This window comes from Miscanthus floridulus, chromosome 4 (genome assembly GCF_019320115.1).
Source record: "Miscanthus floridulus cultivar M001 chromosome 4, ASM1932011v1, whole genome shotgun sequence".
NCBI classification, from domain to species: Eukaryota; Viridiplantae; Streptophyta; class Magnoliopsida; order Poales; family Poaceae; genus Miscanthus; species Miscanthus floridulus.
Window position 1 is genome coordinate 111,233,970 of NC_089583.1, and position 71,162 is coordinate 111,305,131.

General features: G+C 48.6%; 3 protein-coding genes, 1 long non-coding RNA gene and 1 pseudogene across 6 annotated transcripts; 3 read left to right on the top strand and 2 right to left on the bottom strand.

Annotated features, from left to right (window-relative positions):
- Positions 1-1,897: 1,897 nt before the first annotated feature.
- Positions 1,898-5,313, top strand: LOC136550333 (U-box domain-containing protein 4-like). Its single transcript, XM_066541877.1, has 2 exons — positions 1,898-3,439; positions 4,623-5,313. The coding sequence occupies exons 1-2, from the start codon at positions 1,901-1,903 to the stop codon at positions 4,710-4,712; spliced, it is 1,629 nt and encodes a 542-aa protein (XP_066397974.1). The 5' UTR covers positions 1,898-1,900; the 3' UTR covers positions 4,713-5,313.
- Positions 5,314-32,225: 26,912 nt separating this feature from the next.
- Positions 32,226-34,562, top strand: LOC136552614 (hyphally regulated cell wall protein 3-like). Of its 2 annotated transcripts, none has more exons than XM_066544174.1 (2): positions 32,226-32,446; positions 32,929-34,562. In XM_066544174.1, exon 2 carries the CDS (start codon positions 32,966-32,968, stop codon positions 34,310-34,312), a length of 1,347 nt encoding a protein of 448 aa, XP_066400271.1. In that variant the 5' UTR covers positions 32,226-32,446; positions 32,929-32,965; the 3' UTR covers positions 34,313-34,562. The 2 variants fall into 2 exon arrangements, with proteins under 2 accessions (XP_066400271.1, XP_066400273.1); XM_066544176.1 differs by lacking the exon at positions 32,226-32,446 and adding an exon at positions 32,459-32,732.
- Positions 34,563-37,915: 3,353 nt separating this feature from the next.
- LOC136552615 (uncharacterized) lies at positions 37,916-40,793 on the bottom strand. 2 transcript variants are annotated; one of them, XR_010782851.1, is made up of 8 exons: positions 40,462-40,793; positions 39,588-39,916; positions 39,373-39,501; positions 39,210-39,291; positions 38,718-39,012; positions 38,540-38,632; positions 38,112-38,452; positions 37,916-38,019 (listed from the first exon to the last, which is right to left on the bottom strand). It is a non-coding gene; the product is annotated as an uncharacterized lncRNA (long non-coding RNA). The 2 variants fall into 2 exon arrangements; XR_010782850.1 differs by having other exon boundaries at positions 38,718-39,291.
- A 120-nt stretch (positions 40,794-40,913) lies between these two features.
- Positions 40,914-41,742, bottom strand: LOC136552616 (histone H3.3-like). Its single transcript, XM_066544177.1, has 4 exons — positions 41,656-41,742; positions 41,473-41,549; positions 41,239-41,329; positions 40,914-41,127 (listed from the first exon to the last, which is right to left on the bottom strand). The coding sequence occupies exons 1-4, from the start codon at positions 41,731-41,733 to the stop codon at positions 40,957-40,959; spliced, it is 417 nt and encodes a 138-aa protein (XP_066400274.1). The 5' UTR covers positions 41,734-41,742; the 3' UTR covers positions 40,914-40,956.
- Positions 41,743-48,117: 6,375 nt separating this feature from the next.
- On the top strand, positions 48,118-57,457 carry LOC136552617 (putative MO25-like protein At5g47540; annotated as a pseudogene).
- Positions 57,458-71,162: the final 13,705 nt, after the last annotated feature.

The following is a 71,162-nucleotide window of genomic DNA, read 5'->3' on the forward strand; positions in this document are numbered from 1 at the left end:
TAAAAGGGTAAGGATGGCTGTTTCCGGAAAAAGAAACGGAACGTACTGTTTCCGGGGGGAAAAAAACTCTTGATTAAGCAAGCATTTATATTCCAAAAGTTTCCTTGTATAGCCCTTGCAATATAATAGTAGTTAATGCCCTTTCGATGAAATTTGGCTTATATTGATGCTTGTGCTGATTTATTATGAGAGGAAAACAAAGCACCGCTCCCACGCCATTTCTGCTCCCGCATCTTCGTAAATGCTAGTAAAATCGACATCATCGTGTGTTCGCTCAAAGGCTTTGCAACGATGGCGTACTTGCGTTATGCATTCCTCGTCCGACGCTTGGAAAACCCAGTCATTTGATTTTTTTTTGTGTGCCATAGCTTTTGTGGTACGAGTACACATATTGATCGTCTTCTTGTGGCAAACGGTGTAACGTAAACACATGAACAAAATCCTAGCGGTCAAACATGATTAACTTGGGTACATCTGAAAAAATGGAAGATTGAGTACGTGGGCTTGGAGTATTGGAGGACTGGGTTGGGTTGGGCTTAGTTGGTTCACTGGAGGCAAAGCAATCTGGGCGCTAACTTTAGGTCCGACTAGTCCAACGGGGATCCATTATGGGCCTATATATACAAGCTGAGCAATGAACACTTGAATAGCCTTGCCATGTAGATTGTCCGGTAAGTACCTCCTCTACGAAAATCTCTGCATAATAACGATCAAGAGAATAGACTTCGCTTAAAGAGAAGGTTGATTTTGGATCGTCCACGCAACAAATGACGGGACATGTGAGGGACCGAAACAAAATGTGGCCCTTTTGCTCACTAGTCACTGCTACTCCATCCATGTCGAGCTGATTTGCAGTACCAGACAATACAATGAAAGCCGATTTTAACACGGCAATCCAACAGTGGGTGGGTGACAGGCGTTACCGATGGAGGCCGCACAAGCCGGCACGCCGGTTTTCATAAGCCAGTAACGGAGCCATCAATGTCGTATAGCCAGTGGATTAATGCCAATCGCGTAGCTTAAAATCCCGCACTCTGACTGCCATCATCATCTTTCGATTCCTTTGCAATGTAAAAACATGTGTGGTTTGTGTGGTCACCGTATACCTGTCAGAAAGACCCACCAGCCGTGGCCATCGCCCCCCTCCTTTCTGTTGAGAACTCGAGACAGCCAATCATCTCATCTTCTGTTCCTCCCTTTACTTTGCGCCATTTCTCCCGGGCTTTCATCATTCCCCCCACGCGCGCACCGGCACACGCGCACGGCGCACCTGAGTCCTGACCGGCCTTTGTTGCCGCCCCGGCCTTTGTTTGGATGGACGCGCGACGGACGCCAACGCCAACGCCGACGCCGCGTGAATCCCTGTTGAGAGCACGCGCGGACACGAGGCGTGCAAAGCGTCCACCGCTCCACACCCGGCGCGCCACCCACGCCGTGCCTGCAAAAATCTGCCAAATGCCCCGGCACGCCGCCCCCTGTGGAGCGCGGCTGCCGTGGGCCGTGCGCACGGACATCCAATCCAACCGTCGGTTTCGTCTCTTTTCTCCACCAAACTCCGGGCTCCGGAGCCACGACTCACGACAGACGAACGCTACCGCCCCGTGGCAGGCTGGCAGCATCGTCGGATTGTTGTTAGCCTGGCGCGGGGCGGAAACGGAACAAGGAACAAAACGGAAAGAGCGATTCCTTGCTTGCTCCGTTCCGTTGCTCGCTTCCCGTCCTCACTCCTCACCTCAGCACGCACACAAAGCCAGGGGCCACACCAGCCAAGGCGTTCACTGCGGCACTGGCAGTCCAATCCAAGCCCAACCCACTGACAGCTCCGCACACAGTTTACCGGTCCCACGTGTCATCGGGATAGGCTCATAACTAGGGGTCGGCCAGCAGCCGGCATGGCACTATGCCACTATGGTATACCCTCTCAAAAGCGGCTACAAAGATCCACACCGCACTCGCGCCCGCCGGGGTTGCTCCGCTGCTGCTCCTGCGTTGCGGACTGTGCTGTGCACGGCAGACGCATCGGCGGCGAGCGTATACGTATACGCACACCAGTACAGCGTCCAACCAACTCCCCACCTTCCCCTCCCTCCCCTACCCGCCACCCTCCCGCCCGCCCGCCATGGTCTCGCTCGCTGGCTCCCAGATCCCCTCGCCTTCGCCGGGGCAGAGCCCCTGCGCGGCCGCGCGGCCGCAGCGCCGCCAGGGCCACTCCATGCGCACCATTCGCTCCGCGCTGCTGCAGCCGGACTCCTCCCCGGGGTCCCCGGCCCCGTGCGACGGCGAGGCCGACGCGGGCGACTCGGACATTGAGAACCTCACCGACTCCGTCATCGACTTCCACCTCCGCGAGCTCGCCGCCACCGCGGGGCCCGCGCACCCGGCGGCCGTCGCCAAGTCGTCCTCCGCCATCAACGCCGCCGCCACGGAGCTGCTAGAGCTGTCGCGGGACTTCTCCGACTACTCCAGCTTCAACTCCGACATCTCCGGGGAGCTCGAGCGCCTCGCTGCGGCTGCGGGCGCGGCGGCGCCCAGATCCGACGCGCCGGACGCGGCGGCGGGCGCCGCCGTGGATCTGAACGATCTCGAGTCCATGGATCTGTCGGCGGATGCGGCGCCGCTTGACCGCGTGGAGCCGTTCGTGCTGGCGTGCGTGCAGGCGCTGGGGCCTGACGCCGGGCCGGACGCCCGGCGCGCCGCCGCGGCCAGGATACGCCTGCTGGCGAAGCACCGGTCCGACATCCGCGAGCTGATCGGCGTGTCGGGCGCCATCCCGGCGCTCGTGCCGCTGCTGCGGAGCACCGACCCCGTGGCGCAGGAGAGCGCGGTCACCGCGCTGCTCAACCTCTCGCTCGAGGAGCGGAACCGCTCCGCCATCACGGCGGCGGGCGCCATCAAGCCGCTCGTCTACGCGCTGCGCACCGGCACGGCGCCGGCCAAGCAGAACGCCGCGTGCGCGCTGCTCAGCCTCTCGGGCATCGAGGAGAACCGCGCCACCATCGGGGCCTGCGGCGCCATCCCGCCGCTCGTCGCGCTGCTCTCCGCGGGCTCCACGCGCGGCAAGAAGGACGCGCTCACCACGCTCTACCGCCTCTGCTCCGCGCGTAGGAACAAGGAGCGCGCCGTCAGCGCCGGCGCCGTCGTGCCGCTCGTGCACCTCATCGGCGAGCGCGGCAGCGGGACATGCGAGAAGGCAATGGTGGTTCTGGGGAGCCTCGCGGGCATCGCCGAGGGACGCGAAGCCGTGGTGGAGGCTGGCGGGATCCCTGCGCTGGTTGAGGCCATCGAGGACGGCCCTGCCAAGGAAAAGGAGTTCGCCGTGGTGGCGCTGCTGCAGATGTGCTCCGATTCCCCGCATAACCGTGCGCTTCTTGTACGCGAGGGCGCCATCCCGCCACTTGTCGCGCTATCGCAGTCCGGTTCTGCCCGTGCCAAGCACAAGGTACGCAGCACAAACCCCACCTTTCTCTTCGACAAATTTCAGTGCTACTAGTTCTTCACGTCTAGCTATGCCCTACTGTTTAGTTGGGGAGTTAAAATTTTTTGGTGTCACATCGGATGTGTCAGAAGTATATCGGAAGGGTTTTTTATACTAATAAAAAAATAAATTACAGAATCTATCAGGAAACTGCGAGACGAATCTAATAATAATTAGGCTTAAAAGATTCATCTCGTGATTTTGCCGAGAACTGTGCAATTAGTTTTTTTTTTTCCTACACTTAAGGACTCCGTACATGTGTCCAAACATGCTCTTTTACTACCGGAGTAAAAAAAATTTGGAAACTAAACAGCCCCTAATCGGACATGATTCGCCTTGCTAAATTTTGTTGAGTAGAACAATGTTGAAGTCGTTTTGAGCGTTTGCTGATGCGACTGAAGTCACTTTTGCCAGTCAGTTTAGAACTGATTGTACTAAACAGTATGCCGCGAAGTTAGTATCAGTTTGAGTTTGATTGAAGTCTGATTGACACCGAGTACTGAAAAGTACACTTAAACCTAGAGAAAGGAAAGGGCTCGCTGTACATGTACTCGTGGTTTAGGTAGATTTTTACCTGTTCCTAAGAAGTGCTCGGTGTTATCCATGTTTGGTATAAGGCCTTCGTGCGTGCTATAGGTTGCATGCATATCAAGTCAGGTGTTGACCTTTGGATTCCATTCAAATTGTGGAGACACGCACTTGTTTATTTTTTACATTTGTCGAGTACACTCGAGGATCTGTTAGCCTGTTCGCTGGCTCGTAAACGGTCGTAAATTTCTAACCGAGAACAGTATTTTTCTCTCACACCAAACCAGCCAGCAGTAAATAATCCACGATCGTTTACGGCCTCCCGAACAGGCTGTTCCAAGGACTACAGGAGGATTCGCTTGCTGTTTTCTGCACTGCAAGCCAACACTGCAGTGCTTTTGCTACTAGCTTGGTCCTTCGAGGAAACAACATACCCTGTTAAATTAAGAAAACTCCTAATTTCTTTAAAGAGAGAAGAGGAATAGCTTGGAACAATGTCCCCTCATTTGTCTGGCTTACAAGTTACAACGCATGTGCTAATCGGTTTTAGCGAATCTGAAAAGTGCTTCCAAATTCTAGAAGTTGTGGAGTCACTAAGGTTTTCTTGCATAATTTGCAGGCTGAGACTTTGCTTGGATACCTGCGGGAGCAGCGACAAGGGGTTGGCTGCAGAGCTGGAGCAGTTGCAGCTACTAGCTTGGCTAGGTAAAGCAAGAATTATGTGGTCGAAATCTGCTCCATTCTCTGGGGGAGTCTTGAGAGCAGATCAGCTACTCCAGGGGGTGCAATGTTCAGATCATCTGTAAATAACAGCTGGTTCTGGTTGGTTTGGCTATGTGAATACACATGTGGTTTGCGACTGAGGATGCTTGGTTGGTTACTAACGTAACGTCAGTTAAGAGTATGGCTTAAGAAGGGAGGATTCAAGGTCTCAGGGTATGCTAGTAGCAGATTTTAGCGGTGATGACGATGATGCTGGATTGTAGCTGTGTACAGGATGCTAGGGTATGCTTGCTTTGTCTTGTCAGGTTATAGGGAATGTTGGATCGTCAACCATGTGTTTTTTGCTTGAGGTTCGAGTCCAAATTCCTCTGCTCCTTTTTATCTACTCAGTTTGTCACATGTTTTGCGAACATTTCGTGATTCTATTTTTGCTCTCAGTTGTTTCGTTACTACTGAATCCGTGTATTGGTTAGCCATACCGTAAGAACTCTAATGTACTATCAAAAGTTCGAGCTAGCACTTTGTAAACATACATTACACAGATTGACATTGACGGGATATGAATGCCACCGATGGAAGTTTCTGAACTCCACGACATCAGCCAACCATTTGGCTTGGCTAGCTGTCACGAACAGCGACTCCTTTTAATGGCTGCTCTAGATCTATCAATCATCTATCTTGTCAGTTCTTATCACTATCAGAAACGCAACACACGAACCCAAAATGTGCAAGCGCTCGCTCAAAATCCCAACGACAGTGCAATCCTGGATCTTCTGCTGGACATAATTGATCGGCACCACCCCATTGCGCTCCACAGGCTGCATAACCTCAGGTCAGGTCACTGTCCTGGCTAGCTGGCTGAGACAGGCGCCATTGGCCCGTGTCCCGGTGGCCGGTGCCCTGTTCCTTGGCAGATGATTGACGCAATGGCGCTGTTTAGGAGAGAAAATTTCGCTCCATCATCTTGTTTATAGCAGCATCAGAATATGACCTGTCTGACGGAGCAGGATAACGAATTAATTCGAGACTGACTCGCGGACGCGATCCAGTTGGGCTTTCCTGTTGTTCAGTGCCGATTCCTGGCGCATGCATGCATGCCAGGGATGAAGGATGTGACGACGACGTTGATTCGATCGGGTCGATCGCTCGCTTTCGTCGCCATTTTTGCCGAGATCTCGACCAACCGGACTGAAATTTGAGGAACGTTAGGGGTGTTTGATTCAGGACTAAGTTTAAGACGTTTTATGGGACATCACATGAGATGTCGTATCGGGTGTTTGGATCCTAATAAAAAATAAATTACAGAATCTGTTAGCAATTCACGATACGAATTTATTAATCCTAATTAATTCGGCATTAACACATGTTTACTATAGCACCGCCTTGTCAAATTATGGCCTAATTAGGCTTTAAAAATTTGTCTCATAAATTAATCTCAATATGTATATTTAGTTTCGTAATTAGTCTATATTTAATACTCCATGCATATGTCTAAATATCTGATGGGACATCAACTAAAATTTAGAGGTAAGACCAAACGCTCCCTAGCTGAGCCGATAGGCCAGACGCCAAATTTTGCCTCTGATTTGGTGAACAGCTTGCAACAACTGGATTGCAGATATTCAGTGTACGTGGTACTCCCTCCGTAAAAAAAAATACAATTCTTACATCATGCGAAGTCAAACAATTTAAATTTAGACTAAAATTATATAAAAAAGTATTAGCACTCATTAAATAAAATAAGTATCATTAGATTAGTTATAGAATATATTTTTAGAATTAATTTATTTGAAGATATAAATGATAATATTATTTTCTATAAACTTGGTCAAACTTGAGTTAGTTTAACTGGCACGCTTCTCATAATTACATTTTTTTCTGGACTGAGGGAGTATGTTGAGGAGTTTAGAAAAGAATGCAACTACGTACTGCACATTAGCAAAAGTAGTTCACATTTAATCAAATTTCTAGTAAATATTATTCACATTTACGACTACAAAATAATTTATTATAAAAATACATTTCATAATTAATCTAAATATATTTATTTGATATCATAAATATTAATACTTTTTATCTATAATTGATTAAACTTAGGATACAAAACCATAAACACCGTTAGAATTTCATTCTTTCCCGAACGAAGGGAGCAGTAGAATAGAAACAAGAGTCATCAACAAGCTCCGTCAGAATCAAGCAACCATTTCAAAGCTAGCTACTCCGACGCCCCGGATGGTCATGATCTAGAAAACTGGCGGCCTGTTCGTTTTGTCGTAAACGATCATGGATTATTTACTGCTGACTGATTTAATGTAAGAGAAAAAATATTATTTCAGCTTATAATCTACGATCCTATACGAACAAACGAACAGGATGTGGATGGACCGGTCAGCGTGTAGCATATCTTTCATCATATTGCACGCTGGAGAGCTGTTCTATGGCCAACTACCAGTGCCAACAGAGGTCATACGCCACGCAAGGAGCCATATTTGAGAGAGCAGGGCCATATCCTCAGCCTACGAGCCAAATTTGCATCTGATTTGGCCCCGTCTCTGTATCTGAAGCGTTAACAGCTTGCAACAGCAAGTCTTCACAGACAAATCTTAACAAACGTCATATCGTGTACCACTCGTGCAAGAATAAAAAAAGAAGAGGCACGGGCAAGCTCCGTCTGAACGCTAAAACCGCTGCAAAGCTTGTCGCGTCGGTATCCGTCGTATGGACCATATCAGCTGGTCAGCGTATAGAAAAGCTCAAAGAAAAACGTCGCCAGGTGACCGATATACCCTACCGCCGCCAACGGCCATACCGCACAGACACAGCGAGACCCCCTGCCATAGACAAGTAGCTGACGCTGTCTGCTGGCAACTTGCAAAGCTATTCGCTTCATGATCTGTAAAATGAGCGGCGTGCACTGTTCCTTTCCCGCCACTCCTTCGTCCGCTAGCTCCTGTCCTCGTCCCGTTACAGACTGTACACAGGGTGCAACAGTGCAGCACGAGACCTGTAAAAGAAAAAAAAAAACTCAAAATCTGTCCTGCGCCCTGAAAGGAACGGCTGTAGAAATCTTGGCGGCCGTCCGTCGCCGTCGATCGACCAGGGAGGCTGGGACGCTCCGCTGTGGTGTGCTGTCTTCTGCGGTTCCGTGCCGCAGAGAGCCGAAAGCGGCCCCGGCTGCATGGTCCGGTGACGAGGTGTTGGCGCCCGTAACGGCACGGCCATGTGCGCCGGCCGGGCGCGAGGACAGATGCGATGCAGCCGTGCTGTACCATCACCGCACAGGCACTGTGTTAGCAGTTAGCACCTCGCAGAAGGGCGAGGGGCGTGTAGGCATGTCAATGGACCCCAACCGTCCCGTCCATTGCACCAAGATGGCACGCAGGGCATCGACCATCGAATCTACCCATGCTGGTTGCATGGTGCCATGTACTGAGGTACAAGTACAATCCTCTAGTTTCAGAGCGACATACCGATATACCAGTAGAGTACTAGATAGTGACACTGAGGGAGAGCCTAGGGCCTGGGTGGCCGGCGCTCCTCAGCTGCAATCCGGCCTGTTTGATTTGCTGGGCTCGGCTGACGGTCCGGCTCTGTGCGTGCAAAACGCACTCGCAATCCTGCATCTGGGGGATGCTCCGAGGGTTCGTTTCTTTAGAGCTAGGCTCCCTCCGTCCTCACACTGACGATTTCGGGGCGGCGGCGGCGGCTCGCGCGGGCTCGTGCGGAAACCATGAAACTTTCTCCCGCGCTCATCCTCGCTGAAATCAGCTGCCTTTTATATGCCGCCCTCCTCACTCGCTGCCTTCTTCTCCCCCCTCCAGCTTGTCTTCCCCACTACATTCGCGTTGAGTGACCGATGGTGTTGGTGTAGTGGTGATGCGGCGCGGCGGGCTTCTTCCTCTCCGGTCTTCATTTCCGTTCAAGCGGTCAGGATCCGCTTGGCCGCGGCACTGCTGCGCCTCCCGCCGGGCTTCGTGGACGCGGTCGTCTTCCTGCTTCGTCTTCTTCTTCCTTCGGTGGTGCGGCTAGTCTCAGTTGGGGTCGATCTGCTTCGTCCCGTACCGGATCTGCTTTTGCTTCCACGGCGGCTCTTCTTCTTCTCCGTCCTTGCGCTTCTTTCTGTCTCCGTCGACTCCCCCGAGGTGAAATCCCCCCCCCCCCCCAAAATCCCCTTTGCTTTCATTCTAAGGTTTCCTGTTGCCCTATTTTGATTTCGATTTATCTCTGTGGAATGATTGTTTGGATATATGATGTTTGTGTAGTTGCTATGAATGTTGATTTCGAGCACTGGAACATTTATTTGAAGACAAACTTGATGTATTAATTAGTAACCTCTGTTGGTTACTGCTACTGCTACTATATTTGTCACTTTTATGTTCCTGTTGTATTGGGAGGACTATATTACATTGTGCTTTTTATGGGTGTCAATGAACCCGTGGGACACATCCATTCCCTAGCAACAACATGCTCATACCATGCTGATGGCAGTGAATGGATGTGCCCATGGATTTCATGGCTTTCATGATTTTAGGGATGGCCTTGTTTGAATCTTCACTTCATGCTTTCATATATTTCTATCATTTCTTGGATTTGATACATGTGTTTCCATGAGTTGGTGCCTAAAGTGGGTTTCTGATCTGGCCTATGATGCACAGTGTGGGAAAAAATAATGAGGTGGCTGCACAACTGTTTCCTATTATTATTGTTTTTTCATGGCTTGTTCTTGCTTATTTTCATCGTTGTCATCAAATCCATATGAACCATCCATTCTCTTGCAACACCAGTTGGATGACGGCAGAGAATGGATGGCCAGATGGGTTCCATAGCAGCCTTGATGTTCTATTCCTACTTATTTGCAGTCTCAAAGTTGTTGCTTTTTCTAGACTTGTTTGCTACATGTGCAACCACCTGTGATGAGTACTTCCATGAATTGTAGCACCAAATTCTAGAGTTGAGGCCACTTTTTTAGCCTATGATGTCAATTGTTTCATTTCAACAAGATGAACCAAGCCATCGGTGTGGCATTTAGGATCATGGGTTGTTTCTTTCATCGATCCCTAGAACTTCAATGTCTCACTCATGCCTTGTTTCATGATTCACAAAGGACCAAGGCTAATGACAATTCTGATTTCAAAGAAAATAGCATCTTGCTATGTGGTTTTCCATGGGAAACAACCTGAAATCTATAGAACCTGGTATGAATATAGTGAACAGGGTCTTGGATTAAAGAATGCAAGGTATTTGAAGTATAAAAATTATGAGGAGGCACTTAGAGATTTCAAAGCATCTCTGGGAGCAGCAACTCCTCTCCCCTCCTAGCTGCTCACAGATGAATGCTGTGAAGGAATTCCTACATCTATCGGTAAGAGTGGCTGTTGGAAGAATGTGCTTATATTGGCTCTTTCTGTCCTACCGTTTGCTCTTTGGACGAAGATAAACAAGTGTCCCTCGTGTAATTACAATGTTGTCGGGTACCTTAGAATGGGGTACCCCAAGCAAACATCAAATGGGTCGCTAAAGTCCCATCTAAAAAATAAAAGCTAGAAGGTAAGTCGTGGGCCCCTCACCCGCCACGACCGAGCCCACTGGGTCCTCCTCCTCCTCCTCGCCTCGGGCCTCAAGCATGAGGTCTCGGCATCCTAACGCAAACTCCGCTTCGTGCGAGGCTCCCCAGGGAAGGCCTCGGAAAGGAACGCCATCTCCGCCTCGCTCGAGGCTCTCCACGGAAGGCCTCGACAGGAGGAGCATTCTCCATATCGCGCGAGGCCTCTCGTGCGAGGCCTTGGCAAGGAGCTTGATCTCCGTCTCACGCGAGGCCTCATTCTCTGTGTCGCTCAAGGCCGGCTCGTCCGCGGCCCGTCGCCCCCCCGCCTCGGCCGACCCTCCCGACAGCGCGTCATGTCTCATTAATACTCCAACCACTCCTGCAATCTCAGCCGGACGATGGCTCGATGCCACGAAAGGGCCGACGGGACCCGAGGTCGCATCAGCGCCATACCGGCCGGGACAGGGCACGGCGGGGGTTACCGGCCACTGTGTCCTAACGCTGTGCCCACGATCAGCCACCCACTCCGGCTGGGACAGGGTACGGCGGGGATTACCGGCCACTGTGCCCTGCCGCTGTGCCCACGATCAGCGCCCATACTACACTGTGCCCTGCGATCCCCGCCTCGAAACAACATCATGCGGACAACTTGGCCCGGATCATCACCGCCTCCAAGCCGATGCATCAGACCAGCCGCCCACTCGGGGCCTCGGTACGGTACACCAAGGTCTCGCCTATCTTGGGGTTCATGCCTGCCGAGACCCCCCACTATGGTGTGATCTCGGCGCCGATCAAGCCTCGGCCTCGCGCACAGTCCATCCACAGTGGTCTGCACGTCCGCTGTCCCACCCACTCCAAGGCCGTCCCGGGGTTCCCATGACGCACAGGATCAGATGGGACAGCCACGCCGCCTCAGTGCTCCAAGGACGGACCTCTCCGACGATCACACCGCCACAGGAACAGGCCACAGGACTCGAACATGCCACCCCTGTTGATACGACGCCGCATAGTAATGCATGTACTGCCCTTGTCCTCCCTTCAACTATAAAAGGAGAGGACTTGGGCCACTAAGAGGGGAGAGGAACAAGGAAGAAAGAACACTTGGTAACACATACGCACACATTCCTACCGCTTGAGAGCAACGTCTCAGACGGCCCACACGACACTCTGCCGAGACCTGGGACTAGTTCCCTCTCTCCCTTAGCTTGTAACCCCCTACTACGAGCACTTCGGTGCAAGGAAAACGAGTTCAATCTCTTAGACTAGACGTAGGGCACCGATTGCCTAAACCAGTATAAATCTTGTGTCTCTTTGCATCACCATCCAGAATCGGGAGCACGTAGAACAAATTCACTAGTCGGTTGAGGACCCCCCGGTTCGAAACACCGACAGTTAGCACGCCAGGTAGAGGCCTCTGCGTGTCAGTTTCATCATCCCAGCAGGTTCTGGATGGCAGACCCCGTACGACCATTGCGTCTCGGCACCGTAGTTTGGTTTGGGAGCCTAGAGTTCATGTCTCTAGGGCATGAGTACGACATGGTACTCCTCACACCTCGAGCCTCACCGTCCGACGATGAAGTTACGCACCAACAGCCCATGCGTAGGCGGCGCCCGGGCGGCCGCTCTCGCCGCGCTCGCCAGGCATGACGCGAGCAAGGCCACCCCGACACTACGCGAACCCGGGGCAGCACGCCACTCCTCGCCGATATCCTATGACTAGCTGTTGGCACAGGGTCCCTGGCTGGGGAGCTGTCTAGCCTGAGCTTGGACAAAGGAAAATCGCCGGTGACCCGCGGTGATGCCCAGTCATCAAGCTCTGCTCCACCACTCCCTGAAGAACTGACCCCGGTGGAGCAGAATCTGGCGATGGCACCATCCCCATACCCCTTTGGGTTGAGAAATGCCGCCACCTCTTACGCCTACGCTTACACTACCGCTCACGAGAATCCCTTGAAACGACATCAGCACTTCGCTCTTGACCTGAGCACCCATGCTGACTCCTCGGATGAAGACGAGGCATGGCCCAGAGTGGATTTCTTTGGACTCCACGACCCTGGGGCTTTGCGCCAGTTCTTGGCCATAAGCGACTACTGCCTCGGCTACTCCGACTCCGACGATGAAGGCACTTATGACCCCACTCGCGAGTGTTTTCACGTCGGGCTCAGGATGCCGAGGGCCGGCAAAGAGGATGAGGGGGCAGGTAGCCATTCCCCGCTTTGTCCAGGGGCAGGCGCCGCCATGCCCCCACGCAATGTCCTGCCAGCCACATGAAATGAGAATGTCACTCTTGCACGACCTCAGCGCCCAGACCTAGAGCAGCTCCGTGAGCTCTAGGCCAAGGTCGAACAAGACCAACTCCTTCTACAGCAGCTTTGAGACTCTCTCGAACAAGAACAGCGAGGCCGCGGCGAAGACGGGGGAGCCCGACGGAGGGCCCACGATGTGCATCACCGCATCCACGATGATGAAGGGAGTGAGCAACCCCCAGTCTTCAATCGCGCTAGCCAGAACGTCGCGGCTGCGGCAATGCTGGTCCACGCAATGCCCGAGCCTTCTACCACGGGGGGCGGGCGGGTCCGCGGCGAGCTCCGGGATCTCCTAGAGACCGGCACGGTTCAGCAGGCTGAGAGTTCCGCCTCCCGGTGACACAGGGGTGCCTCGAACCTGCCCACGGCACCGCCTCGGCAGGACAGGGAAGCCCCGGCTCGTCCCGAGCCCGACCGAGCGCCAATAGCCCATAGGGTCCCCATGCTTCTGGACAGCCTCGGCAATCGGCGCGAGGTGTAGGGAGACCATGAGGTGGTCAGCAGGCGATGACGCCACGACAATGAGGGGCCCACTCAAGGCTACCACCCACACCGAGGCGGGTTCGCTACAACAGCGGGGAGGACCGCAGTCCTTCCCCTAAACCGCCAGGCCCTCGGGTCTTCAGTAGGGCCATCCGTGCCGCTCTTTTCCCCACCCGGTTTCGACAACCGGCAAATCTCGTGAAGTACAGCGGTGAGACCAACCCCGAACTCTGGCTTGCCGATTACCGCCTGGCCTACCAGCTAGGTGGCGCGGATGATGACCTGCTCATCATCCGCAATCTCCCCTTGCTCCTGTCGAACTCGGTGTGAGCCTGGCTCGAGCACCTTCCTCCCTCGCAAATCCACGACTGGCGCGACTTAGTTAGGATCTTCGTCGGGAACTTCCAGGGCACATACGTGCGCCCTGGGAACTCCTGGGATCTTAAGAGCTATCACCAGAAGCCAGACGAGTCTCTCTGAGACTTCATCCGGCGCTTCTCCAAACAGTGCACCGAGCTGCCTAGCGTCGGTGACTCGAAGATCGTCTAAGCTTTCCTCTCGGGCACCACTTGTCGGGACTTGGTCCGAGAGTTAGGTTGCAATGTGCCGTGCTCTGCTGCCGTGCTCCTCGACATCGCCACCAGCTTCGCCTCGGGTGAAGAGGCTGTCGGAGCCATCTTCCCTGACACCAACACTAAGGGTAAGCGGAGGGACGAGGCCCCCAAGGCCTCAGCCTCCCACCTCCCCAAGAGAAAGAAAAAGGGGCACCTGGGGAAGCAAGAGGTCCTAGAGGCTGATCTGGTCGCGGCCACAGAGCGCAAGAATCCCCAAGGCTTCAAAGGCCCTAGGCCCTTCGACGACATGCTCAAGAAAACCCTACCCTTACCACCAGAGCCCGGTCAAGCACGCTCTCGAGGATTGCACCATGCTGCGGCGCTACTACGCCAGGCTCGGGCTCCCCGACGATGACGCCAAGCAGAAGGGCGCCGGCGGCCGGGACGAAGACAAGGACGACGGGTTCCCCGAGGTACGCAATGCCTTCATGATCTTTGGTGGGCCCTCAGCATGCCTTACGGCGCAACAGCGCAAGAGGCAACGCCGAGAAGTCTTCTCGGTTAAGGTGGCCACCCCCAGTACCTTGACTGGTCTTGAGAGGTGATCACCTTTAATCGAGATGACCACCCTGACCATGTTCCGAATCCTGAGCAGTACCCACTGGTTGTCGACCCGATCATCGGCAACACCCGACTCTCCAAGGTGTTGATGGACGGAGGCAGCGGCCTCAACATCCTCTACGTCAATACCCTGGAGCTCTTGGAGATCGACCGATCGAGGCTCCAAGGAGACGCCGCCCCCTTCCACGGCATCGTGCCAGGGAAGCGCACGCGACCCATCGGGCGCATCGACCTCCCTGTCTGCTTCGGCACCCCTCCAACTACCGCAAGGAAGTCCTCACCTTCGAGGTAGTCGGGTTCGGGGGAGCCTACCACGCCATCCTGGGGCGACCGTGCTACGCTAAGTTCATGGCAGTGCCCAACTATACCTACCTCAAGCTCAAGATGCCAGGCCCTAGCGGTGTCATCATGGTTGAGTCCACGTACAAACATGCATACAACTGCGACGTCGAATGCATCGAGTACGCCGAGGCTCTTGTGGAGGCCGAGACCCTCATCGCCCACCTCAACCAACTCAGTGGCGAGGTGCCTGACTCCAAGCGTCGCACGGGGGCGTTCGAGCCCGCTGAAACCATCAAACTCATCCCGGTCGACCCCGCCTACCCCGACGACCAAGCGCTGAGGATCAGCGCCACCCTCGACATCAAATAGGAAGCCATGCTCGTCGACTTTCTCCGTGCGAACGCTGACATATTCGCATGGAGTCCCTCGGACATGCCGGGCATACCAAGGGAGGTTGCCGAGCACACCCTGGACATCTAGGCTAGATCTAGACCGGCGAGGCAATGCCTGCGCCGCTTCGACGAGGAAAAGCGCAGGGCCATCGGAGAGGAGGTGCAGAAACTCTTGCCGGCCAGGTTCATCAAGGAAGTGTCCCACCCAGAGTGGTTGGCTAACCCCGTATTAGTCAAGAAGAAAAATGGGAAATGGAGGATGTGTGTAGACTACACCGATTTGAACAAAGCCTATCCAAAGGTCCCCTTCCCATTACCTCGAATTGATCAAATTGTTGATTCCACTGCAGGGTGCGAGACCCTGTCTTTCCTTGATGCGTACTCTAGTTACCATCAGATCCAGATGAAAGAGTCCGACCAGCTCATGACTTCTTTCATCACACCATTCGGCATGTACTGCTACGTGATGATGCCCTTTCGGCCTCAGAAATGCAGGTGCCACGTACCAACGGTGCATGACCTAGGTCTTTGGTGACAACATTGGACAGACCGTCGAGGCCTACATAGATGACATCGTGGTCAAGACCAGAAAGGCTGAGGGTCTCATCGACGACTTGATGATAACCTTCAAATGCCTTAGAGAGAAGGGCATCAAGCTCAATCCCGAGAAGTGCGTGTTCGGGGTCCCCCGAGGCATGCTCTTGGGATTCATAGTCTCGAAACGCGGCATTGAAGCCAACCCAGAGAAGGTCTCGGCCATAACCAGCATGGGACCAATTAGAGACCTCAAGGGAGTGCAGAGGGTCATGGGATGCCTTGCGGCCCTGAGCCGCTTCATCTTGCGCCTCGGTGAAAAAGGTTTGCCTCTATACCGACTATTGAGAAAATCCGAGCGCTTTTCCTAGACCCCCGAGGACGAAGAAGCCCTCGATAGACTCAAGACGCTGCTCACCAATCCTCCCGTCCTGATACCCCCAGCCATGGACGAGGCCCTCTTACTCTACGTCGCCGCAACAACCTAAGTGGTCAGCACCGCCGTAGTGGTAGAGAGGCAGGAAGAAGGGCATACTCTGCCCACCCAACGACCTGTTTATTTCATCAGCGAGGTGCTCTTCGAGACCAAAGCACACTACCCCCACATCCAGAAGCTGGTCTATGCCGTGGTCCTGGCCCAGCGCAAACTGTGCCACTACTTTGAGTCGCACCTAGTGACTATGGTATTATCCTTCCCCCTGGGTGAGATAGTTCATAACCGGGAGGCCTCGGGCAGGATAGCCAAGTGGGCTGTCAAGCTTATGGGGGAAACCTTGACCTTTGCGCCTCGAAAAGCGATCAAGTCTCAGGTCTTGGCCAATTTCGTGGCTGAATAGATAGATACCCAACTGCCACCTGCTCAAATTCAGACGGAGTGCTGGACCCTATACTTCGACGGATCCCTAATGAAGACCGGGGCAGGCGTGGGTCTGCTCTTCATTTCGCCCCTCAGAGTACACATGCGCTACATGGTGCGGCTCCACTTCACTGCCTCCAACAACGTGGCCGAATACGAGGCCCTCATCAACGGCTTACAAGTCACCATCGAAACTTGGGGCACGGCGCCTCGATGTCCGAGGCGACTCGCGGCTCGTCATAGATCAAGTGATGAAGGAGTCAAACTGCCTCGACCCCAAAATGGAAGCTTACTGCAAGATGGTACGACGCCTAGAAGACAAGTTCAACGGTCTCGAACTAAATCACGTCGCACGGAAGTACAACTGAGGCCATCGATGAGCTAGGCAAAGATGGCCTCGGCATGGGCCCCGGTCCCCCCGAATGTCTTCGCCAGAGACCTCCACAAACCTTCCATTGGCTGCGCCTCGACAACAGAGGAGGGCCCACCTGGGGAACCCATGGCAAAGCCCGACGCCCCCTCTGCTGCCGAGACCCCCTCAACCGAGCCTGAGGTCATGGAAGTCAACGCCAAGCCTCCATAGACTGATCAGGATGCGGATTGGCGAGTCCCGTTCCTCGATTGGCTTGATGGGGGGGAGCTCCCTGATGATAGAACCGAAGCGCGATGGCTTGCGTGCCGAGCCAAGACCTACGCCCTTTACAATGACAAATTGTACAGGCAAAGTCCCTCAGGTGTCCTTCAACGGTGCATCAGTTCCGAGGTGGGCCAAGCCCTGCTTTGGGACTTACACGTAGGCGCCTGCGGGCACCACACGGCGCCTCGGACGCTCGTAGGGAACGCTTTCCGCCAAGGGTTCTACTGGCCGACGGCGGTCGCCGACGCTACCAAGCTAGTACGCTCCTACGAAGGATGCCAGTACTATGCTCGGTAGACGCATCTTCCTGGCCCTGGCCCTTCAAACCATCCCCATCACATGGCTGTTCACCGTGTGGGGGCTCGACATGGTCGGGCCTCTGCAAAAGGCCCCCGAGGGCTACACCCATCTACTGGTATCAATCGACAAGTTCTCCAAATGGATCGAGGCTCGTCCGATCAATCGAATCAAATCTGAGCAGGTGGTGCTGTTCTTCACTGACATTATCCACAGGTTTGGGGTCCCCAACACCATCATCACCGACAACGGGACGCAGTTCACCGGCAAAAAGTTCCTGACGTTTTGCGACGACCACCACATCCGTGTGGCCTGGTCAGCCGTAGGACACCCAAGGACCAACGACCAAGTAGAGCGTGCCAACAGCATGATCCTATAAGGCCTCAAGCCAAGGATTCACAACCGGTTGAAAAGTTTGACAAGAAATGGCTCGCCAAACTCCCGTCGGTCATCTAGAGCCTGAGGAATACTCCAAGCTAAGCCACGGGATTCACACCTTTCTTCCTAGTCTATGGGGCCGAGGCCATCCTCCCCACCGACCTAGAATATGGTTCCCTGAGGCTATAAGCCTATAACAAACAAAGTAACCGCACCACCCGAGAGGACGCCCTTGATCGGTTGGAGGAAGACCGAGATGTCGCGCTACTACACTCGGCCAAGTACCAGTAGAGCCTGTGGTGCTATCAGGCCCGACGCGTCTGAGGCCGAGACTTGAAGGTAGGCGACCTGGTGTTGAGGCTAGCACAGAGCAACAAGGGTCGCCACAAGCTGACCCCGCCATGGGAAGGACCGTACATCATCGTCCAAGTACTGAAGCCCGGGACCTACAAGCTGGCCAACGAGAAGGGCGAAATCTTCACCAACGCTTGGAACATAGAACAGCTACGTCGCTTTTATCCCTAAATTTCCAAGCATTGTATATGTCGTTTCTCGAAATACTAATTAAAAAGCATTCTTTAGTTGGTCTTATTTTTCGAGAAACCCCCCGAGCCCATCGTAGGTCTCGGCAGCACAATAAACACGACAAGGGAGACTCGGCTCTGCCTAGGCAGAACCAAGCCTCCCTCGGGGGCTAGATGGGGGAATCCCCCCTAGGTCCCACGCACCATTCTTTAGTTGTTTGTCGCAAAAATTCCTACGCCCAAACTCTAGTAGGCTCTGACGAATCAGTTGTAAAAACTCCTCAGACCAAGGTCTGTTTCTTAAGCAAGAGGCCGGTAGAGTCGCAAGACGGCCTATGCCCCCGGGCTATGGCACTCCCTCACTACCTCTTGCTCAAGGGACGGCTTAGGCCCCAAAGGGGTGTTTTGCAAATGAAATCTGATCAGAAGCAACAGAGGGCAAAGGCTCGGAAACATGAGAAAAACAACTAAGAAACACAAATACTTCAGTAATAGAGGCCTCGATGGCCACAAATGTTATGATACAAAAATAACCCATGTTCTATCTTTACATAGCTCCCGGGGCCCAGATTAAGGCTCGGGGCCTTCAGCACCGGCAGATGGTAGGGGAGGAACCACCTCCTCTTCGAAGAGTGTCGCCAGCGCCGTGCCAGGGCCTTCCGCTGCCTCCATCAGCTTCGCGACCGCCGCGTCGGACTCCTCGTCATCATCAGGCAGAACATAGCCATCGCTGATGGCCGAGAGGTCAATGCCAAGGTAGTGAGAGGAGATGACGGCCATCGCCCGCTTGACACCCGTGTCTAGCGCCCCTCGGAGCTGCTCGCACATCTAGCTGCTCAGCGCAATCAAGCGACTCCCAAGGGAGCTGCCTGACTGAACCCCCTCGACCTCCAAGGCCTCGCAGGCAGAAAGGGTGGCACGTTTCAGTGCCTCGTGCTCCTCGATCTCGGTGTCGAGCACTGTCTACACCGCGCTGGAAGCCTCGGCGACCCGAGTGAACTTCGCCTCTGACTCTGCACCGCGGAAAATGGAATGAGGTCGAGCTAGAGAAAAAACAACCTAAGTTAGGGACGGAAGCCCACGGAACTCACCCTTGGCCTTCTGCTCCCAGCATTGGGTCTCGGCCTGGCAGGCCTCGGCCTTCTCCTTCAACCGCTGGGCCTCAACCCAAGAGGCCTCGACCGCCCTAGAAGCTTCACTCCCTAGCTCTGTGTCATACAAGGAAGTTAGGGAGCGAACATAAGGAGAAGGAAACAAAACAAGGGGACTGGAACTCACCCTCGACCGTCCCCCTCAAAACCACAGCCTCGATTTGCAAGGCCTCAACTGCAGCAAGGGCCTTGTTCAGAGCACCTGTGGTCAGCCAGTGCACACTCTCCTCTGCCCCCAGCTACCTGGTGAGGGCCTTGCTCGAGGCCGTCGCTTCTTCGGCCCGGGACCTGAAGGCATCCCGATCGCTGACAGCGCGGGTAAGCTCCTCCTCCAGCTCCTTGACCCACGCCGCCAAGGGGGCGAGCTGCGTCTGAGCTGCAGCTGCCTCGACCTTCGCATTGGCACAGCGAAGGCGAAGGTCCTCCACCTCCGCGCTTCGCGTCGACAGAAGCTCGTTAGCATCGGTAAGAAGGCCCCTCTGCCGCTGAAGCTGGTCCCAGATGCCCCTCTCCCACTGGAGAAAGACCGACTTCCTAAGGGATCGGGTCTCGAGCTCCTGAGGAGGCAGAACAGAGGTCGTCGATTGCAACAAAACCGAGAAAAGAACAACGTCACGCAAGAAAGGAAAACACGAACCTGGGCGACTCCGGGCAATTCGTCGGCCACCACGGACAGCGTCGTCCATAGCGACCGCTCCGCCAGCTCGTGGTACTACTCAAAGGTGCTCCAGTGCCCACCCTCGGCCGCATCCTCGAGGGCGAATAGAGGCTCCCCCTCAGGGTCGTCCCGGCTGTGCTATAGTACCTACGGGTGATCCCACCCGCGAGGCTCGGGTCGCACCCGCATGAGGGCCGAGCTTCCCTCGTCCCAGAGCAGCGCCGGCTTCTCCACGGCATCGGTCTCCTCGGCGTCGACCACCTCCCGTGCCCGGGAAGTATCATCGGAGGAAATCGGATAGACCTCCGTCTCCCGGGCGCTCTCCCGCAACAACGATGGGCCCTGAACCAAGGGCACGACCGAGGCCTTCACCGTCTGCATCCCTGCCTCCTACACAGACGGCCTCACCGCCATCACGATGGCCTTAGTGACCTCGGGGGCTCCAGCCTCTGCAATCACGGCCTCGGCGGTCTCGGGGGCTTCGACCTCCGCCATTGTGGCCTCGGCAGACGCAGAGACGCCGACTGTGGCCACTGTGGTCTCGACGGTCGTGGGTGCCGTGGCATCCATCGCCTCAGCCTCGGAGGCCCCGGGAGCCTCGGCAACAAAGGGCACGACGGCCCCATCCGACTGTGTAGGGGTCGCCTCGGCAACCCCTCATTGGGCGGCCGGTCCCTTTGGGTCGACCCTCGCCGACGCCACGCCGCGTTGGATAGTGGCTTGTGCCTCCGCCACCCAGTGGGCAGAGGAGCCAGGGCTCGCCTTAAGGGGCGCCAAGGGGAGGTCGTCCGCAGGCCGCTTCCGACTAAAGAAAATTAACCTACAGGGTCAGCGCGAGACCAAAAAAGCGAACGAAAGACACCATGACCCTGCAAAAAATACACTTACTTTGAACGGGGCGGCCCCCGCTTCACCACAGCAAACCTCATCCGCAACGGCGGAGGCGGCGGATAGTGGCGTCACATCCGTATCCATCGGCACCGGTCGGTCTTCAGCGGACCCCAGCACCCCTTCGGTCCTCTGCAGGGGCAGGTGGCGTTGCCTCCACCGCCCCCTGCTCCACCACGGCCGCCTGAGCCTACCGGGCTAACGGCGCATTTGCCTAACACCCACACCCCGGGCGTGTCGGCCTCGGCCCCTGGAGCGGGCAACCGTCGGCCCTGGGTCCGCTTCTCCTCCCCTTCCCGGGGGTGCCGGGCTGCTTGCCGACGCCCCGGGCGCCACCTCCACGACTTCAGGAAGGTGGTCTAGGGGACCTCGCCCTCCCTCGCCCTTGTCGTTCCTGTCCGAGGCCTCCGTCGACAACGACGTCGACGGGGATTTCCTCCAACGGGAGACCATCCTTCCGTTGCTGACGGCGGCGCTTATCCAATTCCTCGCGCGCGAGGATGTGCTTCGTGTGCTTCGCCGCCTTAGCATCCTTTCGCTTCTTCTGCGCATCGGCGCGAGCGCGGTTGATCGCCCCGCTGCCCCGCGTCCTCGGGAACGGGTGGCAGAGAGGAGCGCACGTCCCTCATCCCCTGAAGGAACGACAAACGCGCATAAGGAAACAAGGGATAAGGGGAGATTAAGGAGGCTTAGAGGCTATAGCGGCACTCGACTTATCAACGAAAGGAACCCCTACAACGGTCGCATTGCGAAGGGGGTCAAGTTGCCGCCCCTCAACTTCGCATCTACCGTCTCCCCCACCCGACGGAGAATTTCCTCGTCGGAGAGGGCGGAGGAGGACATCCAGGTGCCCTCAATGGGCTCACTCGGCTTCATCTCGAACAGCCGCCGTCCGCCGAGCCATCAGTGGTAGCACCCTCTGGTGGTGGAAGGCGGCCACGACCATAGCTACGGTGAGGCCATGGCCCCGCAGCCTCGCCAGCCCCTCTAGGAGCGGCTCCAGCTTGGGCTGGTTCAACCTTCGGGACACCCCACTTCCATTTCTCTGGGCAACTCCCCACAATCCGCCCAGTGTAGGGGGGAAGTCCTTCCGTCGTCAGTTGCAGAGGTAAAACCAACTCATGTACCACCGGCGGTTGGAGGACGCGAGTTGGGCCGGGATGTAGAGGTGCAGGCGGTCCTGACGCACTTGGAGAGTGCAGCCTCCGGCCCTCGATGCCTTCCTCTTACCCGACGTGCCCGTCGGCTTGGTAGTATGCCCCGCCCGGAACAGGTGGAGCCACAACTCCCAATGGGGAGCGATCCCTAAATACCCCTCGTAGACGGCAACGAAGATAGCCGCCTGAGCGATGGAGTTGGGATTAAAATTGTGGAGCTCCACGCCGTAGTAGTGCGGGAGCGCCCACATGAACCGGTCCGCTGAGACACCAAGGTTGCGCTCGTGGAAGGAGACGAAGCTCATGACGTAGCCGTCGTGAGGCCTTGGCTCCGGCTCGCCGTACGGAGCAATCCACTCCGACCTACTAGGGTCTATCACCGGGTGGAGGAGTCCACCATCGACAAGCGACTGGAGCATCTCCTCGGTGACGTCTGATGGATCCCAAGGGTCCGCCTCGGCAATGATGACGTTGCCGGCCATGGGTGCGATGGAGGAATCGGGTGTGGAGGTGAGTTTTCTCTCTCCCTCCCACGCTCTCGCTTTTTTCTCGCTTTCTCCCTAGGCTCGCTCTTCTCTCCTCTTCTTCCCGGCACCCGCTGCTCTGGCGACTGGCTCGACGGAGGCGGTGCTAATGCAGGCAAGGTAAGATGAGGAGGGGCGAGACTCCTTGGGTATTTATGCAGGGAGGAGGCGAAATGAATAGGCGATGAAATCGGGGAGGTTTTCCCCCTGTCCTGGCGCGGTTAACCACGAGCCTGATTTCAGTCGGCCCACACGCCCACGTCTCCCAGCATTAAATACGAGGACAGTTACGTCCCGTCCATCACATCACGCTCGGCCACTATGGCAGCAGGTGTCGTTTCACCTCCCCATGAAACCGCCTCAAAAGGCGCGCCACCCGTTGCTGAGCCAATAGGGAAGATATTCCCCCGGACCTGTTCCTTTCGTAGGAAGGAACCAGGCTCTGAGCCTATTACGATCCAGGGGTTAGAAGGCTGGACCCCAAAGGGTTTCGATAGCCTGCCCTAGGATAATAGAGTCAGGGACGACTGTGGGCGAGCCTATATGGGGCCGAGGCCCAAGCAAGCGACGCCCAAAGTCAGTGTCCGAGACCGGCAGGAAAGTATCCGAATGGGATCCCACCGTAGGGAGGCACCGAGCCACCGAGGCCCAACGAACGGCCTCTGGCACCTACTAGAGAAATCCTCTGGTACTCTTGGAGTGTGTCTCTGGACTGCTAGCCGTCCCCTAACGAACGGGGTTCGGGCCTCCACTCGGACTACCCGATAACAGCTCACCGGAAGTGCCACCGCTCGTGCCCATCGAGGGTAGCGAGGCACATTCCACCCCTCCTTCCGAGCGAAAAGGAAGCATGAGGGTCGCATAAAAAGTCAGGGGAACCTCCAACGGCCTTCTCGCTCTATGCAGAGGCTAGGGGGCTCCTCCTGCAAATATGCCGAGACCCCACGACCCGGGCTCGCGCCCTAAAGGGGCCTCGGCAAACAAATCCTCACGCGCGAGGGGCGTATAAAAAGCCAGGGGAACTCCCGACGGCCCTCTCACGCAGAGGCTAGGGGCTCTTCCTGCAACCTTGCCGAGACCAGAATGGGCTCGGCAAACTAACCCTCCGTCCGAACGAAAAGGACATGTGAAGATTAGATGAAAGGGCTAGGACACCCAAGACAAAGACAAACAGGGTCTAAAACTGCGCTAGAGGTTTCACTACAAACACGATAAAGGGCACCAAGCCTGTTACTGGTCCAAGGGTTCGAAGGCTGGGCCTCCAAGAGGTTTCGACAGCCTGCCCTAGGGCAACAGAGTCAGGGACGACATCGGGGCGAGCCTACGAATGGCCTAGGCCCTGAGCGAACGGTCGCTCGGGGCGTCCTAAGTCGTGTCCGAGATCGGCGGGGAAGTATCCGAATGGGATCCCACCGTAGGGAGGCACCAAGCCACCGAGGCCAGCGAACGGCCTCGGCACCCACTAGAGAAACCCCCTGGTACTCTTGGAGTGCGTCTCTGGACCGCTAGCCATCCCCTAGCGAACGGGGCTCGGGCCTCCACTCGGACTACCTGCTAACAGCTCACCGGAAGTGTCCACTGCTCGTGCCCATCGAGGGTAGCCTGGCACATTCCACCCCTCCTTCCGAGCGAAAGGAAGCGTGAGGATCATACCCAAAGTCAGGGGACCCCTGACGAACCTCTCGCTTCGTGCGGAGGCTAGAGGGCTTTTTCCTGCAGCCTCGCCGAGACCCCCGCAACCCGAACTTGCACTTGGGGGCTCGGTAAATGCAATAAGAACTACTCGTTCAGATGCGAAAATGAAGAAAGCCCCTGGAGGAGTAACTCCACTCCTCCAGGGGCTCGGGGGCTACACCCCGCTGGGTGCGCTCGCGCGCACCCACCGGAACCTCAAAAAACGAACCCCAATTCCTACGGGGCAGGTATAAACCAAGCCTCGGCAAACCCTCAGGGGGAGTGCACGCACTCCCCCCGAGGCTCGGGGGCTACTGTCGGGTACCTTAGAATGGGATACCCCTAAGCAAACATCAAATGGGTCGCTAAAGTCCCTATCTAAAAAATAAAAGCTAGAAGGTAAGTCGTGGGCCCCTCACCCGCCACTGACCAAGCCCACTGGGTCCTCCTCCTCCTCGCCTCGGGCCTCAAGCATGAGGTCTCGGTATCCTGACGCAAACTCCGCTTCGTGCGAGGCTCCCCTAGGGAAGGCCTCGGTAAGGAACGCCGTCTCCGCCTCGCCCGAGGCTCTCCACGGAAGGCCTCGGTAGGAGGAGCATTCTCCGTATCGCGTGAGGCCTCTCGCGCGAGGCCTTGGCAAGGAGCCTGATCTCTGTCTCACGCGAGGCCTCATTCTCCGTGTCACTCGAGGCTGGGTCGTCCGCGGCCCGTCGCCCCCCGCCTCGGCCGACCCTCCCGACAGCGCGTCACGTCTCATTAATACTCCAACCACTCCCGCAATCTCAGCCGGACGATGGCTCGACGCCATGGAAGGGCCGACGGGACCCGAGGTCGCATCAGCGCCATACCGGTCGGGACAGGGCACGGCGGGAGTTACCGGCCATTGTGTCCTAACGCTGTGCCCACGATCAGCCACCCACTCCGGCTGGGACAGGGTACGGCGGGGATTACCGGCCACTGTGCCCTGCCACTATGCCCACGATCAGCGTCCCATACTACACTGTGCCCTGCGATCCCCGCCTCGAAACAACATCACGCGGACAACTTGGCCCGGATCATCACCGCCTCCAAGCCGATGCATCAGACCAGCCGCCCACTCGGGGCCTCGGTACGGTACACCAAGGTCTCGGCTATCTTGGGGTTCGTGCCCGCCGAGACCCCCCACTGCGGTGCGATCTCGACGCCGATCAAGCCTCGGCCTCGCGCACAGTCCGTCCGTAGTGGTCTGCACGTCCACCGTCCCACCCACTCCAAGGCCGTCTCGGGGTTCCCATGACACACAGGATCGGATGGGACGGCCACGCCGCCTCAGTGCTCCAAGGACGGACCTCTCCGACGACCACGCTGCCACAGGAACAGGCCATAGGACTCGGACATGCCACCCCTGTTGATACGACGCCGCATAGTAATGCATGTACTGCCCTTGTCCTCCCTTCAACTATAAAAGGAGAGGACTTGGGCCACTAAGAGGGGAGAGGAACGAGGAAGAAAGAACACTTGGTAACACATACGCACACATTCCTGCCGCTTGAGAGCAACGTCTCAGACGGCCCACACGACACCCTGCCGAGACCTGGGACTAGTTTCCTCTCTCCCTTAGCCTTGTAACCCCCTACTACGAGCACTTTGGTGTAAGGAATACGAGTTCGATCTCTCAGACTAGACGTAGGGCACCGATTGCCTGAACCAGTATAAATCTTGTGTCTCTTTGCATCACCATCCGGAATCGGGAGCACACAGAACAAATTCACTAGTCGGTTGAGGACCCCCCGATCCGAAACACCGACAAATGTGTAGGCCAATGATGACAACAACCTAGCTTTCATTACCTGCCTTCATGCTTTGTTCTGTGTCTCATGAACCCATGTCTTAGCTTGATATGCTTTTGGACTATTGTTGTATGTACTGACCTCACCTTTGTGCTGTTGATCTCTCTGTCACATTGGTTTTTAATTATCTCGAGGCATATACGATTAATTAATGCATTACAACAATAATTAATCATGAGGCCAATCTGATCAAAATCATATCGCTGTTGTTGTATCCTCTTGTCTGATCACATTTGCAGTCTCAAAAATGTTGTTGTTTTCTCTATACACTGTTGGTTGTGGTATTTAGCATATGGCTAGCCGGGCCAAAATCAAACAAAATCTCTATCTGGTAGCTGGTGGGAGTTGGTGTTGGATCTGGCTTAAGGATGGCAACGGGGATATACCCGTCGGGTATCGCCGGAACGTTCTCTTCCCCGCTACGGAGAATTCATCCCGTCCCCATCCCCATTAACTGTCTCGGGTATAGATTCTTGCCCATCCCCGTACCCGTCAGGTATTGGTCGGGTAACAGATACCCGACGGGTACTGCATACCCGATAAACAAGGACACTTGGGGTCGCAGCTTTGCAATCGGAGACGTTTTTTCTTCACCCAGGTTAAGTGTCGGAGTCTCGGAGATGCTGAGGAGAAGGAGCGAGGTTGCGAGGAGGACGAGCAAAGATGGCAGAGAGACCGAACTGAGGAAGCGAGGGGCACGAGCGCTCGTGAGACAGGCGTGCTTGTGCTGCCGGCGGAGATGGTGAGAAAAAATTGAACGAGGGTTCCTAGAACACACAAACTATATATATGACTGTTCAGATTTGAACCAAAATACCTATGTTGAGCTTCTTTGAGCCTAATACTCGCATGATAGCTCAAATAGTCGGGTTCCCCAACGGGTAACGGGGACGGGTAAACAGGGAACGTTCCCGTACCCGCTATACCCGTTGGGTATGGATTCTTGCCCATTTAGATGCCCGCGGGTAAAGATATGATCCCATCCCCGTCCCCTAATGGATCAAATACCCGTCGGGTATCGGGTATCGGGGTCCCATTGCCATCTTTAATCTGGCTGGCTAAAAGAAAACAAGCACAATCTCTGATGGGTCATCTCCCTAGCTGCAGAAAATCAAACACATCCTTATACGTGCTCTTGACCAGGCCGTGACTGACCAGGGCCTGGCTGACAGGCTCGGCCACACCTACGGTCTATATCAAACAGGCCCTAAAAACGTAGTTGTGCGTTCCATTTCCACGATGTGCAGCCCCAATCAGTCAGGGCTCATGACCAAAAAAAAAAAAACGTGGCTACAATCCAAACAGGCCTCCTTCAGCTCGCACCGTCAGCATTTGTTTCTTCCCCCACTACGTCAAACGTTCAATCACGACGGCTCGAACAGTCGGTCGATCGGCCATGGAGGCCGGACGCCCGGACCAGACTAGCCTGCTGGCTTCTCTTATTACTTTTCAGCTTGTTTTTTTTAATTGAAACAGTGTTTTTTTTCAAAAAAATAAATCAGTTGGATTTTTTTAACGAAGTGAACGGGCCTCAATGACGCAGATAGCCCAATCTTCAGAACGGCGTCCCCTGTTATGCATGGATCAAGCATCGTACGGCCACACAATACCAGATGCTGAACCATTTCTTCGTGCCCTACAACAGGATAAGAGCTGTGCTACATCTGACTTCACCCCGAGATACTACTACTACCTGCCTGCCAAGGCAGATCAATTGCAGTCAAATTTGCTGTAGCAGAACAGCTGCCGTCTGAACTCTGAAGAGGCGTAATGGCGATAGTTCACATGAAAGCTATGTGAACTTCTTGTCCCTTTAACTATTATCTCAGCACAAAACTTAATTGAGGGCCATGGAACTCTTCCAAGTGGAGATTTTGGGTGACGGATTTCGTACTTGGGTGATCATTAGACATTAGTGGATCTTAGTATTGGGCCGGCCGGCCCAAATCAGCTGCTTGGATGCCACTGCTCTGTCATTTCTTTTCAAGCCTGAATTACTCCTTTCGAGAGTTAGGCAGTTAGCATGTGGCATCAACTTCGGAGTTGTCATTGAACCTATAAGGTAGATCACTTGTGCCATTTTTCAGATTGTGATGTTGCAGAAAAGACAGACTAATGATATGCCACGTCTAGCTAGCAACCACCACAAGAGACAACATTTGATATGCACGGCCCTGAATAAGGATGAGTGGATGACACGGTCGGGTCTTTGCCTCTTTTGGCCGCTGGTGTCCGCAGCATATAACGTTCGATGTAAAGTCTATATTGGCTTTTCTGTATATATAAGCCGGGTCTAGTCCTATGTTATATATGAACAAAAAAGAGACAACACGGTTGTTAGGGCTAGTTCCATGGCACTCGTAATGCTAAAAACCATGTTTAGTTTTTGTGTATTAATTTATGTAAACACTACACATAAAACTATATTTTCAATGGATAATTTTTACAGCACATGTCTTCTCTCTCCCCTATTTACCTATCATATATCTTCGTGTCTTGCTTCCTTTGTGGATTTAGTTTCTTATTAAGAAACCATTTTCTGCTATCTCTTCTTTAATTGTAGTGCCATATTATCTTTTTTTTAAGTTGACGCCTTAATTAATAAAGGAAATGCTATGGTGCGGGCGTCCGATTGCCTGGACACCGTGCTTCATGGGCCCGCGCGCTATCAGCCCAACAAGTCTGCTCCCCTCTACCTTCCTTCACGACTTCTAAAAAAAGATAGTGACATTTTCCAATTCGCACCGCCATCACGACGTTCTCCAACGCTCGCCCGCTGCTCGCCTTCTCCAACGCGGTTGCCACTCGCCGTGGCCTTCTCTAGCGCGGGGGTGCTGCCCGTCGTGACCTTTTTCAACGCGGGGGTGCCTTGCCGCGCGAGGCCACACCCAAGGATGGCAACGGGCGGTTTTGGGTCGGATATCCGTGGGTTTCGGGTCTTGTGGGTTTGGGTTCAGGAATGATTTCTCACCCACGGTTTTCGGGTTCGGGGCCCCGAAACCAATCGGGTTCGGGGCCCCGAAACCAATCGGGTTCAGTTTCGGATTTGGTTTTTCACCCGTGGATATCCGAAATAAATCATTTGGAATTAAAACTCATGTTTTATAATATGCTAATAATAACTTGTTTACTTATATTATTAAATTTATTCTAAGTTGACTCATGAAAATATTTATTATTTGTTGCCTCTTATTTATACATGTGAATATGTGTATATATCATGCATATCTTTATAGAAAATCCTTATTTCTGTTACTACGTTGTCATACAAAGTGGGTTTCGGGTATCCATTCAGGTTTCAGGTATCCGCGAGTTCGGTTTTGGGGACGGATTATCACCCGAATCGGTGTTCGGTGCGGTTTTGGGTTTTGATTTTGGGTTCGGGTGCACAGAGACTCCACCCGATCCGAATCCGCCCGTTGCCATCCCTAGCCACACCTGCCCGACCACCGCTGCAGCCTCCACCGCGGGTGTCGCTAGACGGGGGGTGCCGTCGCCTGCCCACTGCCATCCTCCTCCACCGTGACTAGCGCTGAATCTCGCTGTGCAGTGCTCCGCCCGCCCGCCCGTCAGCTTTTGCTGAAAGCGCATGTTGCAAGCGTACGTTTCAAGTGTTTTAGATGTTTTAGAGGTATATGTTGCAAGTGTTTCATATGGATGTTGCAAAAGTAGATCGAGATGTTGTATATGGTGCAATGGTTGTACACGTTTGTTACAAACTTCTCTTCCCAACGTTTCATCTGTTTTTTGAGACATATTTGGCAAGTGTGTTTATCTAGATGTTGCATATGTTTCGCATATATGTTGCAAGTGTTTTATATGGATGTTGCGTATGTTTTGCAATGGTTTTCAAATGTTTTTAGATGCTTCTGCAAGTGTTTCAGATATATATTTCAAGTGTTTTATCTGTCTTCAGGCGTATATTGCAAATGTTATATTCGAATATTTCAAAGTACATCGGGTGTTGCACATGTTGCGACGTGACTCGCTTGCCGTAGCCCCTGCTGCTGCTGTGGCGCCGCGTGGGTCACCATCCAGGCGCCTGAGGATGGCAGACGCCTCTGTGGCGTGCATCTGCAGGCGGGGTGAGGCGGACACGCTCCAGTTTGTTATGGCGCTGCGGGGTTACGGGCACGCTTCTATTACGCGGGAACGAGACGGGACGCGGTGGATGTGCTCGAACGAGAGCAGCGTCCGGACACCTCTTGCGGCTGGATGTGCGGGCGCTAGCCCTTTCAAACTAAGAATTGTAGAAATCGTACGGTTTCTAGGTTGGGAATCCCGTCCTAATACTATTGTATCAAGTGGTGGCTACTATATGTGACACAGTATAGCTTTGATTGGGCTTTTTGGCTACTTGGGTTCAGCAAACATTGCCAAGCGGGAGAGCCAGTTTTAAGACGCATGCATGATTAAACTGCACTAAGGAGAGGTCATTGCTAACGGGAATCTGATGGCGCTTTTCCCTGTGGACTGTGGTCACAACTATGACAACTGCTGGATCTACAAGCAAGATACTTGCACTCAAGTAGTCAAGTTGCAATCAAGTACACGTTGATGTGTCCTCGGCCCTTCTCTTACTTTCGCTTGGTCAATCCATTACATCCGCACGCATGTGCGACCACAACATCACGATGGAATTGGAAAATCGATCGCATGAGCTATAGCTAGCTTCGAAAGACAGTTTTTGCTTGCACTGGCTCGTGAAAATGGAGATTCAGATTTTGCTCTTGAGCAAATGGATACTACTTGCGTCGTAGCAATTGGACCGCTTGCCAAATTTTGAAGCTATAAATCGACATCGATCGTCTGCTAAGCAACAAATGATGGGATCGGCTTAACATGCTCTCGGCAGCTGACGCCAAATGGTGTCTAAGTTGCTTCTCTATTTAAACAGCCAGAAATGCATGCTGAGCTAAGGTTCAACAGTCCAGTCTCTTGCCCTATGGATGACTCTCCTGTCGTCCGCCCACCATGATACATGAGTCCATGGACACGCTTTGCAAATTGCAACCGACACATGGTAGAGGGTCGCGGGACCATTCGCAAGGCAAGGCAGAAACGGTCTAAAAAGCTTGCCGCCACCACGCCACGCCACACCACGGAATCCATCCATCTGCCTCTCACCGCACATGGGTCAGATTCGGTTCCCGCCTTGCTCATCAGATATTCAGATCAGCGTACTCGGCTGATGAGGTGATGCCTGGTGCCGAAGCTGTCGTTCGTTCCGGTCGCCACCTCTGGCTGCAGGCTCCGGCGCCGCAGCGCACGCGCGCGGTCGGCCCGGCCCCGCCGCGGGCATTGCCAGGCCACGCCGACCCGCCCCGCGAACCCGCCCGGCCGCTCGCGATGATGGCGGACGGACGCGGAAAAGGGCCCGGCGAGATGATATCCGCTTTGAAAAACCGGGCGCGAGCGTGCGAGCGCGGGCGGACGGACAGCGACGCCGGGCACGGCACGCGCCCACCCACCCCCACCCGGCCGGCCGCGGCCCACGCACGCCCTGCCCCGGTTCGTTCGTCCCGGCCCCGGTCCCCGATTAAACAACGCGGCATGCCCATCAAAAGGGTCCTGCCCGTGTGCCCTCCCGCGGAGGTGGTGCCGCGCCATTGGCCGCCCCCGCTCACGCGCTGCCGCCACAAGGCGCCAAGGCGAGCGCAGCCGCGGCCGCTGCGAAACAACCTTGACTTTTCGGGCTGTCCGTGACCCGCCGGGGGCTGCGCTCCCGGCCGCGGACTTTCTGCGACCCCTTTCGCGACCTTTCCTGGGGCCTCTTCTTCAACTCTATCCAGCTGGGGTTTCTTAGGGTCTCTTTAGTTCCCCTCCAAAACATCAAATTTTTTAAGATTCTTTGGCACATCAAATCTTTTAGACGCATGTATGAAGCATTAAATATAAATAAAAAATAAAACTAATTACACAGTTTAGACGAAATCCACGAGACGAATCTTTTAAGCCTAATTAGATTATGATTGGACACTAATTGCCAAATAACAACGAAAATGCTACCGTGTCGTGTGTTCTTAACAGTAGGCTGATTGCTACGTATGCGGTCAGGATAGGGTGAACGGTGTAGTATTTTGTTAGCGCCTTTGAATACCGTACGGCTCTACTACCAACGGCCAGTCGGGGAAGCACATGCAGCAGTAGTAGACTACGCTAACGCTACGGCTCGGCCAAACAAGGCAATAAAAGCAAAGCAAGCTTAGTTAGGTAAAGGGGTAGAAAAGAATGGCAAAGCCAGCTAGAGAAAAAAAAAAATCTACTACTACTAGTACTGCCCTAATCCCCTTTGGAGTTCGTGTTATATCTCGAGCCCCCACCCTGCCGCTCGCTCGCTCACTCTCCTCCGCTTGATTCCAGTGGCTCTGCTTTCCTCGTCGTCGTCCCTCTCTCGAGAGTCGAGAGCAGCACCGGCACTTCGGACAGGGTAAGCGGCATCGCGAATCTGCCTCAATTCCCTATCCTGCTCTGAGATCTCTCGCCTTTTCTTCCTGGGATTTTAGCTCTTTCTCGCGCTTTCCCTTCACTTCGCTTTTATCGGGATGGAAACCTACGCATCGTGAACTCCTTTCTTTAAGTGATGACAGTAGCAGCGCTTTTGCCGGAGCTCCAGTGGGTTCTCGTGGTATATGTATTTCAGCAGTTGCGTTGTTGCGTTGAATCGAGTAGGAGGAATCACCTCCATCACCAGTCTGTTCAAGAAGCTTGTGGAGGTGGGTGCAGTTCCGGTTAGTCTGTCTCGGCGCACTGTAGTGAGCATCTGCCGACAGTTTCGCTTCACCTACTTCTCGGATTTCGACTATGCAGCTGCCCCTCCCACCGGCGCTGAATTCCGTAGAAGAAGATTTGCGTGATATTATTATATGGGTTTCGTCTGATTTGTTGCTTCCCCTTTTGCTGTGGACACAGAGTTGAAGGCTTGGAGGAGTAAAGGTGTGGTCTTGTCATGGAGCAGCCGCAGCAGCAGAAGGGAGGAGCGGCGTCTGCGGCGGCGGCGCCCGCGAACGGGACCGGGGGCGCGGAGCTGATCGGCTACGTCGACGTGCACGTGCGCAGCGCGCGGGACATCCAGAACATCTGCATCTACCACAAGCAGGACGTGTACGCGCGGCTCTCGCTGCCGGGGGACGGCGCGCCGGCGGCGTCCACGCAGGTGGTCAACGGCGGGGGTCGCAACCCGGTGTTCGACCAGTCGCTGCGCCTCGGCGTGCGCGCGGGGGACGTCGACGCCACGCTCCGCTGCGAGGTGTGGATGCTCAGCCGGGTCAAGAACTACCTGCAGGACCAGCTGCTGGGCTTCGCGCTCGTGCCGCTCCCGGAGGTCGTCGCCGCCGACGGCGGCACGCTCGCCCGCGAGTTCCCGCTCACCACCAGCGACCTCTTCCAGACCCCCTCGGGGTTCCTGCAGCTCGAGCTCTCCTACATCGGGGTCGTGCCGGAGGTCGTGCCCATCTCGCCCACGCCCAAGCCGGCGCTGGCCGACCCGGAGGAGGAGGAGCCGGAGAATAACGCCGCCGACGGCGTCGGGAACGGGAAGGAGTACGAGAAGATCGAGTTCCCGGACCTGAATCTCGTGGAGGAGAACCAGATCATGGTCTCCGAGTACACCAGGCTGCCGTGCGCGGCCGTGGAAACGAAGAGCTCCGACAGCCTCCTCACCTCGGAGCACGGGGACGGCGCCACGACCATGAGCCACGACGCCGGCGTGCGCCTCGTGGAGAGCTTCTCGACGGACAACAGCACCGCCGACTCGGTGGGCGCCTTCCGAAGCGACACGCCGGTCAGCAGCGTGTCCACCACGGAGTCCCTCACTGCCGCCGCGTTCCCGGCCACCCCTCAGTCCAACAACTCCAGCTCGGAGCCGTCCGGGAACGCCCACTCGTCGGCTGACCGCAAGGAGAAGGCGGCGTCGGAGACCGCCGACGCGGAGGTCGACTCGTCCCGCACCGTCCAGGAGGTCCCGGCGGCGAACTCGCCCGGCGCCGCGTCGGAGGTCGCCGTGGACAAGCCGGTGATCAGCGTCAACATCGAGCAGGAGGTGAAGGTGGACGGGAACCAGATCATGGACATGTACATGAAGAGCATGCAGCAATTCACGGATTCCCTGGCCAAAATGAAGCTCCCTGCCTTGGACATAGATAACGGTAGCAGCGGGAAGAGCAGTCCCGCAGCAGCCACACCCGACGCAGACTCCACTGGGGCCGATTCGAGCGCGGTGAAGAAGCCGGCCGCCGCAGGGCAGCAGGAGAAGCCGTCTCCCAAGGTGTTCTATGGCAGCCGGGCGTTCTTCTGATCTCCGACCCGCTGGATCACCGGAAGCACAGCGCTCCAGCCGTCGAGTAACGAAGCAAAGAGACGGCATTTGCAGTCGCCTCAGCTGAATCTTTTACTAGCGCAGAGGAATAACACCTTCTCATGCTCTTGTTCTAGGTTTGTCAGATCGGGAATTAGTTGCTCTGTCTTAATGTATCGGTCAGTACTTATGAAAAATGGTTTTGTTTCTCTGTTTTAGTACGTGTACGTGACGTCCAGTTGTTTTTTTACTCCTGTCAACTGAATTTTTTTCCCTATACTTCGTTCTAGCTATATTTATACTGTATTAAAATTATATTTACAATGATTTTTTAGTGTAATTTTATTGGACAGAGTGATATAAGTTGGGAATAACACAAATATATACCATTTTTTTTAAAAAATTATAAATTATTTCTATGGATTCCAGACATTAGAGAAATATAGGTTAAATTATTCACAAATTCTTCACAAATTAAAAAAATACAAAATCTTCACAAAAATGTTGTGCCACGCTGCCACCACCGACGTCGAGGAAGGCGTAACGTCCGGCCTCGACTGGTACTCCGAGACATGGTACTGCCACATGTGTTGTTGCTGCTGCTGCGTCGGCATGAGTTGCTACAGCTGCTTCATCATCATCGGCGAGGAGGCCGACGCGCGGGCCGTACCCCGGGCTGTACATGTACCGTGGCATCTACAAGCAACAAGTCCACCCAGAGATGAGAAACGCAATTGATCAGATCCAACGCTCGAAGGGCTAGGGCGGCGTGACGCTGTATCGAACAGTAGCTCTCGGGCAGGAGTCAAGATCCAACGCTGGAAATTTTGGTTGTTAGTGACAAGTAAATCATGCGAATTTTGGTTGTTAGTGACAAGTAAATCATGCGGTTGACGCATAGCGTTTCCGTTTAGTAACAAATATTTAGCTCCTTGGTGTTCTGTTAAACGAGCTAACCATACCCATATTCTCAGAATTCGTCGGTGATCACTCTCTTTATTTACCTACCATCCCGTACGGAGTACGGTGCCGGTGGAAGAACCGCCGGAACCGGACTTTCCGGTTGGTTGAACAGAGGTGCCACTCTGCAAAATGACAATATAATGGACACTCGCATCTGGATCCCTGTGCACGTCTATACGTGATTTCCTAGTCTTATATCATCTCCACGCCATTAAAATAAGTGATCTCCTATACCTATAATCAGTGATAAATGTTATTTTTAAATTCTCTAAAATTAATTGATAGCTATAGCTAAAAAATAGCTGGAAGTATTTGAACCATACCTATTACTACCTCGTCTCAACAGAAAAAATATGTAATTTTAGGTTAGGCAGAGCCAATTTTTTTTAAAAAAAATTAACTAAGTTTATAGAAAATATTATTAATATTTTATGACTTCAAAAAATTATACTATGAAAATATAGTTTATAGTAATCTAATTGATTACTCCCTCTGTCATGCAATATAGTGCATTCTAAAAATTTTAGAATAAATTAAGAGAGAACATAAAAGACGCATGTACCCTCGTTTTACTTTCATAAATAATATTTTCATATTTAAGTTAAGAAAGATTGACTTGATAGAAAGGTAGAATTGTATCTTTTTTTGGATAGAGATAGTAGTTGTGTGGATTTCAATGCCATTTTCCTTTTTATTTCTCTCTAGGGGTGGGTTGGTTGACTGAACCAAATGGTTCTTTTCAAAAGTGAGAGCCAAGGAAATTTGGTTTTAGTTTTTTTCTGTTTGGTTCCAGTTATGAACGAAATTGGTATTGTAGCAGTGTGAATTTCTTATTCTCTTCGCGCCTTCCGTTTCCAATACCTCAACATGCTCTGACAGTCCGGTTTTTAAGGTGCTCATGTGTGCAATGGTTTAGAACATGAGAGAAGTTATAAAAAATAACCTTAGATCCCCTTGGGGCATGGTCGCGGATGTCCTTAGCAAGGCCTAGATGTTCACTTGATAGCACCTTCGTCACACACAAGCATATTCTCATCAAATGAATAGGCAAATTGTAATTTAGGAGACCCTTACGCTTTATAAACCAAACAGTAGGGATATTTATCTTTTCGTCTCCTCCCGTCTTTTAATCCATCCTTTTGTTTTCACTTCTTGGGTCCTTTATATTGTGATTTGCAGTGTCCGGACAAAGTTTCATCACGAATTTCTAAGACCTGAGTCCTAAAAAATGTTCCGTAGTCCAAAAGTTGACGCACTATGTATTGTTCCTTGTATCACGACTTCGTCAAACGAAATTCAACAAAGCAGAAAATAGTGACGCAGTTACGTAAAAAGAAATTGAACATCCAGGAAAACAAGCAGAAAAATGTAACTGATATAACTGAAGTTACGTATGGCTGCTTAAATCTTTGGTGCTCTCTATTTGGTGCCAGAGTTTTTCCTCTTTGGTGCCGGCTTAAATCTTTAATTATTACTGGGACTGGATCCAAAGCCTGACGCGCCTATTTTTTCTTGTACCACGACTTGGTGAAAAGAAATTCAACAGTCAGGAAAGCAAGCAGAAAATTGTGACAGATACAGCTGCAGTTACGTAAAAACAAAGAAAAGAAATTGAACAGCCAGGAAAATAAGCAGAAAAAACGAACGTGACTGATATAACTTGAGTTAAGTAAAACTTAATGTCTTATACCAGCAAAAGAAAACCTAGCGGAGGCTACCATTAACTTGGCTGCTTATTCGACATATAGAATGTTTGACACACAACCTGTTTGCTTGCCTTATAAGTCGTATTTTTTCAACAAACGAACAATATTTTTTTCTCATAATAAAACAACCAACGGTACTTTCAACCATGGCTTATCAGCCAAGCTATCAGGGCAAAACTTAAAGGTAATGCTTGTCGACATAATAAACTAAGCAGCACGCGCAGGTTGTCAGTAGCGTTTTTTTTAATATTTTTTGTAAACTAATTTTAAATCTAACACTGTTTATTTTTTCTTCCAAAACTAACACTTTTGGCCGCGCCTATTGTCATGGCGCGGCGAAACGCCTGTGCCGCGCCATGCATGGTGGCGCGGCGGGAGGATGACGTGGCACTTCCACGCGCCATGGCCGCTGACGTGGCAGGAGCTGCCGCGCCGCCATGCATGGCGCGGCACTGCCGCTCCTCGGCTCACGGCACGTCCCTTCGTCAGATGTCTTCTGCCTTGCCGTAATGATGGTCTGTTCTTCGTTCAATGTACCTTTTTTCAAACTTTGTATCTCGCTTCTATGTCGTTGTACTCGTCCTATTAGATTTTATCTCTTGTTTCAATGCCGCTGCATATACTGTATCCCATCTTATCGGTTTATCGTAACTTGACATAGCACTACGTTGCTGACTCTAGTTACGCAAGACTGGTCATACCGTCTAATCGGAACCAACCTTTTGCAGTCTGAGACAACGTGCGTGTAGATGTTGCTGTCGGTGCTGTAAACAACTACAAGTGCTACCGTGACGCATTAAAACGAATATGAAGCAAATAAATGGAGTCCGTGCGCAAGTTGACAAGTTGCCACATAGCATTTTCATTGGTTCATGAGTCTGCAAGTTTCGGACGACAATATTTGTTCAACATAACAAACTAAGTCCTAGAAGTGTAAGGATCCCTCGGACGCCTCTATCTCTTCGGATTTATAGGCAACACATTGGGAGTGTAGCCAACATCGGTATGGTCACGTTGCCGGTGCGTACGGCTCGTACCCTACAAGTATATGATATGCACGATTACTTATAATCTTTATGATCGTTAGTTCATGGAGCCTACGTATTTAAAGAAACTACATTTGTTACTACCTGTGAGGTTCCTTGGGTACCAAGCGGAGCACCACCTAGCTGAGACATGCCGATCTCGTCCTGCGGCCAATCATCTCACTGGTCGTGCTGTCTACGGAAGCCCAGGGGTCATTGTCGTTGTCGTCATCGTCGTCCTCGCTTGCAGGATCCTTCCTAGCGCTATGATGTGGTGGTGTACGCACTGCGAAAGTGGCACCTGTCACCTGCTGAGAAGAGCCGGCCGGTGTCCTCAAAGAGCCATTAGACGTGCCACCCGACCGCGCTGGGACTGCCGGTTCCACCCAAGAAGTATCTATGTAGCTCAGCTTCTAAGCTAGCTTCCTGCAGCTCCGCTTCACCTTCTGCATAAATAGACGTTAAAGTTAGTGCATTTCCCAAACGCATATACACTAAAGAAATATTTTTGAAACGAAAAAGTTTATGTTTACCTCCACAAAAGCCTCAAGAATGCCTAGCCCCAGCCCTCTAGACTCGTAAAGCCGAAACGCTGCTTCGTTGGACAGCCTGGACAATTGTGTTGTCTGGGTACAGAAACGCGGTTGGACAATTTTAGTACGCATACTTAATACCAAATGGATAACAAATTATACCATTCGAGTATCTTACCACGTATCTTTGAAGCAGGGCTCTCTATAGTTGTGTGATGTCCCTAATGGCAACGTCGTACACATCTTCGATCACATCTTCCTCGTCGTCCTCGTCAATCGCCTCCTCAGTGTACGGAGGCTTGATATGTGTCCTCGTAGACCTGTGAAGCCACCGTAGGTACTCGTCGAAGGTGTGCTGGTCGTGTGGAGGACCCACATAGACCGGCTGTCGGTCCCTGTTCTGCCAAAACTAAATGTACGCGTTGTGTGTCACGCGCCAATCCTTGGTCTTGTATCTCTTCTTGCGGTCATACCTGCAACAAAATGATTGTTAGTTGTACCATACACACCTCTGAATTGTAGCTTTGTTATTAATCGATAACGAATCCATGCAATTCTTGGTTGGTGGAGTAAAGCGGTGGTGGGTAGCCTGCCATTCTTTCAAACTACCTACAAACCCTGATGAGCAAGTGAATCTCGATCACGTGGAAGAAAATAAGAGGGACGTTACAGCGATACTCGTTTGACTCATCCAAAGTGACATGACTCAGATAGTACTCGAGCTCCGGAGCATCCCAAGGACACCAATGCACCTGAATATTTCGTAATTGAGTTATGTTGTGATATAGTGTACATCGAACAAGACACATGTATGATAGTAAAGAGAGCATAACCTGGTGCTGTGTCAGAATGTCGAGACCGTCCGTGTACTCTCTGTACTTGCGCCTCGCATTCCCTCTAACTAACTCTGCTTGCGTCCAGATATATAGAGCTGTAGGGAGTGTATCCTGTCCGTTCTAATGCTGCATTGAACACGATAATAAATTAGCCATTAATAATTTAATCATATGTAGCTGCCTCGAAGAATATAGTGAATCGAAGTACTTACCGGTAAACCAGTAGCAAGGGGCCTCCCAACAGGCCATCGTTCCCAACACCAAACCTGGCGTAGGTAGGAGCACCCTCAAGGTTCGCATACCCTGAGGCGCGACGACAGGCAATGCATAGTTGACAGCACGGACAAGCTCAAGGAAGCTGACACGCTGTATGTACGACGCGTAACGCTTATCCCACTGGTGCGCCCTAATGTGCGTGCAGGGCCTCAAAGGAGGCAAGGACACCTCTGCGTCGGTGTCACTAAAAAAGTGTGCTCGGTGCAGATCGTCATACTCCACCTCAAGAAGGGGGTACAACGGGTGCTGCGTGGGAGGAGCCATCCTATTATAAATTGATAAACAAATGGTTAGAGTATTCAAATTAACGATATTCAAATTAACATTGTGTAGCAATGCAAAATTTAAACTACTTGTTATGCAATAGGAACATAATATGAAAGCATATGTATATATTCAAAGTAACATTAACAGACATATTAAACAAGTTCACTTGAAAAACAAGCAACTTCTATGTATTCAGACGAACACAAACGCCATTGAAGCTAAGAGGTTCATCAAACCATTCTAAATCGTCGTATCACGCACTACTAAGTACCAATACTTGAAAACTAATATCTATACGGATAACCTTTACTACTATAAACTAACTAAATAATAAATATCTAATCAATCCCTAAACCCAAAGGCCTAACTAACAGTAACCTAAACCCTAACTACCTAACCAAACCTTAACTATACTACAACACGCAACATAAACCCTAAAAACTACATACCTAAATAAACAAATTCACTAACCTAACTATATTAAATCACTAACCCTAATTAAAATAATATTCATAATAACAAGAAATAGAGAGAGAGAGCTACCTTGATATGAGCCGAAGGAGAGGAGGCGGCGCTGTCAGGCGAGGAGGCGTTGGGCTGGCAGGCGACGACGGCGCTGGCAGGGACTGGCCGGGCGGGGGCGTAGGCAGGGGCTGGGCGAGCGGGGGCGCTGGCGAGGCGAGGCGAGGCGGCGACGGCGGCAGCGTTCGAGGGCGAGGGCGGGCGCAGTGGGGCGTCGCGGGCTTTTAATTGGGCCTTGCCACGCCACCAGCGATGGCGCGTCACAGCCGCGCCAAGATGGATGGCGCGGCAGACCCTGCCACGACGACGCCACGTCATCCTCCCGCCGCACCACCATGCATGGCGCGGCACAGACGTTTCACCGCGCCATGGCAATAGGTGCGGCCAAAAGTGTTAGTTTTGGAAGAAAAAACAAACAGTGTTAGATTTAAAATTAGTTTTAAAAAGTGTTAAAAATAATAAAAAATTCTCGGTAGCTCTATTAACGGCGCAACGCAACGCAATACGAATATACGATTAGTGCCTCTCGCCACGGATCCTGGTAGCCAGATGAACATCTTTGGGCATGATGGTCACTCGCTTGGCATGGATGGCACAGAGGTCGGTGTCCTCGAAGAGACCCACGAGATACGCCTCTGTCGCCTCCTGCAGAGCAAGGGTCGCATGGCTCTGGAAACGCAGGCCACTCTGCATGTGCATTCAGATATTACAACTGCTTTGAAAGAAAGAAAAGAAAAACAAGGAAAAATTGCAGATCGTGCGTGTGTGGTGAACTGGTGATCAAATTAGCAACCGTACCTTGTGAAGCTGGGCGATCTCCCTGACGAGCCTCTGGAAGGGCATCTTCCTGATGAGCAGCTCGGCGCCCTTTTGATACTTGCGAATTTCACTGCAAGAAAATAAATAGATGTGAGGTTCAGACTCAGTTGTGACACACGGTTACTTGCATGAAAATTACAGCCGTACAGTTGAATTGATAGCAAAAGCAAAGCAACCATGAGATAAAATCAGCTGTGCTGCACTTGCACGTACCGAAGAGCTACGGTTCCAGGGCGGTAACGACGAGGCTTCTTCACTCCTGTTACTGGCGCTGGCTTGAGAGCAGCAGCCTATGGTTACACAAAGCCATAGTACTAATGTTAGAACAAGTTTCAACACGCAAGTACTGATGATACTGATGAGTACTTAACATACAAATTTTACACATACACATACAAAGACCGTTCGAACGAGTTGCTTCCTTGGTGTCTTTCCTCCGGTCGACTTACGAGCCCAAGACTTACTACGAGCCATCTTGCATACAAAACAGTAATTGAATTGATGATTGATCATGTACAAAAGAAATCCTGATCGAGTATACCGTAATTGAAAATAAGATGCTCCTGAGGAACAGAAATAAGTATGTATTATATATAGCAGTAGTATATAAAATCCTGCATCTAATTGAAATGTTCACAGAACCACTGTCACACACTAGCATATGCCTAATTGAATCATGTCATGTAGTAGTAGGAAAATAAATTGATTACACGTATATATATGCAGATAAAGACAGACATGAATTCAGATGTGGGAACTACACAGTGCAAATACAGGCAAATCAGCAGGGGCTTCATGATGTTTCGAGCATTATTGAACAGAAACCTAATCCATCACCTAGTAGATACTAAAGGAGCACTAATTACTATTGAGTTGCCCGTTTCTTCTCTGTTACAATATCAAACATGTTAAGAGTGTAAGGTCGAGAGAATAGAACTGCGAATTAGTGCAAACAAAATCATGTGTACTCGGTACTCATGCAGCGAAGAAATTATTTATCAACACTTGTACGGCAAAAATGATGAATAAACCCTGAGCAGAGTGGGGATAGATTACGTACTGTCTAGAGTAATCATATTAGAGTTTGCAATCCATAATTGCACACACTAAAACCCTAGAAACACATACACGTTATAAAACAAACAACCAAGGTCGCCCAAACACAGCCAGTTGAATGAAAATGAACTATACAAATAACAAAAGCATGTGGCAATGGCCAACATGTAGCTAGATACATGGATAGCCGATAAAGCAAGAATATAGATAACCAAATCTGTTAGTACTGCACAAATTGAAGTAGTAATAAAGAGAATAATAAAACATGAAGGAGATGGGTACGGTCTATCTAGTTACCTCTCAGTCACAGATCGTGTGTGCTACCAACTGCTACACTACTGAAGATGCCTTGTATTGTAGTCGTAGCTAGGTCGCTCGATCTTCAGTCGTAGCGTCTCGCGTACTTGCCCACTGCCTATATAAATAGCGCCCCCCCTCCCCCTTCAGTAGTACTTCGTTTGGTTATGGCTTGTCGTAAATGATCGTAAATTTTCAGTCGGAACAGTATTTTTCTCTTACACAAATCAGCAACCAGCAACGAAACGAACCAGCCAACCAAACAGGATGGTAATTTGAAGGGGGAGGGGGGCGCTATTTATATAGGCAGTGGGCAAGTACGCGAGACGCACAGCGGACTTAAATTAGATCGGTTCCTGCATGATCGGACGGCTCTGATTAGGATGTGCCGCGGATTGGTGTAGGCAAACACTGAATTCTTGTTGGCTGGTGGCACTATGACGTGGATTTATGTAATTAACCACAGCATATACGACATAATAACGAAAATTTCTAAGACCTGAGTCCTGACAAAATGTTCCGTAGTCCTATTATTTTGATTTCTGAAACTGTCGTTTAATTTGGTCCCGTTCGTTGGTCTGAATCTTGGTTGAAACTGGTTAAAAAACACTGTTCTGACTGAATATGGGTAAGCCGAACGGAGCCAAAATAACAGACTTTTTCCATCTATTCTTGTTATAATTAAGGACCATGCGTTCCAATTTCTAACAGAAGTCTAGCAATGCAAGATTCTTGTTTTTCAAACATATCCGATGCCACAACATGATTACTCCACTATCATTACTGGTACTACCACACACTAGTGCCTTGTTTAGATGAGTGTTAGGAATCAGTATTTGGCACTATAGCACTTTCATTTGTATTTGACAATTATTGTCCAATCATAGTTTAACTAGGCTCAAAAGATTCGTCTCGTAATTTACAATCAAACTGTGTAATTAGTTATTTTTTTATCTACATTTAATACTCCATGCATATGTCCAAAGATTTGATGTGATGAAGAAAGAGTGAAAAAACTTACAATCTAAACCAGGCATAGCTAAGAGTACAAAGGTCAATTTCTTAGAATTTCGCACAAACACCATGATGCCCTCTTTTCACCTAACCGATGAAATCCCGACTAGAAATTGGCTCCAAGAATCGTTGTACCGTGTCCTGTTTTGTTTGCTTGTTTCGTCCTAGCCAGTATCCACACCACACTCTTTTCTAGTAGTACTCTACTACTGTACATGATATTTTTAAGTCTCATGGTCCATGTTCCGCGCGCATCTTGCATATATTCTTGCAGGACACACGTAGTCACGAACATAGGTTCATTTCTAGCTCAACTTCTTTGTCATTGTCTTTTCATCGAGAAGACTAGCAAATGGCTTGAATTGAATTAACAGCTCAATTGCGCTCCAAAAATCTTGGGTTTGGCTTTCGATGTGTGATATGCTTTTTGCTATTTGCTCTCCTCTCTTTGTCCACATCTAGTGGCGGAGAACAATTGAGAATTGAGATACGGCATAGACGCACCGACATAATGATGAACTGTAATTTATACTACAATTTAGCTTATGAAATGATGTGCTACAGTAGACATGTGCAAGGTCGAGGTATGGCTGTGGCCTCACCTTGGCACACCGAGAGATCCGCCACTGTCCACATCGATACCATTGAATGGTGACCGAGTGAAGAAATCTTTCAAGATTGAGGTCTTAGACAGTAAAATTTATGAAGCATTGTGTAGAATAAAATACAAAGAGAAGTGGTAATGGCTATTGGCGACTTCCCAATTCTAGAAATGTTAAAACTTACTATGATAGGATGATAATTGATATTTTACACACATTTTATTTTGATAGCTAGTATACAGAATGGCATACTATCAAGGAGATCATTGACAAGCGTCTTGTTGGTGTCTATGTGCTCAAGTAACTCTAACGAGACCAAAGACACCCTAGATTTTTACACCGAGTGTTTGCGGTTTTTTTAGTTTTGTTAACTGCTTCAGAACTTCGAAGGGTGCATAATTTATGGTTTTCTTTAGAGACTAGAGATCTCGACCAGCTCTATGGAGTTTGGACAATTTGATAGCTAGGAAAGCATATGATAAATGAGACTACGAGAGATTAATTAAAAAACAATAAATACAACTGATTTAGACTTTTAGTCTTTCAGGTAGATTAATTTAAAAATAAATAAATAAAACTGATTTAGACTTCCCACCATTCACTTTAGTTTGGCGATTATCCTTCTTCGATCCTTATCCCCATTATCTCATCTTTGATTGATCTATCCGCTCAAATCATATTTTGCGATTCAACCCCTCCGCACAATCTCTTTCATTCCATCTTATTGCTTGAGTAAAAGAGCCCAAAACCACCGGTTAAGTCTAAGGGTCCCTTTAGAGCCAAGAAATTTCATAAGAATTATGTAGTTATCTTATAAAAAATCGATTCGATTTGATATAAAAACATTCAAAAACATGTATCTCGAAGAGGGCATGTTCTAAATTCTAGGAATTCTATGTGCTGTGTGTACGTAGATATAGGCTTAACGGTTTTTGTTGGTTAATTTTTACGTAATGGCAGTGGTGTACTCCTGTACTTTATCGACATTCACATAGTTAATTTCTTTGGTTATGGTAACTATTTTTTAGATGTTGAGAATTAATGTGAGGTTTTTTCGTTGCCTAAATATTAAGTAATAAATATGTATTATAAAATTGTTCCTCAAATTCAATCTCTATATATTGTCGGATCACCCGCCTTTCGCTCCGCCTCGGCTCAGCTCCCGTCACGGCGTCGCACCCGTTCAGGAAACCAACCCGCACTACCCGGCCCGTAGAAACCGGATACGAACGCTTGCAGCCACGGAATCGAGTACCATAGCGCCTGCTACTTTGCATGTCTGCATGCAAAAGCAATCTAGATCACTCAACGCATCAACGCTCGGTTGTTCCACCGGATTGCTTGGCCGATCACAAGACCCGACTAAAATAAGAAAACGAGTAAAAAGACGAAAAAAACACGGAAACAGAATCGATCCCAGCTAAAAAAAAAACAGAAAAAAAGATACGGCATAAAAATATGTTCTACTAAAATAAGGAAAATTTTCAACCAGCATATACAAAATTAAATACAAAGATAAAAACGCACCCTTAGGTATTTTTAGGTGTAGAGATTTAAAATCTAATTTTTAATAGTTTGACCAGGAGATAAATGTGCTTTGTATGTGCACCAAATTGCAGCTGATCACCGATCAAAGATGAGTTAGATGATTTTCAAGTCTAAGATAAGACACCCATTTCTTGCAGTTGGCCTTCAACTTCTTAAGCTGAAGCATGCCGTCGCTTGGATTCAAATTTGAATTATTATGGTATTTTTCCTTTGCAACGCAAAAGAAAATATAAAATAGAATCATCTGCGTGGCAATGCTTCGCTCCGCTCACCCGTTTTTAGCCAGTCAATCCCACATGTGCAACATATGATTTTTCATTGGACTCTATGGGTCAACCGTGACATGCCAATTATGGAAAAAACATATTGATTCGATCCTTGATCGCGGGAGCACATCCTTTAATGTTGCCCTTATTGAAGATCACGTGCTAACATCCATGGACAACCTCATGGCGAAGTCCGCCACCAGGCCGCACGCACCAACGGCATCAGATCTCACAACACCACAGGACATCGTGCCACCGATCACGCCCATCCTTGACATCTGCCAATAACGACGCCCTGGCCACATCCACACGGCCTGCCCATGGCTCTGGTCACTTGCCGGACAAAGGACGCGAGCGAGGCGACAAAAGCCGGGGCGTAGAGCAGCAACATCCCGAGTCGGCTCGACAGCAGGACCATGTCGGTGCCATGCTACTGCTACTTCGTCTCCGGTCGTAGCGGTTGCCATTACCGACGAGCCAAAACTTGGAGTAGGCCAGGTTCTCGGCGTGGAACACGGACGGAGATGGCTAGGAAGGCCATGACAACGGCGCACGCTGCCGAGGCCCCGCCACAAACAGCGACAAAAAGAGAAAAAAAAGGTCTGAATAGATTTGAAAATAGTTCAAGGTTCCCAATGCAAATCAACTTAGAATTGTAAAATGCATAATAATAAAATATACTAGTAATAGAAAAACAAAACATGCTTTATATTTTCTATAAACTAGATCTACACGATATACGTGGCAAAGATCATGAAACAGGCTTTATATTTTCTATGTAATTATAACGGGCTTTATATTTTCTATGTAATTATATTTGTAGATTCAATATGTTGGTCTAACCTGCATGCCACGTGCGTGGTCTTATTATACGTAGATAAAAATTTGTGAAACCCTCGCAACGCACGGGCATCCAGTAGACAGAAAATAAATCTGAGATCGAATATACTATAACACAGCACACGAGTGCGCCCTTTTTGCGGTACGAAGTGGTTGAGTTTTCGCTTTGCTCCAAACTTTAGAAGGCATCTACACAGACTGCAGGTGAGAGCCACAGGACATATCCCACCACCCATGCGTATATTCTAGCTTCATTCGCGTGTCCTTAAACCCGACTTGATCCGCTTCTTTTTTTCTATCTAAAATAGTATTTTCCTCTCATAAATTTCTCCAGATTTCTCTAGATTCCTCCGAGCGAACAGGACCTCTGTTCCGTCTCGTCGTGCTGGTCCCAGAGTTCGAGCATCCTAGGTGCACTACTGTATCAGGGCACATGTATCGATCAAAATTCTACGTGGGCTAATGCTCGGAATACCCGTGCTGTGCAAGGAGGAAAAGCACAAAAGACATCCTAAGAATCTAACGACCAGTTCGTTTATTTTATAATTCGTATTTTTAGCTTATTTTTTATAGTTAGAACAGTGTTTTTCTTTCATAATAAATTAGTCGGAGCAGTGTTTCAGCTTGTTTTTTCAGCGAAGCGAACGGGGCTAAAGCAGAGAAAGTTAAAGCTCAGGGCCTAAAGCAGGGAAAGTTAAAGCACATCTCCATCTTGTGCCAAAAAAAAAAGCACATCTCCATAAGTTTTGTCTCTGTTTTTAGTTTGATTTGATTGACGGCCGTTTGCACGAGTTTTTTTCTTAATTAATCACGATGTGACATGAATACCAAACCATATTCGTGGACGGACGGCCGTGGAGCCGTGGATTTCCGTTGATTCATTCCAGGGAGGATCTCGTCGTCGCCACGAATGCAAAGATGGCGTGCGAAGAAAAAGGCGGCAGAAAAGGGGAGCAGAAACAGCAGAGCAGAACTGAGACCGGGACAGCGAGACGCTGACAGGCACAGGCAGGATTAGGAAGCGTCGCGAAACTCGACCGGCCTCTCGTGCCCCACCGCCCTGTCTGCCCACATCACCGGATCACCCCTCGTCCCCTCCCCAGCGCATCACGGGCACGACGAGCTCGAGCCCTCCTCGTACCCTCGCGTCCGCGTTCTCCCTCGCCGCGCTCCGATCGAACTCCCGGCCCCGCGCGGAGGAGAGCAGGGCCCCCCGAGGGCCCTCCCGCGCGGCGACCCCGTGGCGTTCCTGCGCGGCTGCTTCTCGTTCGGGTCGGCGGGGCGGAGCCGGCCCAAGGCCTCGCCCTTGCCCTCCCCGCCGCGCCTGACCGCCGCTGTGGCCGCGGCTGCGGCGGCAGCGGACGACGGGGCCAAGATGAAGGGCCTCTTCAAGTCCAAGCCGCGGACGCCTGTCGACATCGTGCGGCAGACGCGCGAGGGCCTCGTCCAGCTCGACCTCCACTCGGGCTCCCGGAGCGGCGACGCCAAGCGCGAGGAGAAGGTGAGATCGGGTCTCACCCTCTGTCTAGGGATTTCGTGCCTTCGATTCCCCATTTGTGCCAGCTGGTTCCGCCCTGATTGCGCGCGAATGTGGGCTGATCTTTACTTACTTTGTGATGCATAACACTAATCTCGCGTTGGAAATAGTGCTGGCAGCCACGGTGCCCTAGTTTCCTTGATGTCATTCATGATCAAATTGTAGCAAATATAAAGGGAATATCCCATGGAACTTCTGGAAATATGTTTTTGGGTGTATCAACAGCACTGAGCTACATAGTTATGATAATAGTTGGTGCAAATATGAGCATTTTGTAGGTTATTATCCATGAACTTGTCATCCTAGCTCACTGTGGAGTTACTATTAGGTGTCACCATCTGTATGCAAAAGTATGTAATACTTGGATACCGTAAGCACCTAAGTTCTGTCGAAGTTGCCACAAGCCAACCACCAACCTGGACTTTGTACGAACAGCTTCATATTCAGAATTATATGCTATATATGTGAACCTTTGGATACTTGTTGATGCCTGTGGCCATCTATAGAAGAAGAAAAATATATTGTTAATGTGCAATGTCTTATATCCATTAAAATGAGCTGGCCTAAGGATTAGTTTATGCAGATGGCAGAGCTAAGCAAAAATATCAGGGACATGAAGTCTATCCTTTACGGCAATGGTGAATCAGAGCCTGTAACTGAAGCATGTGTTCAACTGACCCAAGAATTCTTCAGGGAGAACACTTTACGGCTATTAATCATACATCTTCCAAAACTAAATTTGGAGGTATGGAATTTGACCTGTTTCTGAATGTAGATTGACAGTACTACTGGAATAACTTTTATTACATATATAATATATACCTCTCTTGTTGTCGTTTTTACACAAAAAACATGATACATTCTTATGGATGTATCTCTACTTTTGATTGTTTCAGACTAGGAAAGATGCTACTCAAGTTGTTGCAAACTTGCAAAGACAGCAAGTATCCTCAAAGATAGTTGCGTCTGAGTACCTAGAGTCAAATAAAGATCTCTTGGACATTTTAATTTTAGGGTAAGATTATTGTCCAATTAAAAATAACTAATGATGATTAGTTCTCTCTCCTTTTTCTATCAAAATAAATCATTGGAAACGTTTATTATATTGCTTGTTTAGCTCACTTTTATCTTTGAGATTGTTAGTGCTATCCATGTGTTCACTGATCCACGTGTTCCTGACTATTTGATTTGTAAAACTGAATACCCAAATGAAGTCATTGAAACATAAATTTTCATGTTCACAGTCTTAAGACTGTTTTTTTTGGTCTGATGTGGGTTGCATTTCATTCCCCCAGATACTTTATTGGTGCTTAAATCTATGTATTTGAGAATGTTTCCCCCCCTTATACACTTCAACTCAACACTGTACAGTAACCAACTTATCGTCATTTGACAGATTAGATTACTTGTATGTTCATGCAGTGTTATCAAGTCATCCCATTAATCACAATTAGTCGTCCTAGTCGGTATCCTGGACTCCACTAGGGGCTGCGACTCGATTAGGCCGATTAGTTTTCTGGTTGCCTGATTAGTTGTCGACTAATCATGATTAGTCGGACGACCAGGAACAAAAATGGATTTGGTGGGCAGCAGTGGACATGGGCTGCATCTGGGATGACTTAGGGCACTTGGGCTCATGTTTTTTATCCCAATTTGCAACCCTACATGCAGCCACCACCCTAGAGTTATCTTCATGCTTGATTTATACTCTAGAACATATAGTATATTAGTAATATATTTGGTATATTAGTCCTGATATATATAGGACGACTAGGGGCCGACTAGTCGCCTAGTCGATGACTAATTGCGACTAGTTGCCTGGTCGGTCCCATGGCGACTAGGATTGACTAGACGACTTGATAGCACTGTTCATGCATGTTAGTTAACACCTGAATTTATAAATATGTGCGCAGAGGTTAAAATATATGTATAGCATTGCAGCACAAAATATGTGTTTTAGTTTTGTAATGTCTCATTAGCTTGTTCTGGAATTAGTTGTGTAGTGTTGATAATATGGGATGGGCTTTATTTATTTCACTTATTATTTCATCTTCCACTATATATTTCTTCACCATACAGGTATGAGAATATGGACATTGCTTTACATTATGGTGCTATGTTGAGGGAATGTATTCGCCACCAAAGCATTGCAAGGTGATACTACTGATTTTAAATGTTGATAGTACGTTAATACAACACAATATATATTATATCACAGTTAATTGATTAATCAAGATTCAAGCATCACATCATTTGTATCATTAGCAAAGACGGCCATACCCATGAAATGCTCATTCAAGAACCGCCAATGGAAATCCCTATATTAGTCAAATATACATTCTCGTTTGCCATAATAGAATTCCATTTCTAAGTCTTTGAGCAGTATAGAACATCAAAATTGCTAATTAATAAAAGGAAATATTTTGAATAATTTATGTAGCAGAATGCCTGCTTTGCAGATTTCATTTTTTGGGTGATGTCTTTCATATAGCTGATCAAGTTTTGTTATTTGTTTTCCTATCTGATAGAAGTCTGATCACACCCAGTTCAACAAGGGGTGTGCATAGTGTGATCTTTTATTTTTTAGAGATTTTATTAAAAGAAGCAAAAAAATGTACAAACCTGTCTGGCAAGATGCCAAACAGCAGGAGCTGGCCTAAAAAGGCCAAAAGGCAAACAAAACAGAACTAAACAAGCTCTTGCGGACGGTTTTTGTGCACATCTAGAATCACTATGAATGATTTTAGATTAGGTCAGTGGTTTATTCCATGGACTCTATTTACCCCCAGGATATTATAGGATATCAAAACAAAATTTAAATTAAAATAATGATTACCACTCTGGACATCCCATAGTGCAAGAAATATTGTGTTGAAATTGGAAGCCTCCTGGACTTTTGGCCTGCTATTATCTTAATTAATTTGTTCATTGACAGGTATGTTTTTAGGTCTGAACACATGAGAAAAAGGTTCTTCGACTATATAACCGCTTCCCCAAAAATATTTGGACATAGCTTCTGATGCTACTCACCTGCTTACCCTTTAAGGCGAGAGTTGCATTGCACTTTTGTACCTTTAAATAGTATTGTTTATGACCTCATCCATCATTGCTGGGTCTAGTCTCGTCGTCATATGATATACTCTACTGTCAGCAGCAGGAACTATTGGACAAGGCATAAAGCAACCGTGGCCTGAAATTTTCCTCCAACAATTATGATTGGGTTAGGTATTTTACCTTGGGGACAATTATTCAAACTTATTTCATTTCCGAAAATTTTGTATCCTTCTTCTCGCTGTATATGTTCAAACCATATATGATCTTAGTCAAGTTGTAGTGCAACATTAAATTCTGTGGTCAAATGTGTCAATATCTACCTGGTTTTAATATTGTCTTTAGTTAGGTCTAACCTGATTGAATTGGTTACATCGTCGAATTGTTGGCAAGCTGAATTCACTGTATTGCCCTCTTTAGAGGCTTAAACCGTAGCGGTGAAACTACTAGAAGTTTTTGTATCGATGAGTCTTAGTTATGAACCATCAGAAATTCTATATAGATGACCCTTTGAATAATTGGTTAATTCAATCCCTAGTTTGGCTGGCATGATAGACTATTCTAGTCTACTTGATATGTCATAATTAGCAGCAGCAGCAGCAACAACAACAACATTGCCTTTCAGTCCCAAGCAAGTTGGGGTAGGCTAGAGTTGAAACCCATCAAGATCCCTAAGTCACGGTTTAGGCACTTCAATAGCTGCTTTCAAGTACTCCTATTCAATTATAGATCTCTAGGTATATCCCAAGCTTTCAAATATCTTTTTATTGCCTCCCCCTATGTCAATTTCAGTCTTCCTCTACCTCTCCTCATATTATTAGCTTGGCTTAGGACTCCACAATGCACTGGTGTCTCTGGAGGCCTCCTTTGGACATGGTCCAACCACCTCAACCGATGTTGGACAAGCTTTTCTTCAATTGGTGCTACCTCTAGGCGATCACGTATATCATCGTTCCGAACTCGGTCCATTCTTGTGTGACCGCAAATCCATCGCAACATACGCATTTCTGCAACACTCAGTTGTTGAACATGTCGAATCTTTGTAGACCACCATTCTGCTTCATACAACATAGCCGGTCTAATCGCCGTAATATAGAACTTGCCTTTTAGCTTTTGTGGTACCCTCTTGTCACAGAGAATGCCAGAAGCTTGTCGCCACTTGATCCACCCTGCTTTGATTCTATGGCTAACGTCCGCATTAATATCTTCATCCCTCTGTAGCATCGATCCCAGATACCGAAAGGTATCTTTCTTAGGCACTACTTGACCTTCCAAACTCACATCTCCCTCCTCTTGTACAACTCCGCCAAAATCGCATCTTATGTATTCGGTTTTAGTTCTGCTCAATCTAAAACCTTTAGACTAAAGGGTCTGCCGCCATAACTCTAGTTTCCTATTTACTCCCGCCTGGCTTTCGTCCACTAACACTACATCATCAGCGAACAACATACACCAAGGGATATCCCCTTGTATGTTCCTGGTAACCTCATCCACTACTAAGGCAAAGAGATACGGGCTTAAGGCTGACCCTTGATGAAGTTCAATTTTAATCACGAAGTAATCTGTGTTACCATCGTTTGTTCGAACACTAGTCACAACATTGTTGTACATGTTCTTGATGAGGGTCACGTACTTTGATGGGACTTTATGTTTGTCCAAAGACCATCACATAACATTTCTTGGTATCTTGTCATAAGCCTATATGTCATAATTAGCACCATGATTTATTTTTTGTGCAATTATACTTTTCTAATCTTAACCCTCTTGCATTTACATTCCTTAGTTCTTTGAAGAATTCAACTCTAGGTTGCTGTCATCAACCAACTACATAACAAAAAGGCAAGCTATCAAGGTACTGCTACCTTTGTATTATGATTGGTTTGTCAGTGCTTTGTTTCTATGTACTCCATACGTCCTAAATTATAGGTCATTTTGGCTTTTCTAGATACATAGAAAACACATATAATCATTGATTTCTTGCACCATAATTAGCTTTTTTTTAATATATATTATTTTGAATCATTTCAAAATCTTCTATTATTTTGGTGTGGTGGAGGTGAGAAGGCAAGGGGATATGATTATCTTAGTTAAACTTGTCATTAGTGATATGGTTTTAAACGTAATTAGTGCGTATGCTCCCAAAGTAGGCTATGATGAGAGTGCTAAGCGGCTTTTCTGGGAAGACTTAGATCACTTGGTTAGAGCTGTCCCTAGTAGCGAAAGCTCTTTATAGGAGGTGATCTTAATGGCCATGTAGGTACATCAAGTGCAGGTTTTGAGGCGGTTCATGGGGGTTCGGATATGGTAGTAGGAACTAGGAGGGAGAGGAAGTCTTAGACTTCGCCACAGCTTTTGATCTGATGATAGCTAACACTTTTTTTTCCATAATAGACAGTCCCATTTAGTGACCTTTAGTAGCAGTCAGTACTCTAGTCAAATTGACTTTGTCCTTACAAGGAGGGATAAACGAACATGCGTGGACTGTAAGATGATACCTGGAGAATGTGTGGTCGCTCAACACAAGCTGGTGGTGGCTGACTTCCGCTTTCTGGTGCAAGCTCGTGGGAACAAACAAGCTAGGGTTGCTAGAACGAAGTGGTGGAAATTAGAACGGGAGGCATCAAAGGTCTTTAAGGAAAAGGTCATTGAAGAGGGCCATTGAAATGATAAAGGCGATGCAAACAGCATGTGGGAGACGATGGCAACATGCGTTTGGAAGGTTGCTTCAGAGGTGCTTGGAGTGACCAAAGGGAGTGGATGCGACTCGAAAGACACTTGGTGGTGGAATGAAGATGTGCAAAAGGCTGTTAAGGAAAAGAAGTGCTATAAGTGTTTGTATCATGACAGGTGTGCAAACAACATAGAGAAGTACAAGGTGGCAAAGAAGACTGCAAAACGAGCGGTGAGTGAGGCAAAGGGGCGGGCCTATGAGGACCTTTACTGACGTTTGAGTACGAAGGAATGGAAGAAGGATATTTATAGGATGGCTAGGGCTCGCGATAGGAAGACAAGGGATTTCAACCAAGTCAAATGTATAAAGGATGAGAGGGAGCAGCTCTTGGTAAAGTAGGATGAGATCAGTCATAGAAGTCAAGAGTATTTTGATAAATTATTCAATGGTGAGAACGAGAACATCACCGTTCAACTGGACGACTCGTTTGATGACACTAACAGACGCTTTGTGTGGAGGATTCAAGAATCGGAGGTCAGAGAAGCCTTGAAAAGGATGAAAGGGGGCAAAGCGATGGACCCTGATGGTATTTCAATCAAGGTGTAGAGATATCTCGGGGATATAGCTATAGTATGGCTAACCAAGATGTTCAACAATATCTTTCGATCGAACAAGATGCCTGAGGAGTGGAGAAAAAGCATATTGGTACCAATCTAGAACAAGGGAGACATCCAAAGTTGTATTAATTTTCGGGGAATTAAGTTGATGAGCCACACTATGAAGTTACGGGCGAGAGTCATCGAGCAGCGCCTGTGAGGAACGACACAGATATCAACAAACCAATTTGGTTTCATGCTCGGAAGGTCAACCACAGATGCAATCTTCTTAATAAGACAGGTTATGGAGCGGTTTAGAGAGCAGAAGAAGGACCTCCACTTGGTTTTCATTGACTTGGAGAAGACTTATGACAAGATACCAAGAAATGTTATGTGATAGTCTTTGAACAAACATAAAGTCCCATCAAAGTACGTGATCCTCATCAAGGACATGTACAACAATGTTGTGACTAGTGTTCGAATAAACAATGGTAACATATATTACTTTCCGATTAAAATTAGACTTCATCAAGGGTCAACCTTAAGCCCGTATCTCTTTGTCTTGGTAATGGATGAGGTTATCAGGAACATACAAGGGGATATCCCTTGGTGTATGTTGTTCGCTGATGATGTAGTGTTAGTGGACGAAAGCCAGGCGGGAGTAAATAGAAAACCCGAGTTATGGTGGTAGACCCTTAAGTCTAAATGTTTTAGATTGAGCAGAACTAAAACTGAATACATGAGGAGGGCGATATGAGTTTGGAAGGTCAAGTAGTGCCTAAGAAGGATACCTTTCGGTATCTGGGATTGATGCTATAGAGGGATGGAGATATTGATGCGGACGTTAGCCATAGAATCAAAGTAGGGTGGATCAAGTGGCGACAAGCTTCTGGCATTCTCTGTGACAAGAGGGTACCACAAAAGCTAAAAGGCAAGTTCTATAGAACGACCATTAGACCAGCTATGTTGTATGGAGCAGAATGTTGGTCTACAAAGATTCGACATGTTCAACAACTGAGTGTTGTAGAAATGCGTATGTTGCGATGGATTTGCGGTCACACAAGAATGGACCGAGTTCGGAACGATGATATACGTGATCGCCTAGAGGTAGCATCAATTGAAGAAAAACTTGTCCAACATTGGTTGAGGTGGTTTGGCCATGTCTAAAGGAGACCTCCAGAGGCACCAGTGCATTGTGGAGTCCTAAGCCAAGCTAATAATATGAGGAGAGGTAGAGGAAGACCGAAATTGACATGGGGGAGATAATAAAAAGAGATTTGAAAGCTTGTGATATACCTAGAGATTTATGTTGGAATAGGAGTACTTAGAAAGCAGCTATTGAAGTGCCTGAACCGTGACGTGGGGATCTTGGTGGGTTTCAACTCTAGCCTACCCCAACTTGTTTGGGACTGAAAGGCTACGTTGTTGTTGTTGTTGCATTTCAAAATCTTCTATGCTCCCTCTGATCTACCATAATTGTCCATGGCCTCGGGAGAAAAGCGTACTACAATATCTGTCCAGTGAAGATACCAATGGTGTAGTTATTATAGTATTTCCACTCCCCACAAATTAAATGTTCTGATAAAAGAGAGATGGCTCCATTTTTTATAGGGGTATGGATGGCCATTTCACACTATTTCTTTTCCTTTAAACCATACTTTGTCCATGCGGATGTGCCATGGACAAATGTTGTAGAACAGAGGGAGCAATTTTTTTTTTATTGATCAAGATTCTCATGTATTAATCTTTTCCTTTCAGTTGTTGGGAGATATGCTGCTGGATAGATCAAATGCTGCAGTCATGATGCGCTATGTTAGTTCCAAAGACAATCTCATGATTCTTATGAATCTCTTAAGGGTCAGTGTACCTCATTTCACTAGTGGCAACTTGAGCTTACAATCTACATGTCGACGCTTGAAGTGCTCTACCAGTGACTCCTTGTACTATTTGCCACCCTTTCTCAACTTTTTAGTGTTTTATTTATTTTGTCAGGATTCGAGTAAAAATATTCAAATTGAGGCATTTCACGTGTTCAAGGTATGTACAACAGCCTTAATATTTTTTTGTCAACAAGTTCGCATAAACTCATTTGGTTATTGTACATTATGCATCACAGCTGTTTGCTGCGAATAAAAACAAACCGCCTGAGGTCGTGAACATATTGGTCACCAATAGAAGCAAGCTACTTAGGTTTTTTGCTGGATTCAAGATTGACAAAGGTACTATACCTGCTTTAACTTTCGTTTGTGTACTTGCTTGCTAATCTTCTCACAATACCTTAGCTGTGGACTTGTGGTTCAGCTATATTTTCAGCCGCATGAGCTGTTTTTTTTGTGTTGATCGAATTAAGTCACTGTAGTCATTTACTGTTTGGGTTTAATCTGCCAGTATAACAGTTTGACATTAACTAACCTATTGTTATATTATGAATCAGAGGATGAACAGTTTGAAGCAGACAAGGAGCAGGTCATAAAAGAAATATCGGCACTTTAGTATGTGTGATGTTGTAATTAGTCAGTGTGATGATTTTTCTTTTGTTAAGAAAGTGCATGTGAAATAATTGACTTCTGTGTATTATTCTGTTGGACTTAGAGGAGCAATACATTGACTTGAGGTGCGGTTGGATACTGCCAGCAAATGTGATAATTTTTAATAGTTTGTGTGGTTGTCCATGCCCTTTTTTATGGGCGTGTTTCAATGACATACAAAATATTAAAGGATTTAGAGGCAAATATGAGATGAAGGCATAATAATATGTAATCTCGAGCAGACAAAGTGCATGACCTGATGCCCATACGTACCGCTCTATGTACACCATGACTGACTAAACAACATCATACTAGGGGAGAGGTGAGCACACCCGTGTTCAGTTAGGACTCAACAGTCAGGATCACCTTTGACTCCAACAGCCGGGGAAGATCAGTAGTGTCACTGATACGTACAATGTACTCCCTCTGATGCAAACTATAAGTTGTTCTAGCTTTAGCTTTTCTAGATACCTAAATATGTTTTATGTCTAGATAAAAAATTACATATCTAGAAAAGTTTAACGGCTTATAATTTGGAACGAAGAGAGTAGTTATCACACTTGTACCCAAAAGTGTTAAACAATGAGGCTCACATCATTTGAGATGAGATGATGGCAAAGTGTCATCGATCTTTAGATACGTAAATTATGTAGCGAGTCATTTCTGAATATAGTGCCTCTAATGTTAGTGATGTACTGCTTTGAACTTCGATGGCAATAGAACAACATATTATACCCTCTCTGTTCTAAATTGTAAGTTGTTTTGATTTTTTTTCACATACATGATTTTTACTATATATTTAGCCAGCGTATGGGTGCATATAAAAAGTTATGTATATTGAAGAGCCAATTTGGAATGGAGGGAGAATCTATGACATTTCAAATGGGTGCTTCTGTGGAGGGGAGAAGCGTGTGCAACATTTTTTTTGCGTGCGCTTTTCTTCTGAATATAGGGCTAGTTTGTTTGCCTGCATTAGCTTGTATTAGGGTTTTGTCAAGATCAACTGTGATGTAGCTTTCTTCCCGGAGCAGCTGGTTGGTGGATGGGGCTATGTTATAAGAGGGGACGATGGCGATGTAATCGGCTCTGGTTATGGACGGCCAGGGAAAGTGCTTGAAGCGTCCCATGCTGAGATTGTTGCTTGCCTTCAGGCAGCACGGAGAGCTATTGATTTGGGGGTTCAGAAGTTAATTCTGGAATCTGATGCTATGACGGTAATCCAAGCTGTCAATTCGTCGGTTTTCGATCGAAGCTCGGCAAGTGGCCTGCTGTGGGAATTGAAAGAATCTTTGAGTAGCAATTTCACTAGCTGTCATGTAGCTTATATCTCTCGTTCTTGCAATCTTGTTTCTCATTGTTTAGCTGCTCTTGTGGCAAGTTTAAGTCCGGGTACTAATCCGATCAAGGATTGTATTCCAAATTGTATTGATGTTCTGGTGGCCAATGATTTGGCATCAGGTCATGAGTAATGGAGATCTTCTTCCATGTTAAAAAAAGGTTATGTAATACAATTTGTTCGTGTGTGGTTATTCATACAAGCTCTTACGTAGGCTTGCAAAACACTTAAAGCAGGCCAATATTATTTGGTCGTATTAGTCAATCCACATTTGCATAAGCTAAAAGGGCATGTCTCTCTTTCGGTCTCTCCCAACTCACGTCTCTCCCAGGGGCGACTCCGCCGCCGCCGCCTTCGGCCCCCGTTCCCCTCGCCTCTGGCCTCCCTGCCGGTGGTGAGGAGCGGGGGTCCGTCCTTTTAGCAGATCTACTGTTTTCTTAGGTTTTTTCTTCTTTTATTTTTCTTTCCTCCATAATAATTCGGGCTAGGTTTTGGTGGGCTGTTTTGATGTTTTCGATCTGGCTTTCTATTTCATACTGGATCGTTGGTGGATGCGTCGTCGTCTTCGGTGATGGCATGCTCTTCCTGGAGAGATCGAGGTATGTTGGCATAGTCCTTCTCGAGGGGTGATTGGATCTATTTTTCCCCTTCTACGGGATCGTCGTTCCGGCCGCCGGTGATGCTACTGGCGGCAGCGGATCTGCCCTTCCGGTTGCTGGTTGTGATGCTAGCGGCGTCGGATCTTATGTTCGGTTCAACCTTCAGAAGATATGGCCGATGCGCTCTCGGTGCCCTTTACTCCCCATAGTGGTTGAGCTTATCGCGCCTCTTTTGCGGTCTCCATGTTCGTGGAGTCTTCTGTTGGTAGAGACTGTGGTTCTCGGGTCCAGATCGTGTGTACTTCCATGGTCGCGATGGAGCTTCCTGAAGGGGTATACGCCGTCGGACACAAGGAAGATGAAGTATAGGGACCTAGTGGTGTGCTTCAATGTAATTTTATTTTATGTTGAGGTCTTAGTTGTAAAAGGGTTTTAATTTAATGAAATCCAGTCCCTTTCTAAAAAAAAGCTGATAGGGCATAAAAAAAAACTTTCACCTTATGAAAACATGAAACCTCTACAAGAATACGGAGGTGACTCATGCGACAAAATGAAAGCAATCAAACATAATTGTATAAAAGATGGCTTGACTGTGCAAGACAACAAAATATCAAGACATTGTACACGTTTATGCTGACCTAAGTTATGCTGCATAAGATCTAATACATGCTAAGGCTAATGGAAGCAACCAATCATACCTATAATTCACATTAATCCTCATGGCCTAGAAATCACCACATGGATCTAACAAATTTAATCAAAGTACTCCTCTTTATGCTGATAAATTGCCCAGTTATTACACAAACATTAACCCAAAAATATCATTACATCTATTTCTCTATTATCAACACATGCAATTATATGAAAAAATAGCTTCGTTATGTTGGTTAAGTAATTGAACTTCATCTTAGAATAAAAGAAGATGTAAAGTTACAATTCAAATTATCTTATATCAAATACAATAGAAAAACAATTCATTATGAGAGTTTAAAAATAAACATAGAAAAAGTACAAAAGACAACCTGATAGAGCTAACTATGCAACTAAAGATGTCATAATCTACAAAGATAGGAGTAGTGGTAAACTTTGGTATTTAACTAAAAAAAGAAATGTAGATAAGTTATTTATCTACAAAGTGAGATATCGGAGTGAATTGTTCGAGAGGATATGAGATGTACCAAGTTGAAAGTGCATCTAGGCCCCCTAGTGGATTTTGGTGGTTGAATGTCAAAACAATGAAAGGGCTAATGAGCTTGATTAGTTTTTGAATAGGTCTCATTACAAATTTTCATATCAAACTCAGTCATATCTCAGCTGAAGATGAAAGAAGCATATTTGATAAGACAAAAAGAGAGAAAGGGTATTGTATATGATTTGGTCTCAACAATGGCTTTCTTTGCATGAATAAGAAGAGACCAGTAGTTGATTGATATTGACCAAGTTTGAAGAATGAGTCGGATAAGACTTGAAAAATCACTATGCATTGATATTGATCAAGTTGGAATCATGAAGAAGGAAACTATCAAGAGCAATGATGCTATGAAGAAATGGCAAGCCAATGTGTAACAGTGGAAAGAGACATGGTCATATCCATATCTGTGGTCTCATTATTTCGGGATGTGCTTATATCATTAACACAAGAGAAGGCATGCTAAGTCAAATGAGGTGATCAATGCTCTTTGTAACGGTGACTTGGATATGATTTATGAAAAGGGATTGATGGATTTCATATGAGAAATTATTGTTGGTGCAAAGAAAATTTTGACTGAAGGTGCGAAGATGATGTGACGGAATAAACTAAGTTGGGCCTTTGAGACACTAAGCGAAGATGAAGGGTAAGCGACATCTTGACTCCAAGGGGTCAAGGCTAAGGTGAAGAAGCACTTGGGGATTATGATGGACTAATCAAGCCATGAGAATTCAGTCTTGGTGAAGCATCAAATCATTATTGTATCATAAGTGGGAAGTGACTTAAAGCTATATATGAGTTGACTCATACATGTTGAAATGGTTGCTTAACAGAATAAGACAAAGATAGTTGCAAACCCTTATGAAGAGATAGTGAGAAGAAATGGCATATGAAGATTTATCTTTAGTCTTGGTTATATGTATGCCATACTATTAAGAGAGACGCAACATTGAGTGTGTTGACAAGTCTCAGTCTCAAAACAACTAAGCCCAAGTGCTAACTTGAGACAAACACTTGTCACAACACTTGCACATGGTGGTCTTGCATTGGGGCTTGTTTTTAGTTGGACGGATAGCCCACTAAATAAGCTTTTTGTAGTCCAAGATCACCTATATTGGAGTTTGAGTGAAATGTTATGGTTGTTTTAGCTGAGACTTGAAAGTTTCACGTATGGTCGGAATTTCCGAGCACACGTCTCGGGATGGATTTTTTTTATCCTGACTGGAATTTTTAGTACATGTTATTTCTTCACATACAAGTTGTGCAAGAATCAGTGTGCTTTCCAGGTCTCAAAAATTCTAGTCCTGATCAAAATTTCTATTCCTTTGTAGAAAAGTGCCCAAACAACTAGTTTTTGGGGTTGGTATTTATACTCCTGACCGAAAGGATCTCTAGATGGCTGCAGGGATGAATAGCCTATTGAAATTTCCTTCAATGACAAAACACTAGGCAAAATGATTAGAAACAAACAATCGTAATAGCCATAACTTGCCTAGCCTATCCACTTCAAGTCAAGCCCTCCTAAATAGTTCTAGTAGCAAGCTTAATTACTACTCCCTCCTATAAGTCATTCCAAGAATCTTGGAGAATCAAATCATCTCAAGTTTGACCAAAATTATAGAGAGAATTAAAAAGATTTATGACATCAAATAGGTATACTATGAAAATATAATTAATGAAGAATCTAATGATATTTATTTGACATCACAAATGTTATTATCTTATCACATATATTTGGTCAAACTTGAGATGGTTTGACTCTCCAAGATTCTTGGAATGACTTATAATTTGGAATGGAGGGAGTACAACTAAACCACACAAGCTACTAAAGGCAAGGGATACAAGTAATGAGTTCCACACAAGTAAAGCAACTAAAAAAATACTCTACTCATTAGAGAGGCTACCACCACTACGACTCGAGCTACCACAAACACAACTAGAATGTAAATCCAAGAATGGTAGTAAGCAAACTAATGAGGGCAAGCGACAATGATTTTTATCCCGAGGCTTGGTTGCTTGCCAACAACTCAATCCCAATTGAAGCGGATCCTATTAGGTCACCACTTCACTAGCCTTGCGAGCACACAAGTTCATCCCTGCAACGTGGGCACTAGCATGAAGCCCACCAAGGACCTCTCCAAGCCTCCTTTATTTTACTAGAGTTGCTCTTGATGAACTTCCATGGGAATAAGCACAAAGACCCTCATAAAGCCACCAATCAGAACCCCCACATAATCACCAAGTGATGCCTAACGATCCACCGTAGCACCAAGCCATCTAGGTGGTGGCAACCACCAAGAGTAACAAGAACATTGCTGTGAGAACTAATCACCTAGTGCCACAAGATGCAAACTCTCTATTGCAATGCACTAGAACGCTCGCAATCTCACACAACCATGATCTTAAGCTATGCAAGCGAGTGTGAAGTGTTACTCAAGCTCTGTGGGTGTAAGTTATCATCCAAGGGTGCCAACAGTCCTTAGAACGCCGACCACACACATAAATATAGCCCCCACAAAGCATCTAGCCGTTTGAAAAAGCTGTCCGCAAATGTGAGCATCGGATAGCTCCAGTGATTGCATCGGAGTGATCCCCAGCAACTAGTTTCCATCGGCTCAAAATATAGATGTCGCACTTTGCATCTGAAAGCTCTAGCTTGGTTTTGGCTAATTGATGAAACCTAAGTACTAACCTTTGTCATGAGTGTCATGAGAGCAAGGTTGGTACATACCAAGTGATAGAGCATGGTGATGAAGTCCATGGAAATGGAGATGGACATGTGATGATGGTGATTAAGCTCCAACTTGGAAAAGAAGAAAGAGAAAAACAAAAACCAAGTGTTGATCAAGGCAAAGGTATCAAATAGGTTTTTGTTTTGGCACTCAAGACACCTAGAGGGTGTGAGTGCATTTAGGATCGATAGCTGTACTATGAAGAGGGGAAAAATCATAGTTGATGCGGTTGTTAAGTGCCATTAGGTGATCTAACTCGTTTCCATATGCATTGGAATCTAATGTGCCAACGCACCCTTGGGATTTGACTTAGATTGTTGCTAACTCACGTACACATGTGTTGGAATACTTGGAGTTGGCACACTTGCACAAGGATGAAGTGTTTGGAGTTGAAAAAAAGAAGTCAGAGGCCACCAGACTCTGGCTCAAGAGGAATGGACCCTGTGTGAGTAGGTCTAGGGTCAAACCCTTACCCTCGAGCTGTGCTAGCGCCGGATCAGACCCTGGTGTTTGGAGGGACTGGACCTAGCCAACAGAGTCTGGTTGGACATGAGCTAGTGGTGTAGGGATGTGTGGCGGCACCAGGAGCGTTAGACTCAGTGGGTGAGTCTAGTCGGTGCTGACCGGACTCGGTCCGAGGTCGCTTGGAGCTCTCTGTGTGAAAATCGCCTTGACCGGACTCTGGTGAACAGTGTCACCGTCGGGTCCGGTCGTTTGAGGTATCACGGGTCCGATTGAAGCAGTGAAAAATGGTGAAGTTTGAAAGTGAAAGGACCAGACTCTGGGTGTGTCCGTCCATCAAGGACTGGACTCGGTCCGATCGATTTTGAGTGCTTTGGGAGCTCTCTAGAATCGATTGGACCCAGCGTAGAGCAGAGTTTGGTCACGACTTCGTCGGGTCCAGTCGTTGGTTTGTGTGTGCACTCTTGGGGGGCAATGGTCGAATTTGAATTGGAGATGATGTAGCATATTCTAGTTGGCTGGCAGAGTGACCGAACTCATAGGACCAGACTCTAGGCAGAGTCTGGTCAACCCCGAACTGCATAACGGTTGGATTTTCTTTGGGTCTATAAATAGACCATGGCTGGCCTTGGGGTGTCTCTCTTGGCCATTTGACATTCTTGACATCCTTTTGTGTTGAGAAACACCACTCCCACTCATCTCTCTTGATTGTTGTTCATCCAAGTGAGTTGGGAGAGCATCCAAGTGCATTTGCATCTCGTTGGCGCATCTAGTGGCACTAATGGTTGCATCGGCTATGGATTCTCTTGTTACTCTTGGTGGTTGCCACCACCTAGATGGCTTGGAGCCACGGAGGAGCATTGGCACGAGTTGGTGATTGCGTGGCCATCTCCCAGTGATTTGTGCAGGTTCTTGACCTTCTCCCGGTGAAGAGCCAAAAGGTACTCTAGTAAATTGCTCATGTCATTAAGTTACCATCACTTGTGGGTAGGTTCTTGCGGTGCTCAAGTGTTGGGCTAGGTTTGTGAAAGACCTATTAGCCGCCAAACTACCAAGTGTGTGGTCGACACAACAGGGACTAGATTGCCGGCAAGCACGTGAACCTCATGAGAAATATCGTGTGTCACTTGTCTCATTGGATATCTCCTAGTGTTCATTTGGTATTCATATTGATTGATTGATCGCTTGCCTAGGATGGTATAACCACCCTACTCATCTCCCTTGTATTACACTGAATCATACTTGTTGTAGTTTGAGTAGAGTAGCTCTTTTGCTAATTAGTTGAAGTAGCTTGTTTAATCTCTTGTCAGTTGTTAGCTAGCTCAACTAGAGTAAGACTAGTGACATAGCTTCATGTGTGCCTAGAGACTATAAAGAACTAGAATTGTGGTGTAGGTGGCTTGCAACCCTTGTAGTGCTCGAGCAAAATTGCATTTTGCCATTTAGGTTACTAACCCTTTGCTCTAGTGAATTTGTAGATATTTTTATAAGCTATTCACCCCCCTCTAGCCATTTAGGACCTTTCACCATCCTTCGACGAATTTTTTGGTGCTCTACCAGATAATTTTGGTGAGTGTTAGTGCTAACCCCCCCAAACACCCTCTCTGGAGTACTATCCAATGACCATGCCGGTGGTCACACTTGACCTATCTGGTGAGTTCTATGGCTGAAGTACATAGAAGACAAGCTCTCTGGACCTAAGGTCCAATGCACACTTCGGTGCATGCCCCAGACATATTCGCTGAACCCTTTCAAAATTCTCAGTGGCTGAGCTAGTTACTGTGCGCAAGCTCTAGTGTCACATCCAGCCCAGTTTGGAATTTGGCCCATAGTGGCCCATGTGCATGTTAATGAGATATTGTGGGGGGGTTTAGTCCCACCTTGATTGTTAAGGGTGGGTTAGACCAACATATAAGGCTTCTAGAGTCCATCCCACCATCGCCGGGTGAATCCTTTTATGCGAAGCGAGGACAAAAGCAGTAAGTGGGATAGTGGTAGGTGTGGTTCACTCAGCGTGCAGAGTGGATCTGAGCCATTTGGACTCTAGGGGCATTACATCTGGTGCCCCAAATCCGATGGGCGGACACGCTGACTATGCGGTTAGTAGATGAACAGTGTTGTCACCGCGCCCGATGCAGAGTCCGATTAATTATTCCTTCAAAAATAGAGAGCAGTTGTCAGGCCCCTAATTTAGGGTCCTCTAGTGCATCATGTATCAGTCCCTGCATTAGTTGCTGATATGCACAATTCGAACAAGATTGATATAAAAAACCATACTTTTATTGCTAATCGAAAAACATATTACATGGTTCAGGTTTACATAGCTTGGGCCATAGGTCTTATATCGTATATTAGAGTTCTAAGATAGCGGTCCTATGATAACGTGGCTCCATTCCTACAAGCAATTTAGAGTGCGGACATAACCCTAGACTTATTCCTTAAGCGTACTCCTACACCCCAACATCATAATCATAGCGTAGCTCCTTCGTGTAGTCATACGGCTCCGTCTTCGAGTGTACTTCGGGTGTCCTTCCCTTGCGTAGTTCTCGATAGCTCCATACTCGTACGTTCTCCTATTGTCCTATCCTTGTGCAGCTTCAGTAGTTCCATCCTGGTATGTCCTCTTGCAGCTTAACTCCTAAAGACGTAGAATGGAGGGGGTTGAGTACATATAGTACTCAGTAAGCCCTAAACTTTGGGTGGAGGAAGGTGGAAAGGGAAAGGCTATTTGGTGGAGGTGGGTTATGGTGGTGGAGGTGGTTGAGGTAAAAGTGGTTGGGTGAAGTAGCTATAATTATAGGTTAGACTCTGGCAGAGCATTACCATTCTCACCAGGTTTCTGGGGTTAATTATAGTTACCAAATTAGTAAAAATACATCTTACCATATTATCACAGTTGTGGAAGTCTAATCATAGTATCCCATCCTAGCATCCGCCCATTCCAAGGACGTGGCTATTCGAATCGATTTAATAAACTCTAGAGAGGTGTACAAATTTCCCCACATAATAGACACATTCCGACACCATCATTATGGCTTAGATAGGTCTAATGAGACCTCATACCTGAAGGGATGCATCCTCAGATTTCCATATAATTTTATCGCGGCATCTCAGGGGTTGGAAAACACACTAATTGCCGGGAGGATACCAAATCGTCCCATCTCATATTCCTAGATGACACCACGTCATCTCATCATATAATCTCAAATGATACAACATTATCCCAACATAATAGTGCCTAGTGCCGATGATACCAAATCATCAAAATAAATAATAACATGGCTCGAACATGGCCAAAACAATAATCATGGGCTCGAACGCGGCCAAAAACTCAAGGGCTTAACGTGGAAGATCACATAGCAACCACACCAACCGGACCATGGAAGATCACATAGCATCCATGTCTGCTCCAGATATTCCGTTGCCAACACCGGCCTCCTAGTAGAAATTATACTTCAATTTAACGGGGTGTGAGATCAAGTCTGCCCATATCAAACATGTGGCTGTACAAAATATCTCACTAGGTGAGAGGGACTACGAACCGGTCCTTATGTGACCTAGATGAGTATCTCCCAACAGGAACCCTCACTAGGTGAACCTGCCAAGGTAACTTGTACCACACAAATTACTCCTCACTCGCCCCCTGTCGGGGTTTAGTTCAGTTTTACCATTTTTAAGTTCACAGTTATTATGGAGCGCATATCATATCATATCAAGGTAACCATTTCCTTATCACCATTAATCACATTAACATAGCCGGGCTCATGGCCCATTACAATTCCATTAATTCATAAAAGAGAATTTAGTAATATAAGTTAAGTTTATTATTTGGTGGAGATGGAGAGTTTATGGGGGAGGCTAGCAAAATGTGGTGGTTGTGGATGGGAGGTGATTAAGGGATGACATGTAAAGTAGGGGGAAAGAATAGGTGGGTGTTAGGACTTGCCTTCATTTACTGACGATTATATCCTTCTCCGATTCGTGTGTCTCCTATTCCTGTCTTTTGGACCCCATCGGGTTCTCTCCATGTCTTCTATCCTACGCGGTCTAGCGTTGACAAGCAAGAAAATCCAAACAAGAAAAATAGGAAGCAAGGCATGTAAAACAAGCATAGGCAACCAAAGTGAAGGAAATGATCCAAGATGGGTTGGTCCTATTGGGTGATGGGTTGTTATTTAGGTTACCATTATTATGTCAATTTGAAGTAAGGTTTGGATGAAGGTACTTCATCCACAAGGTAAAGAGTGGGTGGTTGGTCTGATGGAAAACTAGACCACATTATTATGGTTCACTATTATGTGAACCTAAGAGTGGAAGCCTGACCAAGTCATCATAAATGACCTGGCCAACTTCTACAGGTCCACAGGGTTAGTGACACATACACACATGCATATGTATGTGCCTGGGTTAGCTAGGTCGAAGAAGGGCGGAATATAAAGTTAGCCATACATAGACGCATACCCGGGTATCAGGCATATCCTTGTATGTATAAGTATCCTATTATTCCTATTATTCTATGTGATTGGGTACGGATATATTTGTGTATGTGTCGTGGTGCATACACATACGCGAATATATAGGGCTAACTACTACTATGGCGGAGGGTATTATATTATCTACATGAGAGAGTGCAGGTGTAACTATCGGCGTGTACATTATTTATCTATGCGGGTTTATATATATTCCTATCGTGTATATATTTGCATGGGTGCAAACATATTACTACTTTTTATGTTATATTTATCCATATATTTATATATGGAGTATAGCGTATATTTGTACATTGACATATGTGGCTACGGGGTGCTAATAAATGGATGCATCTACTGATTTAATACTTAAATAAGGGAATGAAAAGCAATCATATCTAGAATTTAAATGGGCACCAAAAGTTAGAAAAAGGCATTTTAATAAGTAGAGTTTTATTTTAGAAGATTTATGGTGAAAGAATTTCAAAATTCAGAATTACGACGAACAAGATATAAATTGTTGAAGTTTATCAGCTAAACGTAAATGGAATGGAACATGCAATTTATTTCTACAATTTTATCTAATGAAAATGAGTGACAATTATCTAGGTATGTTCTAGGGTGGCTCTAGTTTATTTACAATTTTTTCAGGAAATTTTTCTATACTTAAAAAGCTTACCTTATAATATCCTGTGTACAATTCCCGTGTGCACCTAGCAATTAACCTGCGGCTGACGCGTGGTCCCCAGTCGAGTCAAGGTTGACCGGCGCACTGAGCTCATGGTCCAAACACTGATCTGTAGACCAGCTAGTGCTCTCTCTGGTCAATGTAGACCGTGTCTACTCAGAAAGGGGGAGAGGGGGTAGAGGCTGCTGAGTGGACCTAGAGTGGTGACGTGGCGTGCTCCCATAGGCTCACGCGACGTGGCTGGGGCATCGACATTGGATGCCTTGCTTGGTCTTCATTCGCTTCCGATGCCACATGGTCAGAAGGGAAAAGGAAGAGAGGGGAGAGAGGGAGAGAGAAAGAGAAAGGGAGAGAGAGAGAGAGCAGGGCGGAGGGGAGTGGAGGGCGGCGTGAAGACCTGGGGCTCCAGCGATGGCCCCCGGCAGCCTGTGGCCATCCTCTTCCAAAGGAGAAGTAGCAAGGAGAGGGGACTGAGGGAGAGAGACAGGAGGGTATTGGGCTCCGGCAGAGAGAGAGAGAGTAGGCAGGGTGGGTGGCCATAGCAGAGAAGAGAGAGTGCGCGGTGGGGGAGAAGGAGGGAGATGGGAGGGAGAGAGGGTGGCGCGGTGTTCTGCGCTCCTCGGCGGCATCCTGGTGGTTGCCGTGGCGAGGTCATAGGTGAGCGCGATGGCGGTCTCAGCTCCACAAGTAGAGGTGAACGAGCAAGGCGGAGAGCGGCTCCGAGCTTTTTCGATGTGCCCCCCGAGCTCACCGACTGTCGGCTATTTACATGCAGCGTAAGGCGGTTGGCCAGGAGAAATATCTTCGGTGGCCAACTGAGTGGTGATGAGCTGTCGATGAGATTTTCAGGAGTGGATGAGGTCAGACCAGGAAGATGAAGATGTAGAGAGGCAGTGCTGCACAGTGAAGTTGCCAATATTTTCCGAAGCCTTTTACCTGGGTGCCATTATAAAAGATGGTCGCGGCCTATGAGCCAATAAAACATTCGAACACACCCATGTGCCATGACACTTTACTTTTTTTCCTCCCAAGCCATTCCGTTCACCATCTCTTTGATTTTTGCCGTTTGCCAGCCCTGACACGTGGGCCTAGTCAGTGAAAACATACAAAATGCCCATCTGTCAAGGTATAAACTACTCTCTATATTTTTTCTCCATCGGCATCTTCTTTCGATCGTGCAGCCGTCTCCGCGATGCGCTGTCCTTCTGACTCCAGCGACCCCCATTCCAACTCCGGTGAGCCCCTCTCGACTCTGGCGAGCCCGGCTCCCTTCTCCCTTTCAAATCCGTGATACACCGGCCCGGCCCCGATGCGATGGCATCCACGAGGCTAGCGTTCGCTGCCTGCCCTGAGCCATGGCCCTCATGCACTGCTGGGCCCTGAGAAGACAGCGTGCAGCTGAGGCCCCAATCGTAGGTCGCTGCTCACGCAGCGTGGCTCCGGTGACCAGCGATCGAGCTCCCCCCAAGCAGCCAGGCCACGTGGGTTTCTACCTTGCCGTCCACCCCCCGGCGCCATCGTCTTCGTCTTCGGGCTGTCCATGCCTCGGGAGGCACGTAGGGTCGGTGCGAGGCATGTAGGGTTGGGGCGGCCTTGGCATGCGTAGGCCAAGGCTAGGTTCGGTGAGTTTAGGTGGGCAGGGAGCTCACTAGCCAGCGGTGCGGCGACACGGCCCAGTGTAGGAGCTCGTGGCCAGCATTGGAGGCTCGAGCCAGCGAGCGGCTAGGCACTGCCCTGACCTTGACATCCACGAGGCCGGCTGCGCCCCCAGGCCTCGGTGCCCGCGTGGCTGGCTCCGCCCCTGCCCTAGAGCACACGGGGCTCCCTAGCCCCGGCGCATGGTGGAGGACGGGACAAAGATGACCGGCGGAGGAAACTGAAGAAGGGCACAATCAAGAAGCAACGCAAGGGTATTTGGGACTTGTTCCAACGTAGATTGACACCGTTAGATGGAAAAGTGGACGGAATGGCTTGGGAGGCAAAAAAGTAAAGTGTCATGCCACATAGATGCGTTCAAACTTTTTAGTGGCACGTAGGACCGCGACCATCTTTTATAATGGGACACAGGTAAAAGGCTCTATTTTCCACGAGGGAAGACGCACGCAGTGTGGACGCAGTTCGGGTGCGGCGCGGACATGGAGCCGCGGAGGCAACGCGATGACATCGCCGTGTGTCCTGGGCCGGGCCAAGACATGGACGAGTTGGGGCCAATCGGTAGGAGGAAGAGCGTATACAGTATAATTTTTCCTTTTCCTTTTTGTAAATAATGAATTGATAATATATTTTCTAGTTCTAGAAAAATGTAACTATATATAATGTATTATCAACCTCTATAATCTAAAGAAAGGGTTTTAAATAATTCAAGAATGCAATTGGTAATTAAGGGAAGTTATTTTGGTGCTACAAATAAACTCTAGAAAAG

What these genes read in the sequence shown, in the direction of transcription:
- LOC136550333 (XM_066541877.1), top strand. Translation starts at nt 1,901, where the DNA reads ATGCCACTATGGTATACCCTCTCAAAAGCGGCTACAAAGATCCACACC. An exon ending in CTGCCCGTGCCAAGCACAAG is followed by an intron (nt 3,440 to 4,622) that starts GTACGCAGCACA and finishes CATAATTTGCAG; the next exon opens with GCTGAGACTTTGCTTGGATA.
- LOC136552614 (XM_066544174.1), top strand. Translation starts at nt 32,966, where the DNA reads ATGGAGCAGCCGCAGCAGCAGAAGGGAGGAGCGGCGTCTGCGGCGGCG.
- LOC136552616 (XM_066544177.1), bottom strand. Translation starts at nt 41,733, where the DNA reads ATGGCTCGTAGTAAGTCTTGGGCTCGTAAGTCGACCGGAGGAAAGACA. An exon ending in CCTGGAACCGTAGCTCTTCG is followed by an intron (nt 41,330 to 41,472) that starts GTACGTGCAAGT and finishes ATTTTCTTGCAG; the next exon opens with TGAAATTCGCAAGTATCAAA. An exon ending in AGATCGCCCAGCTTCACAAG is followed by an intron (nt 41,128 to 41,238) that starts GTACGGTTGCTA and finishes ATGCACATGCAG; the next exon opens with AGTGGCCTGCGTTTCCAGAG.